Here is a 72089-nt window from a genome sequence, read left to right on the forward strand (position 1 = left end):
ATTAGTGAATTATTATTGAGTTATTGTCACTGTTGTAACATCCGACGTTCATAAGCAAGAAGTTGAAGGGTGCTAAGTGTAAATTAAGGAAGCTACTCGACGAGTAGTTATGCTACTCGTCGAGTCGGAGCGGGATTTGATCGCGGGTTAAGTGGCCAACTCGCCGAGTCGGAAGATGTACTCGACGAGTGGTGCTGGAATAAGAAAACCCTAATCCCGAGGGTTGCACCCTATTTAAAGGACTTTATGTCCTTCTCCCAACCTCCTATTCCCCCTGAGAGTTCCTGAAAACCCTAATTTTCGTGTGAGACTTCATTGTTGAGGAAATTGGAGCTTGGAAGAGGAACTTGGTGTAAGGAGCTTGAGGAATTAGAGGCTAGCATCAAAGGGATTGTGTAGACCTGGGATCTACATCAGTTTGGGCACATCTCAGAGGTAAGGAGCCATTATCTTAAGCTATTTCCTTTTTGGTTCATCCTTGGTGGTTGATTTGGAGTTCCTTAGCTTGTTTGAGATCTATTTCGAGTTTGGAGTTTAGATCTAAGGTTGCTACTCTAGATCTAGGCTTATGATGGTCCAAAATGTCATAAAGCTTCTGTTTAAGAGTTGTTGGTGAAGCCCCCTAGTCTTTAACCCTAGCCCTAGTGTGTTTTGGGCCTATATCTCCTTGGTTTCACGTAAAGTTTGCAACTTTATGTAAGGGTTAGACTGTTGAAGAGTGGATCTATGGATTAGAGCCCCTGCATGGCTTGAAAAGCCACTATATGGATTGAGAACTGGAGAGACTCGGCGAGTTACATGGGTGTACTCGACGAGTTGTATGAACATGTGCATGGACTCGGCGAGTTGGAAGAACAACTCGGCGAGTCTGTTGAAGATTGCCTTGGACTCGGCGAGTCTGTTCTTGGACTCGGCGAGTCAGGTCGCAGAACCCCAATCTCTTTTGGTTAAAGCTTTGGATTAGTGAGTCGGTTGGCGACTCAGCGAGTTGGACAGGATCGAATTTCGAGATCGTTGAACTCGACGGGTCTTGGGGCGACCCAGCGAGTTGAGTCGTGTTATGGGAGTTTTTTGAGTATAAGAACTCGACGAGTCGACGGGTTGACTCGGCGAGTAGAGTCAACCAGGAAGGTTGACTTTGACTGAGGACTTTGACTTTGACCAAGAGTTGACCAGTTTGACTTCCAAGGGTATTTTGGTGATTTTGGGTATTTATGGAATTGGTTCTTTGGTAGAGTTTTGTGGTGAAGTTCGTGTCGGTGGTCGGAGCAGCTTTGTCTTATCTCTTCAGTCGACAATTGTAGGTGAGTTATCCTCACTATATCGACAGGGTCTACGACACCAAGGCCGGCCCTTTATCGGATGGAAATTTGGGTATTGTTGTTATGTTATTGTTTTGCTATATCTGCATCCTGGTATTTAGGATGGTGTTATGTTAGTGACCTGGTGAAGGTCGGTACCCGATATTTAGGGTAATGTTATGTTAGTGACCTGGTTAAGGTCAGTACCCATTATATAGGGTAATGTTATGCTAGTGACCGGTTAGGTCGGAGTCCTGGTTAGGATGTTGATATGCTATGTGATCTGTTAGACTGTTTGTCTGGTTAAGGATTTGTTATGTGATTAATGGTTTTATGTGCACATGGTTGTTTGACGGGGGCTGGATTGAGGCGGGTCCTGCTTTGTGTTGTAGGCCAACATACCTGGGGCGGACCGGATATTCCGAAGGCCCAACGAGCGGTCCGGATAGGCTGAAGGCCCCAAGAGGGAAGACCAGACGTGTCGAGGCTCGGAGAGTGGACCAGGCCGACCGAAGTCCCGATGTGCGTGAACCAGTCATACTGTAGAATCAGAGAGTGGACCAGGTGGATTGAAGGCCCGGTGCGGGCGGACCAATCACACTATACACTCGATGTACATGGCTAGACTCGGAGGGTGGACCAGGTGGACTGAAGGCCCGGTGTGGGTGGACCAGTCACACAGTAGACCCGATGTGCATGGATGTTCTATTTGCGATATGTTATGAGTATGTTTATGTGTGGTTGGTATTTTCGGGGTAACTCACTAGGCTTTCGGGCTTACAGTTCAGTGTACTGTTTCAGGTACTTCAGGAGATCGTGGCAAGGCGAAGGCGTGATCGTAGTGCTCCTCATGATTTGTGATTTATGTGATATGGTTCTGGGGGATACTCTGATGTTTAAACTATTTTGAAAACAAGATGTATGAACCTAATGGTTTTTGAATGAATTAAAATGTTTTAATTTGGCTCGAATTTTATGGGTGTTACAAGTTGGTATCAAATCCTTGGTTTGAGTGAATTAGAGGAACATTCGTATGAATCCAGTCTCAAATCAATGAGGGATTTTCAAAATGGTTTTTAAAAGGTTTTTCGAAATAAGTAAAGGAGGATGCAGAGGGTACGATCAGCCAGAGCCAGTAAGTAGACCCTAAAAATACCATACAAGTTATTTGATTATGTGATATGTTAGAACAGCATGCTAGTACTGGGCTAGGGATCTTCAGGAATTGCATGATAGAATTTCCTGATTACATGATGCCTGATAGCCTAGGGTTATCTTATGGGTGGGTTGCGCAAGACCAATAGGTCGGTTATGAGATAGTGGTGCTCCTCTAGGCGTGAGGATTGAGTGCTTGCTATGTATGCTTGTGCTTAGGGTGTTGTGGTGATACTTGAGACAAATATGGGTAGGTGTGGAAGGTAGTATGGGCCCGTACTACCGAAAGCACAGGACCCATACACGTGTCAAGGAAGTCACAAACCCTAGGTTGTTGGTTAGAGGTTAGTTCTTGGCGGTTATGTGAGGTATATGAGGTTCTTAAGGTTCATTCAGTATGGTGGATGCGAGACGTTTGGAGGCAGGATCCGGTTCAGGATCGGGATCAGGAGAGGGCGGTCAAGATGGACCAGTACCACCTGAAGTCATTGGTCAGATGAGTACGGACAAGTTGGATGCCAGGATTCGTGAAATCCTGCATGATGTGGTTGCTGCTATGTTCCGGGCTTAGTTGCCGGAGATGTTTGTGTTGGGTTTTGAGCATTCTAACACTCCTAAGGTGTACATGCAACCCTAATAACCTTGGATCTATGTTTTCTCTAAATACATGCAAATAATGATTTCCAAGGTTACTTCCTAACTAGCATAGCATAAGTATCTTGAATTATAAAACTACTAGTAGAAAGACATACCTTTTGATTGTGATTGACTGCTTGGAGTTTGAGAGCCTAGCACCAATAATGTGAATGCCTCAAGTGGAATCAAAAATCACCACAAACTTTGGAAACTTGAGAGAATACTATATTGCTTCTTGAAATCGGCCACCACTTAGTTCTCACACAACTAGTTGTCATTTCAAGCATAACCAGCATCTTTATATAGTGTGGAGCATTAGGGTAAACCCTAGTAACTCATGTCTTTTCCTTTCCAAGGATCCATGGGTTAAAAGCTCCATGGATCATCCATGGACCCCCATGCATGCTTAGCCCATTCCTAATGAGTGTAAGCCCACATTATCTAAAATGCAATAACCCTTGTTTAATTAGTCACCTTTTGATCACTAAATTAATTCATAATTAATTTAAGATCAATACTAATTAAACAATATGATTTCATATTAATATATTATAACTTATAATATATTAATAAATCATAAACATACTATTCTCATAAGATTATCCATAATAATCGTTCGGGTGAAGTGCAACCCAAATGGACCATGGTGGTTCGGGTCAAATATATACCAAATAAGTTATGGACTTAGACACCTTATCCAACAGTCTCCCACTTGGATAAGTCTAATAACTGTATTTGCCTATATTACTTCAGGAACCAACCAACAATCGTAGCTCTCGAAAACTCTGTTGAACTATGAAGCGCCATTTTAGATAAGTGATCATATAATCCCCTGTTCTCATGATATCAGCCGGACAAATACGTGGAACAATGTTGTACTTATTGTCCAGCAGTTTGTTTCCCGATTTCCGATTTGTTTGACAAAGAACTAAATTGAACACATCAATTAGGTTCTGACCGGGCCCGGTACATAGGTCAAAACAAAATCATCAAGGGGCCCATATATCGCTTCTATTTCTAGAAGGAACAGATAAACTTCGACTCATATGCTTGTTCTACTACTTGTTGAATTGTACACAAAGGCACGTTTTATAACATCAAGTTACTGATGCGCTTTCGTGCAATCAATGCATAACCAACTCATAGGCAACAACTCATATCTCTAGGTTTGAAGACTTATATGATATTACCGTCTCGCGATCACTCGAGATAAATTCCATGAAGTGATACAAGTGAGCGTGGGTTAATTCCAATACTCATAACTTATGAGTACTCATGAATGTTGTAGCAACCATTGCTATGTCTAAACACATTTAGCCATCTACAAACTCGATTCATGACAGTCTTAATTCATACCTACTTCCAACATATGAACGATTGTGGAGTGTTTAAATAACTTAGTCATTCGAAAGAATAACCTAGCTATTCTGGAAGTCAAAACATGCAAAGTGAAACACAATAATAATCGAATCCAATATGGTCTCAGAACCCTTTTGAATATATAAATAGAACCACCTTTTATTTATCACCATATTGATTACACATTATTCAAAGAAGATCAACTCTATGGAAACGAAGTCTCATATTCAAAGTACATTGCTTTGAACATCCTTCTTGAATTAAGGTTTTCTAATCCTACACAGATTGAATAACTTCCACATATGGAGACATTTCCATAGTCTCATTTTGACTATCACTTCTGAACAAGAGTTGCCTCTTTTCAGAAAATGTCAATATGGTCCTGCCAAAATTAACACTATACTTCCAAATGTCCCTGAGCAACCAATCTTTGGCAAACCTTAGATTGTCCTCGACAATTGCTTAATCACTTTAGTCATATCCAGTTCTAGACTTTTCCCTTCTAAATGCCCTGAGCATTTGGAAAATTTAGAAAGGATGAAATTATAGCACATGAAATTGATCCTATATCCGAAGCATATGGGACACGATTCATGATGTATCACATAAAGACATGATACTAGACCAATCTTTTGCTACAATATTTTTTTGCCATGTTTTCAAAATTTAACTATGAAGAGGGATGTCGTAATCATAATCGAATTTTGATAACGCAATATATATATATATATATATATATATATATATATATATATATCCTTGACTAAAGATGATTAAAATCTCAATCTAAGCTTTTAGAATTGAATTGAAGTATAATTTCCTCTCCATTAATTATAGCAAAACAATTTTTCAACCCCTGCAACTTCACGAATTGAAACTTTTGTTTTTCTGTAATTAACATTGCTAGCTTGCAATAATAATAATCATAATTATCATGCTCCCACTAACATGATGATTATTAGCATAACACTTATGCTCCCACTAGCTTTGACATGTATTCAGAAATCGGTTGGACTTCTGAAATTTAGATTCATACACCCTTCCGTAGATAGCTCACATGTGTGTCTAAACAATTTCAAGAGCTATGAAAAGGGATGTCGTAATCATAGTCTCAATTGTTTAGACCTTTGCTATTTCTCACAAGTCCATGTTAGTGTGTCGGTTAACCACACACACTCCACTAACGACTTTTGAAAATGCAAATAACACAATTTCTATCTACTTAAAATATACTTAGTGAAAGCGTTTCCTCACCATCATTTTCATGAATCGAAGGGAAACCTTATGACACTTAGATTTGATAGTGTATGAGTTCCTATCCATGTGAATTTGTCAAAACCATAATCACAAGACAAGGTTAGTGACAAATTCAGCCTTACATGGATTGAACTTGTTAAATCTTAATTTCTTGTCACCTGGTAGCACAAGGCCCACCAATGCTTCCAAGCTGTTATGCTCACAATTTAGAACTAACAAAACTCATATGCATAGTCAACTTAATTGGCACAAGAATTGTGTTAACATGATAGGTTACAAACCTCAAGTCATGTGCTAGTGATAAAACACAGGTTTTACTCTTGATTAAATCTTGAAACTCTTTCGGATCTTTAAGGCTCCCACTGTCCTCTTGACATATAAGTTTCCCAAGTTAGGAGAATTGGAAAATCCTCCGATAAAACAACAAGTATTCAAGTTTGGTTAGCTGTTTAGATTTATCAGTGTTGTTAGCCGAGAGTGCGGTATGATTGGAGCAAGTGATAGACAAGTGGGGCAGGGAACAGACCATGGTTTAAGGTAAGGTAGTTGGTAGATGTGAGGCATGGGTTTAGGCTATGGAAAGGATTCCGGGAACGGAACTGGAGTTCGGAACCCTAAGAGGGCTAGAACAGACTGCATGGGAGAGATTCCCGGGAAGGATGGTTCAGGGTGACGTACAATAGTTTTGAGTGGTCTGGATAGATTGAAGGCCGGAAGGCGTACCAGTTAGGCCGAAGGCTCGAGGAACGGTCCAGATAGGCTGAAGGCCCAGGAGGGCGGTCCAGACATGCTGAAGGTTCTGAGAGTGGTCCATATAGGCTGAAGGCCTGGAAAGGTGGTCCAGTCATGCTGAAGACTTTGTATGTGCTAGTAGATCAGTATGCGGAGAATGAGTGAATATGTCGCCATGCAATAATAATCGATATGGTCTGGCCCCAAGTATTGATCATGATGATGGAGTTGGATGGAGCCCGTACGTGGGCCTTGTTAGTTATGTGATCGGATTCAGAGTATATGGGAGTTCGAGAATAGTAGTTGATCTACATGGATAGTGTAGAGTAGAGTTTAGCTAAGTGGCACTTATAGGTGCGGTAAGGGTTGTTGAGTAGACTTCCTAGAAAGGAAATGTATGTAGCCCCGGAATGAGTGTGGGTCCTCTGAAAGGAAGGCAGTGGAGTAAATGGATGCTCGAAAGTGCTTCAGTTGTTATTGATAAGCACCGAGATTGTACCAGATGTATGGAAGCACATACGGGTTGGATGCCCGTTGAGGTTGTGGAACGGTTAGCACTAACGCGGAGTCAGGGGAGCTCGGAAGTGATGCAAGGGTAGATCCTTGGATCCCGAATTATGGATGTGGTCATGAGTTATGTATGTAGTGGTATTCCATCCTAGGGATGGCTGGACCATCGTAGGCGTGCCTGGTTTTCCAGCCTGAGGTTGATTGGTCCAGGTATGATGTGTATGAACGTTATAGCTGGATGTTCAGGAGGGTTGCTCAGAAGCTGTGAAATGTTCTATCGTATTAGCGCGGTGAGGGATTTGATCCAGGGAGGAAACGAGATGAGTTTCCATCGGTGCAGGTTAATAGAAGCAGCGCCAGTTGGGTGGAAGATAGCGAGTTAATACTAGGCCAAGACCCGATGGTTTAGAATGGTATCCAGTTTTCGCAGGTGGCGAATGAATGCGAAAGACGGAAGTAAGGTAGTGTCTTTAGGTGGCACTTAGTTAATGAGTGTTGTCATCAGAGAAAAGAAGTCGGTGGCCGGCTTGAAGCAGTTATCGGGACCCTGCATGGGAAGAGATGGATTCTAGGGATTCGATAGCAATGTGTAAGGGCTAGAATGTTGTAATAGTCGAAGGGTTAGTTTGATTGTTACGAAGTATCTGTTGTCTTCGTATATATAGGTCTTCGGATGTATTGTTATTTTACTAAGGCATTATAAATTCAAGTCTTAACTCTTAGTCCTTAGTATTGTTATGCTTTTGTTCTCCTATAAATAGGGGTCTGTAATAGTATTCAAAGGGGTCCAGAACGGAGATTTACAGTTTAGTCATTGTATTCTGTAAACTGAAAAGCATAATACGAGCTGATCAAATATTCTATTTACTTCTCTGTTCTTCTTTTGAAATCATTTACTCAATTCATACTCGAATTACATTCAAACTCGATTCCAAATCTCATCAATTGGTATCAGAGCAGGAATCCTTTCTGTGATCTGATTTTCATACGTTCAAAAAGATTTTTGAATCTATTGTTTGATTCAAAAAGTTTCCGTTCTTTTTATATGTGAAAATTCTTCTTGATCTAGGTCTAGGATCTGATTTTGCGAATATTTTTGTGAATCGGTTGTTTGTAGTGTGATTCTAATCTGAAATATACAATTTGATTTCAAATTCTCAAAGTTTTCATATTATTGTTGAACTTTTGTTCCGTACAACAATGACGTCATTCAATCTTAACTCAATGACATCATTTTCTCATTTACTTGGATCATCCACAAAGATTCTGATGCTAATTCCAGAATATTATGATCAGTGGGCAGATCGTATGCAAGACTACTTGAACGGACTGGATGAGGATTTATGGAATTGCATTTCAGGTGAAATAAATCCACCTGCAACAGTTTAGTCAAGCGGTGCATCTTCAAGCAGTTCAGAGGTTGAAAATCAATCTAATCGTTTAAAACAACTGGAGAAGAAATGCATGAGGGAATTAAGAGGTGCTTTGTCTCCTGTTGTGTACAATTATGTTAGGACATGTACAACAGCTAAAGAAATCTGGAACAATCTCAAAGACAAATTTCAAGGCAGTGAAAAGACAAAGATCACATCTGTGAAACAATGTCTAGTGGAACTCAAGGATTTCAAACAGAAGGAATCTGAATCCATTGAAGTTTACTATGATCGATTCAACGAGTTAATCTACCGTTGTAATCGTTATGGTATCATAAGGTCATCAATGGAGTTCAACTTGATTTTTGTAATGGGTCTTCGAAAGGAATGGAGAAATGTAAGTATGATGGTGAAAAATCAACAGAGTTTTGACACTTCGACATTAAATGACTTGTACAATCAGTTGAAATCTCATGAAAATGAGGTTAATGAAATAGCTGAGGAAACCATGGCAAGTCTTGGTGGACCATTGGCACTCATTTCGAAGGGTTCAGAAAGAGAGAGTGAAAAATTAAAGTCTGATGAAGAAGAAGGTTTTCTGATGAATTCTGAAGATGAGGCTGTTGCATTTTACTCAAACAATCAAGTAAAGAAATTTTTTAAGAAACCTTTTAATACAAAGAACAAGTCATCGGATTCGAAGGGTAATTTTGAAAACAAAAACAGAGTGGATGAAAAGCTAAAAGAAGTAAAGAAGGATTCGAAGAGCGAAATGGAGAAAATGGAAAAGATGTTAAAAGGTGATACGGGGATTAATTGCCATTATTGCAATGGTGCTAATCACTTGGCAGTAGATTGCTTGTTAAGAAAGAAGGAAGAAAAGAAAAATAAAACAAAGGTTGAAGCTTATTATACAGAGAAGCTGGAGGAAGTGAAGTTAAAGGCAAAGAATTTATCTCTGGTAGCTCATGGAGAAACTGAATCGGATGGTACATATCAAATATGGTCTTCAGGTTCTGATGATGAAGAGATGAAAAATCCATCACATGGAGCCATATTTGCAAAGATGGAAGAGGATTCAAACGAAGAACAGACTTACGAAGTGCGTGGGCAATGCTTCATATCGAAGTCTACTGACAAGTCACCGATGAAAACAAAGGTACGTAATATTCTTGAATCCTTCAATATTCATGTTTCTGCATATAATTCTGAATTAATATCTTTTAATGAAACTGTTACTTACTTTGATTCAATTGTTGTGTCTGCTAGCAATGAAGCGAAAAAGTTAAGTGATCAATTACTAGAGACAAGAAAGAAGTTAGATTCAAAAGTCACTAGGATTGATTACTTAGAATTGCAAGTATCGAATATTATGGCAGATAGGGAGAATTTGTCAAAAGAAATAAATTTGTTGTTAGCTCAAAGAAATATTTTTTGTAATTCTGCAAAAAGACTATATGGAAAATTAACTGAATTACGCCATTCAAGTGAGATAAGTAAGGAACAACATAGAAAATTGCTACCATTTTTAGCTTATGACAGAGCTAAGGTAGATAGTATTTCATATGATTGTGAAAAAGAAATTTCTGATTTTAACAAAGTTCCAGATGATAGGTTTAGATATGGAATTGCTAAAGTCGAAGATTGTCTTGATGCTAATGATTTAGTAAACATTGTGAATGAAACCTTAACTAAATCTGAACAGATTCGAATTTTGAAAAAGACTGAGAATTTTACATCTAATTCAGAATCTAATTTCGTTGATATTGAAGATAATTCAGATAATATTAGTGAAATTAGTGATTTAGAGGATCTAGATTGTTCTCAATTGTCTGTAATAAATGTAGCAAATTCTTTTAAAGGGAAAGATAAATGTGAAGATTTATTGGTAAAAATTAACACTAATCAACCTTCAACTTCGAAAGTTTGTGATATGGAATTTGTGGAAATACATGATAGTCAAACAAATGATAGTGATAATGAGGAAGAAAGTACAAATTCGAAGACAAATAAAAGTTCGAAAGAAGTTGAAATTCCTCGAGTGGTTGTTGATCAAGTTTATATGGATTCACAAGAGTTTGCGCAAATTCTTAGTGAAAAAGGTGCTCATTATCTTGAAACGAATACTGTGGTTTATCCAATCTTCAAATGCACTGATGATATTGTATTCCCAAACCAAATCTTCGTAACAACAGGTAATGTTGAAAATATTAAGCCTGAATTCAAAAATTTGGTAGAGGAAGACAATAAGAAAACTTCTGATGAGGGTTTCTTTTCGAATCAAAGCACAGTTGAAAACAATCTAACAAAGAATTCATATATCTTTCAACGTCAAAAACCAAAACGAATATGGGTTGAAAAGTCGAAACTTGAAAAGAAGATAGTTAACACAACTGAAAATGTGTTCACAAAGCACGACAATGTTAAACCAGAAATTAAAGAAGTCAACAAAGCTATAAAATTAAATTCAAAAGAGTTTAAAGCACAAGTTGAAAAATTCTCAAAAGAAAATAATATTTCTAAACGTCAAGCAAGAACAACAATTTTTTGGCAAACTATTGAGTCATTAAATAAGAAATCATTAAATTTTTCAAAAGGAGGAAAAGTTTTTAGAGGAAAATCAAAGACTCGAAATTTTGAAAAGAAAAATACTTCATTTTCAAATATTCAAACAAACTTTTCTAAAGAAACAAAAACAATACTTCCAAGAAAAAGTTTTCAGGAAAAGGTTGAAAAACAGATTTCAAAATCACAATTCAATATGTCTTATCATGAATCATATCTTTTAAAACAAAAAGTGGATTATGTTCCAAGTTCAGTAAAATGTTATAATCATTCGAAGAAACAAGCTGACAAAGTATCATATGCGAAGGGTATAACAACTAAAAGAAATATTGATCATTGGTTGGAATGAAAGGGAAAAATGTATCAATCAAGTAAGTTTTCAAAAGAACAGATACATGAGGCGTATGACAAGTATGCAAATCCTTTAATGAATGGAAGTTCATCATCCAAGGAATCCAACATTACAGTTAAAGCCTGGAAACTAGTCACAAAAGTGAAAAACAACATATCACAAACTCAACATGCGAAGGGGTATATCAGTGAAAATTTGAAAACAATAAAAACTCATATATCTGACCCTTTGAATGAAAATGTTAAATTTGTTGACAGTTTCAAAACAAGAGTTTGTGATTGGGTTAATGGTTGTACTTTACAATTGAAAAAGACATCTAATATGAATGGACCCAACAAGTTTTGGGTACCTAAATTTTTTCAATAATTGCAGGTACTTTGTGACGAGCAATATGATAACAAGTGGTATATTGATAGTGGTTGCTCACGTCACATGACTGGGAAGAAGGAAAACTTAAGAGATTTTCGAAGTCTAGAGAATGGTGGAGTGGTTAAGTTTGGCAATAATCACAAGTGCAAAGTCAAAGGTTATGGAAAGATAATGAATGGAACATTCACTGTCAATCGAGTTGCATTTGTCGAAGGCTTACAACATAATTTGATAAGTGTTTCACAACTTGTTGTGGGCACTGGAAATCAAGTTCTTTTTAATGAAGAAGGCAGTGTTATTTTGAATGTTGAGACAAATGAAGTTTTACTCAAGTCAAAACGAAAAGGTGATATGTTTACATTGGATATAGTTCCCATTGTTGGCAAACCTGCTGTGTGTTTACTTTCGAAGGCTACTGCCGATGTTAGCTGGTTATGGCACAGGAGGTTATCACATCTAAATTTTCGAAACATCAACAAACTTGTCGTACAAGATCTGGTAAGAGGTTTACCCATTCTTAAATATGATAATGACAGTTTGTGTGCAGCCTGTGAAGTAGGAAAACAACACAAACAAGGTCATCCAATCACAATAGATTCGAAGATTGTTGAACCCCTCGAACTTTTGCATATTGATTTATGTGGTCCTTCAACAATTGCTACTCTTAACAAGAAAATGTACATTCTAGTAATTGTAGATGATTTTTCAAGATTTACGTGGGTTTATTTTCTCAGGTTAAAATCCGAAGTTTCACAAATGATGATTGATTTTATCAAGAAAATGGAAATTTCGTTGAAGAAGCCAGTTCGAAAAATTAAAAGTGATCATGGAACTGAATTCAAAAATCGGGTTTTAGATTCATTTTTGGTGGAAAAAGGTATTTCGCATAATTTTTCATCTCCATATATGCCACAACAAAATGGTGTAGTTGAACGAAGAAATCGATCATTATGCGAAGCTGCAAGAATAATGTTGGCATATTCAAATTTACCTCAATATCTTTGGGCCGAAGCTGTTTCAACCGCTTGTTTTACTCATAATAGATCATTCATTCATAGACGGTTTAATGCTACTCCTTATGAAATCATCAATAATCGAAAACCTAATGTCAAATTTTTTCATGTTTTTGGATGCAGGTGTTTCATAATGAATCTTAAGGATAATCTTTCGAAGTTTCAAACAAAAGCTGATGAAGGAATTTTCTTGGGATATTCACATAATTCTATTTCTTATAGAGTGCTAAATAAGCGAACTCGCAAAGTGGAAGAAACATTCAATTTGACATTTGATGATAATTACATTAAAAAGACTAATCATCAATTTGCAAATTATCCTATTTTGCAAAATTCTTTGAATGATAATGAACCAATTGAAATGGATGATGCTAATTATGAATCGATTTTTGGTACTTCAGATCAAGAAATTGATGCAGAGAGAAATGCGAAAGATAATAAACAATCAGAAAATTCGAAGCTTGATAATGATTCAATTTCGTGTTCGAATCAAAACACAAATGCAATATATGATGGTCCAATGGAGGGGGAGCACTTGGATTCGAACAGTTTTGTTGAAGGGGAACATTATTACGAAGCAGAAGTAATGTCAACCAATGTTAATGTTGAGGGGGAGCCAATCATCGAAGCGGAGCCAAACATCGAAGCGGAGCGAATAATCGAGGGGGAGTCAATCATCGAGGGGGAGCCCATACTTGAGAAGGATCCAATTCTTGAAGAAGAACATTTTGATGATGCTGAGGATGCATGTTCAATAAATGGATCAGAAAATGATGCTATGTTTGAAGATGCACCTTTGGATTTTGATCCTGATTATCCACCATTAGATAAATGGACAAGAAATCATCCAAAAGAACAAATTCTTGGAGATCCACAAGCGGGAGTATTGACAAGGGCTCAACTTCATGCAAGAAATGAGGTATTAAATACTCACCAAGAGTTATGCATGTTTAATGTTTTTATTTCCAAAATCGAACCAAAGACAGTTAAGGTTGCAATGGAACACTCTGATTGGGTTGTTGCAATGCAAGCTGAACTGTCTGAATTTGAAAGAAACAAAGTTTGGAGATTAATTCCTAAACCTGTTGATGTTTCAATTGTTGGACTTAAATGGACTTTTAAAAACAAAACTGAAAAAGATGGAAACATTATTCGAAATAAGTCTAGACTTGTTGTTAAAGGATATTCACAACAAGAAGGAATTGATTATGAAGAAACATTTGCCCCTGTCGCGAGACTCGAGGTTGTTCGTATTTTTCTAGCTTATGCAGCTCATAAAGATTTCGACGTTTTTCAAATGGATGTCAAATGTGCATTCTTAAATGGTGAACTCGAAGAAACGGTTTATGTTGAACAACCACCAGGTTTTATAAATAACGAACATCCTGATCATGTTTATATTTTAGATAAAGCTGTGTATGGGTTGAAACAAGCACCACGAGCATGGTATGCAACATTAACATCATTTTTGAAACAATCTAAATTTAAACAAGGATCAGTTGATCCCACTTTATTTCGAAAGAAAGTTGGGATTCATCTGATGCTTGTTCAAATTTATGTTGATGATATAATTTTTGGCTCTACTGACCCTGCTTTATCTAAATAATTTGAAGACTTGATGAAAAGCAAATTCGAAATGAGTATGATGAGCAAAATCAATAATTTTTTGGGTTTGAATATACGTCAAAACAGAGAAGGCATATTCATTAATCAGGAGAAATATACGAAGAATTTGTTAGAAAAGTTTGGAATGACGAATAGCACAAGGTTACGAATACCAATGGCAACGGGCATAAAGCTAACTTCTTCATTAGATAAATCTGCTGTTGATATCACTCTGTATCGAAGCATGATAGGGTCTTTATTGTACTTAACTGCAAGTCGACCTGATATTACGTTTTCTGTTTGTAATTGTGCAAGGTATCAATCAAATCCACGTGAACCACATCTAACAGCAGTGAAGAATATTTTTAGATATTTGAAAGGCACTACTTCGTTAGGTTTGTGGTATCCTTCGAAAACAGGGTTCTTTGTACAAGCTTATTTAGATGTGGATCTTGGAGGATGCAATCTTGATCGAAAAAGCACAACTGGTGGATGTCAATTACTAGATGGAAAATTGGTCAGTTGGCAATCGAAGAAGCAAACATGTGTTTCGATATCTATGGCCGAGGCTGAATATGTTGCTGCAGCTGCGTGTACATCACAAATTATTTGGATTCAAAGTCAATTACGTGATTATGCTATAAATATGAAAAAGATTCATTTATATTGTGATTCACAAAGTGCAATAAGAATTTGTCATAATCCTGTGCAGCATTCGAAGACTAAGCATATTGATCTCAAATATCATTTCATAAAAGATCATGTGGAAGAAGGGAATATTGAAGTTCATTTTGTGAAAACAACGGAACAGTTGGTAGATATTTTTACAAAGGCATTGGATGAAAAATCATTTCTTCGTATCTTAGAAGGATTGGGTATGATTGATGGAAATTCACTTACATGTGATAAAAGCGAAGAGTGATGGGTCTGAATGATTTGGTGAACTGACGGATAGGGTGATTAAGTGTTAAGAGGTTACTGTTCATGGTCAACGCTTCGAATGGTTCGCATTCGTATGATTTATTCAATGTTGCAGTTCATATTCAGAGACTACTGTTCCAAGTCAACGGTTCGGATGCTTCGTGTTCTATGTTTAGAAGATAATACATATCTCAACTAAGGTTAGAATTCTCGTTTCTTTTTTATTTTCTTCGCTTTCGAAAAACCTGAAAAATCAAAAATATTTTCTTTTGATTAATTTTTTTTTGAAAAATCAAAAATCCAAAAAGATTTTATTTTGTTATGTTTTTAATTTTGAAAAAAAAAATCAAAAATCACAAAAATATTTTTGTTTTCTTTGTTCTTTAAACTTTGTGTGTTGAGAATTTAATATAGGGCTAAAATGCGAAGAGCTCATATTTGTGTCTTCTATGGGAAGGTATGATTTCGATAAATTGTGTACTAGTTAGGACGTCCCTAGAAGCATGCTGCTGCATGTTGCCTCAAGCCTCATATGACTGTATGTGTGGGAAATGAAAGCCTTGATGAAATTATCTCATGAAAATTTCTTCCCAACAAGGCTTGTATTCGCATAAGTCAACAAGAGCTACCTTACTCTTCTCACATGAGTTAAGAGTTTTCTGTTTTGTCCATTATAACAGAGGTACATTTCGATTCTTATCCAATCTTTTTATACCAAACAATTCTTTTAATCCAAAATTTTGAAGAGATTTGTCCTTGAGGTCTTTGATCAAACCAATCAAAACTTAGACAAATCACAAGTCTGTGTTTATGATCTAACATCATGAGTCCGTGATGGAGGTGAAACCCAAATATCATAAACCTTAAGGAATTGACGGGGAACTATGTTCCAGAATTTACGAAACATTTGTTTCAGTACCTTTTATACTCAAAATCATATTCATTTTTTTGAGTGATCTTAATCAAACATTCGAAACCTACGATGTTTGTTCCCAACAAGATCCAACATAAATTTTTTTTGTATGAATATGATTTCTGTGTGAGTATATTTCGAAAATCCTAGTTACTTTGAATATCATTCGAAACCAATTTGTCACTGACTACATTGGTCACACAAATAATTTTGGTTACAATTTATCATTTTATGTTAAGGTTGATATGTAACGAAATTTTCGAAGCCACCCTGATGCCTTATAAAAGAAACCCTTCGAAACTTCTCTATAAGTTATCGATTGTAATTCACGGGAAACCAAGCAAGCTATTAATTATCTCTCTTGATAATTTCCGAAGAAATCTTTGCCCGGGATTCAATTGTTTTGTGTCAAACTAAAATTTTGACATCACAGGTTTCAAAAAAAAATTATTTGTTTCTTCTCTAATTTTTTTTGAAACACAGCACACACGAAATCCTTGAGGTTTGAGTATTACCAAATCAATCTGATGATTTCAAATCTCTGGCATATGACTTCGTTTTTTCAACCCAAAAGCGAAAGAGCCTTACCTCTATTCGAAGGAATCCGACGGTTACACTTCTTTTGGGGAATATCAAACAGTCTTGTCTCTTGGTGATGTATGGTATACGATAAGCATTTAATGAATCCCGCTTCAAATTCAAAATTCTAGGGTTACATATAAAAAGGGAACTCAGAGGTCTATAACACTTTATGCGATCAAACATTCTCAGTCATACAAGTTCTCTTTACAATTCATCTCTCAAACACTTATCTTCTTCAATCATCTTGATCATACTCATCAATGGCGACTCACAAACAAGACAGTGTTACATCATCACCAACAACTGAAGAAGTCGTTAGTGTTCCAATCTTGAAGATCCAAGGTTCAAATTACCAAGTGGAGTCGGATTTATCCAAATATCCGGATGAACTCAAAATGTTGGTGGTTGCTTTACAGAATTCAGTTATGTCCAAAGCTATGTTTGATTTCTTTTCTGTTCCTATGTCGTGGTTATCAAAGGCTGCTTCCACTGCATCGTACAACAAGGAGACTGGTTGCGTGGAATTTACAATGGTGAATGATACTCGTATTAGGGTATCTAAGCGGTTATTTTGCAAAATTTTGGGAATTTCGAATACTGGTACGTATGACGAAATTTCATCTTCCCAAGTAGTGTTCATGTTCAACGAAATGGGACATCAACCTCCATTGACGCGTATCAGTGACTTTAAGAAGTCTGGATTACCTACGGTACGAAATTTCTTGTTCGACATTTTTCTTCGATGTCTTACTAGAAGAACCGTAGGTCTCGACAAAGGACGAATGGAAGTTTATGCAATGGTGGCAGGGATTTATTATGATCTGAATGTTGATTACTCTGAACAGTTGTGGACAGAGTTTTTAACTAGTATTTCCAAGACAAGTGCCAAACAGGGAATCTCATGTGCTCGATATTGGAGTTTGATTATTCAATATGTTTACAACAAGGAGAAGATCGAAGTTCCTGATTTTGAAGAAAAAGCAGTGTTTCACATGTATGGCAGTCTGAAGGAAGTTGCTGATGATCCTGAGGTTTTTACATCCATAGCTCGTATTCCGGATGCGATGCTCAAGAAGGTGGATCCAACAAATGAAGTTTTGGCGTCATATTTGCAATCAATTGACACAACAGTTGTGACAGGAATGTTGTATGAAGAAGAGAAGAGGAAATCCAAGAAATCGAAGAAGACAGATGTTGGGTCTTCGGAAAAAGTGGTGAAGGATGAGAAGAAGAAGAAATCTCCACTAACTAAATCTGCTACAAGTGAAGATGTTTCTCTCATTTTAACAACAGTTGCTGATACACCTGTTATTGAAGCATCCCCTTCGAAAGAAACTATTCCATCGAAGACAGGAGTTTTTCGTCGAGTAAAAATAAAGCGAAAGTCTTCGTCTCAGCTTGTTAAGAAAACACAAGTTACACATCAGGGTGTAACTGTTAGGGAAATTCCAGCTCCGGTGTCTCCATCATCCAAAAAGCGAAGGGCTGAAGATCTTGCAAAATTTCTAAAGAAGAATCAAAGAATAGAAGATGTAGAACAAGTTCCTGAAACACCGGAGATTCGAATTCATGAAGAAGCAAAGATCAGTGTGTCTGTTGGTTTTTCGAAGCCTATTGAACAAAGTCCTGTTGTTTCATTACCTCAGGTTACATCGACTACTGATTCTCCTACTTTTCAATCTATCATGGATCAACCATTCACTACCATATTTTCAACACAATCAACTGATCCACCGAACCCATCATCCCCAATTGATGAAACTATGGCTGCTGATGATGAAACTGATACTGAAGGCTTTGGAGGTACATTCGAAGCTCTTCATTTTGATCATACCGAAGAAGATTTTCCAGACAACATGTTGATGACAATGAAGCAATTCAAGATCTTGAATTCAAAATTGAATTCCATCTTGCAATCACAAGCTGATGTGGGTAGTGGTGGGGTTACAAGTTTGGAGGTTGATTCCTTAATCAAGATGATGGAAGGCCGTGTGATTTCGAAGGCATCTGGGCTCATTCGGGATTCAGAGAGTCGTGTTCTTGAAAAAGTTGATCAGCATGATGTTTCGAATGAGAATCGTATTAATTCTCAGAGATCTGATTTTGTACGAGAGTTGGAAGATCTTAAAATGGTTACGAAGGAGCGTCATGTGCTCTTCGTACAGGAAGTCAAGAAAGTACGAGAGGATGTCAACCTACAGATCAGAGAACTTCGCGAAGACATGCAGAAGGAAGTTCAGATTGCTCAGCAGGATTACGCTTTAGCAAATAAGAAAATTGACATTATTTGTGATGCTGTTGTCAAATGTGTCAAAATGTTTGAGCAGATAAATCCACAACTGACAACTATTTCTGCCAAAGAAGAACAAAGTTTTGGAGAATTGGTCAGGTTACTGAAAGAATTACAAGACTTGTCTTCGAAGAATGTCTCTTCGATTATTTCTCAAGAATTTCTGTCTCAAAAATTTTCTCAATTCGAAGCCATCTTACACAAGAATTTGGCTCCACTACTTCGCATTTCGAGCCTTTTACCAAACGTATCGGATGCCCCACCTGCTTTCACAGGGGTGCAAGGGGGAGAAAAGATTGATCATACAAAGGCTGGGGAACAAATAAGGACAACCGAAGATACGAAGGTAGTCGGAAAAGTATACCCTTCGAAAGTGGTAGTAAAGCCAACTGTTGTTTCAGTTGATCTAGTCATTTCGACTGTGATTACAACAGTTCCAATTTCAAAACATATATCAAAAGGTATTGTAATTGAGAAACAAATTGATGTCTCTTCTTCAAAGAATATGGCTTCGTCAAACATTAAAGACAAGGGAAAATGAATTATAATTGAGAAGTCAAATAAAGAGAAGAAAGCTGAGGTTGAAAGAATGAGACATGTTCAAAGTATAATGAGACAAAGAGCTTTGGATAATTCGAAAGTTGACAAGGGTGATCCTTCGAAAGTTTACAACTACGAAACAATAGAATCCAGGGTGATGTTTGATCACATGTATTCTTTTGAGAAGGTCCCTAAAAAGAGCTATGTGGTTACAAACACAGATTTTGGTCATGCAACTTGATTTTCGTGTCAATGAAATGATGTTTGTTATGCCACAATTCAAAGTTGAAATGAAATCATTGGAAATCGAAGAGGGAAAGAAGATGAAAATAAGATTTCATGCAGTGTTGGCTAAAGCTCAGGAAGAAGTGTGGTTTTTAGAGAAGATTAAAAAGGTGATATCCATAAAAAGGGATGTTGTATTCGAAGGGAAGTTTGAAAATCTCAAGTATACTGTGGCAAGAGCAGGTGGAAAGATACAAGAATTTATAGTGGCAGACTTTCCTTTGATGAATACGTATGATCTAATCAATATCGCCTTGATGCTCAAAGACAAATCATTTTCTTTTCTTCAAGACACTGAGCCAGATGTTTTTAATCTTAGGTGCAAGCACATCAAAATATTTTTGGAGAATTACTTTGAGTGTTTGGCTCAAACAAATGTCGAACTTGCTACTGTCAAAGGCTTCGACATAACTGCACCAATGGCACCAACGAAGAAACAGACTGAGCTGAACAAGTACGAAGATGGTGAAATTTGTTTAAAGCCAATGGGGATTGTTTTTGCAGGAAAAGATAAAGCTGGAAGAGCTAAAAGATTTTTATTTCAAACTTGTGAAGTGGAGAGATACTCAAATTCACAATATACGAATTTAATTGTTCGTATGAACCACTGCAAGAAAAACAATGAAGGAGACAAGAAAGAGATAAAGAAAGTTATCTCATGGTATATGGAAATCCGAAGAGTGCTGATGTATGCTGTTCAATCACTGACATCTTGAAGACTTCGACCTTGATTCCAAAGGGGGAGATTGTAAGGGCTAGAATGTTGTAATAGTCGAAGGGTCATTTTGATTGTTACGAAGTATCTGTTGTCTTCGTATATATAGGTCTTCGGATGTATTGTTATTTTACTAAGGCATTATAAAGTCAAGTCTTAACTCTTAGTCGTTAGTATTGTTATGCTTTTGTTCTCCTATAAATAGGGGTCTGTAATAGTATTCAAAGGGGTCCAGAACGGAGATTTACAGTTTAGTCATTGTATTCTGTAAACTGTAAAGCATAATACGAGCTGATCAAATATTCTATTTACTTCTCTGTTCTTATTTAGAAATCGTTTACTCAATTCATACTCGAATTACTTTCAAACTCGATTCCAAATCTCATCACAATGTTTGAAGGAATCTGGGACGGTTTGAGATCAGTGGATGTATTGTGGGAGTATCATCCGGAAGTTTGTGTTGCCGCAGGCTTCAAGGACGAAGCCTAATTTAAGTGGGGGAGAGTTGTAACTGTTGGGTTTTAAGCATTCTAACACTCCTATGGTGTACATGCAACCCTAAATACCTTGGATCTATGTTTTCTCTAATATACATGCAAATACTAATATTCCAAGGTATTACCCTATTTAGCATACAATCATAGATACTTGGGTAATAATATAAATAGAATACATACCTCTTGTAGTGTAGCTTGACTCCATGGGGCTTGAGTGCCTAGTGCCTCAAATGTGACACCTCAATGGCTCAAACAACATCAAATTCTCTTGGAATAACTTAGAGAGAAATCCATACTTCATGAAATCGGCTAGCCCTTGTTTTGCACACCCTAGTGGCTAATTTTGGTGAATAATATGATGCTTATATGGTGTGTTACAATTAGGGTTACACCATGTAAACCCTAATTGTCATGACCTTTCATTTCCATGACCCATGGGTTATGTAACCTCCATGGAGCATTCATGGAGCATCCTATGGGTTTAACCCAACTTGATTATCCATGGAGCTTTGGCCCACTATATAAGTTATGGACGATTTATACAATCAAACCATATATTTAATTAGTCTTCTTTTGATCACATAATTAATTCTAAATTAATTCTTGATCAATACTAATTAAATATTATTATTCTTATTATTAATATATTAGAACTTATAATATATTAATAACCATAAGTGTCTTATTTCTCTTATTTAGTCTATCTAAGTGCATGATGCCATGCAACCCAAATGGACCATGTCGGGTCGGGTCAAGTACATACCAAATATAGTTATGGACTAAGACATTAATCCAACAGTCTCCCACTTGGATAAGTCTAAAACTATTATTGCGTATGACTTCGAAACCCAACTAGCAATCGTAGCTCTCAAAAGCCGTTGTCGAACTCTGACCTTGTAACTGAACTCTGACCTTGTCAATGACTTGTCCATTAGATAAGGGATCATATATTCCTCCATTCTAGATATCATATGGACTGAGACATGGATTAATAATCATTCTCTCTGTCCATTTGTTGTTTCCTGATTTTCGATTTATGGCGACTGACTGATTGAACAAATCACATCAGTCCTGGCTTGGCCAAGTACTCACATGTGTCATCACTAAATCATCAAGGGGCCCACAGATATCGCTTTTATCCCGAAGGTAAAAGGAATGGATAAACTTCGACTCATATGGCTTGTTCTACTACTTGTTGAGTCATACATAAAGGCACGTTTTATAACATCGAGTTACCAATGCGTTTTCGTGCAATCAATGTACTATCAACTCATAGTAACAAATCATATCTATAGGTTTGAAGAATATAAGATATTATCATCTCATGATCACTCGTGATAAAATCCATGAAGGGATTCAAATGAGCGTGGGTTGAATCCAATACTCAGAACTTATGAGCACTCATGAGTGTTGTAGCACCACTTTGTCCACCAACTTGGACCTCTACAAGCCAACCCATGACAGTCTTGATTCATATCTACTTCCAACATATGACCGACTGTGGATGGTTTGAATAACTTAGTCATTTAGGAAGAACGACCTAGTTATTCTGGAAGTCAAAACATGCAAAGTGAAACACAAGAATAAATGAATATAATATGGTATCAAAACTATGAATATAAATAAAACACTTTTTATTTATCACTATACTGATTACTCATTATTCATTGTTTCGGTTTTATCAACTTTATACTTGAATTTAAAAAACACTAGTTGTCCCATGCTCCAAGCATGTACACTATGTTTTCTAAACAATAGCTTTGCAATACATCAAGTATGAACTCTATGTTTGTCTATGATCCTTAATTTGTGAAATAGATCGATTAAACGTACTTTCAGTGATTCTCTTTTCACACTCCCAAATCCTTATCGAAAAATGTAAGAATTCCAAATTCCTAACATTTAACAAAATCTGTTTAGATTTTAAACTTATATGCATTGATCCTCTTGTAATGATTATGCACAAAGTCACAAATACTTGACAACAAACATTACAGAGCATTCCAAAGGAGATAAACTCCTTGGAAACATCCTTCTTGCGTTAGGCTTTCTAATCTTACACATATAACTTCCACCTATGGAGACAACTCTATATTCCTATTTTGACTACTACTTCTGAACAAGAGTTGTCACTTTTCCAGAATATGTCAATATGGTCCTTCCAATATTAACAATATACTTCCAACTGTCCTTGAGCAACCAATCTTTGGTAAAACCTTAGATTATCCTCGACAATTGCTTAATCACTTTAGTCATATCCAATTCTAGACCTTTTCCCCTTGATGCCCCAAGGCATTTGGAAAATTCAGAAAGGATAAATATAATAGCACATGCAATCGATCTTGTACCCAAAGCAAATGGGACACGATTCATGATGTCTCACATAAAGACATGATTCTAGACCAGTCTTTTGCTACAATAATTTTTGTTTGCCATGTTTTCAAAATTTGACTATGAAGAGGGATGCCGTAATCATAACCGAATTTTGAGAACGCAATATATAGAATTTCCTTAAGTTGAACCAATCTAACATGAAATTCATATATATATATATATATATATATATATATATATATATATATATATATATATATATATATATATATATATATATATATATATATATTCTTGACTAAAATGATTAAAATCTCAATCTAATCCTTTTAGAATTGAAATGAAGTATAATTTCCTCTCCCTTAATTATAGCAAAACAACTTTTTCAACCCTTGCAACCTCACGAGTTGAACTTTTGTTTTCTATAATTAACATTGCTAACTTGCAATACTTATCATAATTATCATGCTCCTATTAACATGATGATTATCAACATAATACTTATGCTCCCAATAGCTTTGACATGTATTCAGAAATTAGTCGATTTCTAGAAATCAATACTTTATTGACTTTCTTACCAAAGTTCAAATTTCTGATACTAGATTTCTTTGATAATACTTTATCAAAATCATACACCTTATTGTAAATAGCTAACTGGTGTGTCTAAACAATTTAAGAACTATGAAAAGGGATGTTGTAATCATAGTCTCAATTGGTTAGACCTTTACTATTTCTCATAAGTCCATGTTAGTGTGCTCTACTAACGAATTTGAGAATGCAAAGATTACTATCTACTTAAAGTCTACTTGGTGGAAGAGTTTCCTCACCATGATTTTCATGAATCGGAGAGAAAACTTATGACCCTTAGATTTTATGGTGTATTTGTTCTTATCCACTTGAATTTGTCAAAACCATAATCACAAGACAATGCTGGTGACAAATCCAAACTCATATGGATTGAACTTGTGCAATCTAAACTTCTTGCCACCTGGCAGTACAAGGGCCTACCAGTGCTTCCAAGTAGTTATGCAAATAATTGAGAACATGCAGAACACAAATGTATAGCCAACTTAACTGGAATGGGCACAATAATGTCAAAAATATAGGTTATAAACCTCTAGTTGTGTGCTAGTGATGAAATACAAGTTTTATTCTTGATTAGTTCTTGAAACCATTTCAGGATCTTTTTGACTCCCACTGTCTTCTTGACCTATAAGACTCCCTTTTCAAATATTCAAGAGATGGTGTGGATTCTAATCAAGACAAACACTTAACACAATTGGCCTTAGTTGGTCTTTGTTTTATCCAAAACATCACAACTTACCAACTTCAAATGTACAAGAGTATAAAACTTTTACTCTTACAAGTGTTTTAAACCTTCTTTAAGACATGCCACTCAAGTCACAATCTTAGAGTATAATTCTAAGATTTCTTTTTGGAACGAAGTATGAATCCTCTTCTTGATTTAACCACTTCAACAATTCATAACTCCTCTTCTTAGCTATCAGAAGGCACTTAGATATTGAATTGTGATAAGGTCTCAAAATCATTAAGATGATCATAAATCATGATACTAAAGTACTCTCCCATCTTTTCAGATTTGAGAAACTTTTATCCTTCTGCCTAATTTAATTCTTATTATTCACTCTGCCATACATTTGGAATTTTTCCAATGTCTCAGAGTTATACTTAAGCTTGTAAGTATAATCATATTTACTAAACCTTAGTAAATCATGATGAATAGTTTCATTCATCTTTTGTGGTGGACTTTGGCTAGTGCACAAGAATGTGTACTTTATCCCTTAGTCCTTCACTTGAGTCACATATACATGTAAACAAGAAACTAGTCTTAATTTTCCAAAAATGAAAATTATCATTCATCATGCTAAACAACTTGCATGATTCCAAGTTTCGGTCCAATTGAAACTTGGGTGGTGAGAATCATTCCTTATTTGATAAATTTAGACACTACCACAAATGAAAGAATCAAATTCATATTTCCAATATTGCTAGAAACATACAAACATCAAGTTTTCATGAATGGAATTGTAAGGAGATATAAAATAAAGAAAACTTTTATTTATTTTTTCAAAATGCGGAAAAACCTTTTTCCTTACAATGCAATTTCAAATGAAAACTATGATATTTCAGGTTTCCTAGTAATCTATCATAACTCCTAAGAAGTAGCTCAAGAATCTGATCTCCAAACCATGCAATAGAAATCCATCTACGCGATCAGATTTAGCATACTCTTTTCTTTAAGTTTCCTACCCTTTGCTTGATCCTTTCATACATCAAAATGCATTAAGAATCTTCAAATGAAACTTAAGAGAGTTAGATAGTGGACTTACCTGAAACAGAGTCAAACTTTTGATTCTTCTTTCTTTCAGGTAGCTAGGGCAGCTTCGATTCCAATACCCCTTTTTCTTCACAATGAAAACATATAGACTCTTTGGGAATGGTACAAAAGACTCTCCCAGACTTAGACTTTCTCTTTACCTTCTGGTCAACCGGGTTGACCAAGGCCGATCCCTTTCCATTGGGAAGAGAAAGCTTTCCTGTACTTCCAATGTTACCTTTCTCCATGTCCATGGAAGTTTGAGAAATAGACCTTCCATCCATATTTGCTTGACTATTGCATCAAACCATTCTTGATTCAGCAAAAATAAGCAAATAAGAAAGATCCATTAGGGTCATGTCGTGACCTGTCACATAGTAGTCTTTCTATATGACTCAGGAAGTAACTGAAAGACCCAGTCAATAACCAACTTCCTTGGGACATTGACTCCCAACATTCTCAACCTGACAATCTGTGACTTCAGTCCTAAGACATGAGTGCACACAATACTTCCAATTTTATGTTTTGTTGTGAGTAGGGATTTAGTGATCTTGAACTTTTCAAGTCTTTTAGCTTGTGGGATAGGGAGAATGATTGAAAGAGGTGGAGGAAGAGGAGTATGATTTCCATGAGACAAACTTGGGAAATCATCTTCATTAGAAAGCTTGATTTGGGAAGATCATTGTTGCCTGAACTAGACATCTCAATGGGAGAAATTTAAGTAAGTTGATTTAAGTCCTTAATATAACACCCAATATGAAATATTAAGGCTAGGACCCAACACAATATTTTATAACTTGGAAGAGGGATGTCGTAATCCAAGCTATAAGATATCTGAAGGTAGGTGGATGACAAGTCACCAATTTCTACCAAGATAAACGAAATATTTAATTAGGTTTTAATTGGTTTTGAAACTCCTAGATCTTTTGAGATTCATTGAACTTTTAATGGCATGTTTCAATCTCGAGTGTGCCCTTCAGGTTTTGTGATTGGGATGCCGAGGATCACATAACAAGGTGTGAAGTAACCATGCAAATATACTTGGTACCCTTAATATTTACCCCTCAATCGATGTGTTGGTTAACCACACACGCTCCAACGATACTATGATAAATATTAAGTTACCCTTTGCCTACCTTGTTAAGTCCAGGTTAGTGTGCCGGTCAACCACACACGCTCCACTAACGGCTTAAACAAAGTGCAAAGTGTAATTTCATGGATTAGCACCTTATTCACATTTTCCTAAGTAACTAAGATTGGGAATTTATAAGTGTTTAGTTACTTAGTATTTATCATTAATACTTTTAATGAAGGGAGAATTATAGTTCTTGTCCTACCTTTTTTGGCTAACGACCCTCCACCGATCAAGCAAGTGGTGGGTGAGGGTGGACACCCATTCAGTTGCCATTTTATAGGCAACAACCTTATACCCCCCTTATAGACTGGCTTCGTGAATGAGGCCTACTAATGGTAAGACGACTTGCTCTTATATATATATATATATATATATATATATATATATGTTATTATTATTATTAACTTATAATATTATAATAGTATAAGGGTTGAATTTTAATTCTTTAAAATTCTAAGGGCTTAATTTGGAATTAAAGTATTCATAAAAGAAAACTTTTCAAATTCCAAAACTTGAGGGCAAGTTTTGTAACTTTCAAAACTTTTCAATTCCATAACTTATGTGTTTAAAGTAGTTTTAATTAAAAAACTCTTCAAGTTCCATAAGTTGAGGACAAGTTATGGAAGACTTTAAACAAATTAAGAAAGTGACTCTTCATAATTCATAACTTATGGAAGTTTTTCTTTTCTCATAACTTATGATTTAATGGCTTATTAAAATGAGTGACTTTTCCTTTTATGTAACCATTGTGTTCTTTTAATGGATTTAATAACTTGTGAATTTTAGTTATCTATAGCTTGAGGACAAGTTATGGACTCCATTAAAACACATAATGATCAAGAATTAAACTACCAAGAAGGTTACAAATAATTCCTATGATCATCAAAACTCATAAGTTCAAGAACATGCATATCAACAATTTCAAGAATCATAAAATTAACTATATAAAACTTGAAATTTTGATAACAACTCTGAAATTGGTTTACCATAATCATTATCACATCAAAAATAGTTTTTATAAGTCCAAAACAGTTTAAGATAATGATTGTATACCAATTCCAGCACCAAAACTTGAAGATAAGCTGTCAGGGGGTCCAACTCGTCGAGTGTATGAACCAACTCGCTGAGTTGGATGAGTTTTGCCTTGGATTCGTCGAGGCCATGAGGGAACTCGACGAGTCCACTGCCCAGACAACACAACAACTTCGAATTTTTCAGCAATTGCATCAAGTATACAGGAAAACAAGCCTAGGCTCTGTTACCACTGTTAGGTTTTAAGCATTCTAACACTCCTATGGTGTACATGCAACCCTAAATACCTTGGATCTATGTTTTCTCTAATATACATGCAAATACTAATATTCCAAGGTATTACCCTATCTAGCATACAATCATAGATACTTGGGTAATAATATAGATATAATACATACCTCTTGTAGTGTAGCTTGACTCCATGGGGCTTGAGTGCCTAGTGCCTCAAATGTGACACCTCAAATGGCTCACACAATATCAAATGCTCTTGGAATAACTTAGAGAGAAATCCATTCTTCATGAAATCAGCTAGCCCTTCTTTTACACACCCTAGTGGCTAATTTTGGTGAATAATATGATGTTTATATAGTGTGTTACAATTAGGGTTACACCATGTAAACCCTAATTGTCATGACCTTTCATTTCCATGACCCATGGGTTATGTAACCTCCATGGAGCATTCATGGAGCATCCTATGGGTTTAACCCAACTTGGTTGTCCATTGAGATCTATTTCGAGTTTGGAGTTTAGATCTAAGGTTGCTACTCTAGATCTAGGCTTATGATGGTCCAAAATATCATAAAGCTTCTGTTTAAGAGTTGTTAGTGAAGCCCCCTAGTCTTTAACCCTAGCCCTAGTGTGTTTTGGGCCTATATCTCCTTGGTTTCATGTAAAGTTTGCAACTTTATGTAAGGGTTAGACTGTTGAAGAGTGGATCTATGGATTAGAGCCCCTGCATGGCTCGAAAAGCCACTGTATGGATTGAGAACTGGAGAGACTCGGCGGGTTACATGGGTGTACTTGACGAGTTGTATGAACATGTGCATGGACTCGGCGAGTTGGAAGAACAACTCGGCGAGTCTGTTGAAGATTGCCTTGGACTCGGCGAGTCTGTTCTTGGACTCGGCAAGTCAGGTCGCAGAACCCTAATCTCTTTTGGTTAAATCTTTGGATTAGTGAGTCAGTAGGCGACTCAGCGAGTTGGACAGGATCGAATTTCGAGATCGTTGAACTCGACGAGTCTTGGGGCGACCCAGCGAGTTGAGTCGTGTTATGGGAGTTTTTTGAGTATAAGAACTCGACGAGTCGACGGGTTGACTCGGCGAGTAGAGTCAACCAAGAAGGTTGACTTTGACTGAGGACTTTGACTTTGACCAAGAGTTGACCAGTTTGACTTCCAAGGGTATTTTGGTGATTTTGGGTATTTATGGAATTGGTTCTTTGGTAGTGTTCGGTGGTGAAGTTCGTGTCGGTGGTCGGAGCAGCTTTGTCTTATCTCTTCAGTCGACAATTGCAGGTGAGTTATCCTCACTATATCGACAGGGTCTACGACACCAAGGCCGGCCCTTTATCGGATGGAAATTTGGGTATTGTTGTTATGTTATTGTTTTGCTATATCTGCATCCTGGTATTTAGGATGGTGTTATGTTAGTGACCTGGTGAAGGTCGGTACCCGATATTTAGGGTAATGTTATGTTAGTGACCTGGTTAAGGTCAGTACCCATTATATAGGGTAATGTTATGCTAGTGACCGGTTAGGTCGGAGTCCTGGTTAGGATGTTGATATGCTATGTGATCTGTTAGACTATTTGTCTGGTTAAGGATTTGTTATGTGATTAATGGTTTTATGTGCACATGGTTGTTTGACGGGGGCTGGATTGAGGCGGGTCCTGCTTTGTGTTGTAGGCCAACATACCCAGGGCGGACCGGATATTCCGAAGGCCCAACGAGCGGTCCGGATAGGCTGAAGGCCCCAAGAGGGCAGACCAAACGTGTCGAGGCTTGGAGAGTGGACCAGGCCGACCGAAGGCCCGATGTGCGTGAACCAGTCATACTGTAGAATCAGAGAGTAGACTAGGTGGACTGAAGGCCCGGTGCGGGCGGACCAATCACACTGTACACTCGATGTACATGGCTAGACTCGGAGGGTGGACCAGGTAGACTAAAGGCCCGGTGTGGGCGGACCAGTCACACAGTAGACCCGATGTGCATGGCTGTTCTATTTGCGATATGTTATGAGTATGTTTATGTGTGGTTGGTATTTTTGGGGTAACTCACTAAGATTTCGGGCTTACAGTTCAGTGTATTGTTTCAGGTACTTCAGGAGATTGTGGCAAGGCGAAGGTGTGATCGCACCGCTCCTCATGATTTATGATTTATGTGATATGGTTTTTGGGGATACTTTGATGATTAAACTATTTTGAAAACAAGATGTATGAACTTAATGGTTTTTGAATGAATTAAAATGTTTTAATTTGGCTCAAATTTTATGGGTGTTACAACTGTAGCCTAACAATGTTTTGTATACTTGTTTAAATGGTCCCTTGTGACTTTTTTTTGCCTTTAAAGGGTACGAATTCATGTTTTTAGGGTTTAAAACGTCCTTTGAAAAAATGAAGGGGTCATTCGGTGAACCCCTTCTTAGTCAGCAGGTTTAAAGTTAAAAAAATGCCACCTCATCAGGACTCTCTTATCAATTAAGACCTCTCTCTCTCTCTCTCTCTCTCTCTCTCTCTCTTTCTCTCTTCCTTTTTTTTTTCTCTCTCTCTCTCTTATCCCCACACCGCCGAAAAGCCCTAATTTCCCGTTTCCTTCCACCGATGACTGCCTATATTATTCCCTTTAACCTATGTTCCAACACCGCCACTAATCCACCATCATCTACCACCAGAATCGTCCAACATCTATAGTTGACGATGATGTGGTGATACAAGAAATTCGAAATCGAAGATAGATTTATGTAGACTAATGGAGTTATGTTGAGAACCCCCATTGAAGAAGATGAATACACCACCACTACCGTCGCTGATAGAAAAGGGTGAACCACCACTTCCGACACCTCCTCCAAATGAATTACTAGAAAACTTGATGCCTCTCATGCCGGATTGATCTGCACTGCCTCCCACTCCCCTGAACCTCGAATTTGTGAAAGTTTCATCGTCACAGAACTTGGATACTCCAATTTGATGGGCAATTGGAACTCCTGACGGTGTTGTCGGTGGAAGTGTTCGATGCTTTGGTGCTCATTGCGGGAGAAACAAGAAGTTTCAAGAGGGTGGTTGCCCGTTTTCTCACTGAATCGCTTTCGATTGGGTCACAAACCTCATGTCAACCTTCGATTGTCCATAACCTGAATCTGAGCATGTTGAGCTGAATCGATCTGAATCTGATCATGTTGAGATGAATCGTAGACCCCTCCATTTTCTCGTTGAATCGCCTCTATGTTTCTTCTATTTGTTTCTTTTATTTTTAGCATAGGCAACAGTTGGTGGTGATGGTTGTGTATTCAGTGGTTTTATGGCGATGAATTGAAGTTGTAATTAGGATATCAGTTAGGGGGAATCAGGTGTGTTTGGGGATTTTGGTGTTGGGTTCGGATTAATAGGTATAAAGTTTGTGTTAGTCAGGTGTCTTTCGAGTTCTGATGAAGAACACAAAGGAACCAAAGGTTTGGGTATTTTTGCTTTTATCTTAGATGAAGAAGACGAAGTTCGGTTTTGTGCTTAGACTCTTGGCTTACGTGGCAACGATGAGTCGACTCACCACTGAGTCATTGCTGACTCACCTGCTTAGTTAGCAGGTGAAAAAGGCAGTGTAACCTTCAAAAATAGGTAAAGGTATGAAATTAACCGCTAAAACGCAAGTTCTTACCATTTAAACGCAAAAAAAAATTACGAGGGACCATTTAAACCAATATATGAAACATTGTTGGGCTACAGTGACAATAACCCATTATTATTTTATGAAAATAATACTTTTAAATAGTATAACTAACTATTAATTCATATAGCATAATTTAATATGTTATCTATAAGTTTTTAGATGTTTACAAGTTCACTAGGTAAAACAATGTAAATGTGTAGAAATAAGATGGAGTGAAAGCAAAAAAGTAAATGTGTAGAAATAAGATGGAGTGAAAGTGACTGACCTTCTCTTTCTCTTACCTATTTCACACCATGCAAGGCATGGGTGTGCTTGCTTGTTTTGACTAACTCTTACATAAGACATGTCGTCGCCAATTGTTACTAAAGCAACCAATGATAATGATATAACTTTTCATATTAAAGGAAAATATGATCAGTTAAATGATAACAGTAGGATCAAAAATGAGTGACCAAAAAGTTATATCAGTTTTATGATGGTTAGTATATTTGGAAAGTACATAATTGTTGCAAAAATCTAACTTCGATTGGAGGAGTTATGATTTTATAAAAGATAAAAACCAACCGTGTTAATAACGCTATTAACCTCAAAAATATCATATAAAGATCGCTTGAGTTTCGGCTAATGTCACAAAAAGAAAAATCGTAGTAACCCGTAAGATAAAGACTTTGAAAGGAAAATGTCAAAAACAAAACTCGTATGAAGGAGATATGTTTTTCAGAAAATATAAAATATGGATTAAAAACAAAAGTCAAAATTTGGCAAGGCAACCTTAAGGAAAGTGGTAGTACTAGAAGAGAGTTACACAAATATATAAAAGAGGGTAAGAAACAAGATTCATATAAGGAAGATATGAATTTTTATGAAAGATTTAGGGATGCAGTCCAGGTGCGCGTCATGCCCGTCACGCACACCTGACACCCAGATTCATCGAAGATTAGTTAGCCATGGACCATGAGAAGTGTGACACATGGCAAGCTCTGGATGGAGCCACGAAACTTGTGTACGCCGTGTACACAACCTCTATAAATAGAGGTGCTCACTTTCTGATTTTCTCATCCCAAACAGTCTCTCTATACCTCTCAAGTTGTTTCGGAGACCCTCTCGATGGTGCGAAGCTTCGGATGCAATGGCTCGATTGCTTCAAAATACGCTACTAAAGTGAGTACACGACCCCTACTCCATTGTTTTAAATGTTTTACCCGGGGGGGGGGGGATACAGGCTTATCAAATGATTTTATCAAAATATATTTATAGTTGTAAATATCAAATCATTTTATAAAGCTTAAAGCCTTAGGATAATATAGCTATAGATACTATGCCTAGTGTTAAGCTATGATATTATGTCTAAGAGATATGATGTCTGATAGTCTAGGAAGAGATAATACCTAGATGTTATAATGCTCAAATCCCTAGGATAACATAGTACCTAGAAGTTATGATGGTCAAATATAAGGATATGCAACGTACTTCGTTGTTACTCTTCCCAAATGTCCTATTTTCAAATAACCATAATTAGGGTGTGTGTGTGTGTGTGTATACACACACACACAAAATTATTATGCGATTAAAAGCTATAAATATTAAATATAAGATATAAGATTTATATAGTGATAGTTATAGGAAATCCATACGAAGGATTAAGATAAAATACAAAAGATAAATACCTAAGGTCAATGCATTCGTGAGTTGCTAATTCATCTAAAGGCCTTGATTAAATTCGGCATTCCCCAGATACCTATAATGGTTAATCTTGCGAGAGCAAAAAAGATATGTATAGATCTATACGGGGATTGACAACCCCACCTACGATTGCTTGCTACAATCCCGACATGATAACTTTCTTATTATTCACTATTCGACGTCCGATGAAGCGTTGTGGCGGAGCAAAATTATTAGTCAAACAGTGTTAATTATGGCAAAATTATTAGTCAAACAGTGTTAAGTTTTGTGTGAATGTTCCCAACAACACCCAATACTCCTCACAAGCTCGGGAGTGTAAAAGTGTGTGAAATGATTTAAACTAAATTCATTCAATGAGAATCAATTTAATGCTTGTTACTTAGTCCAATTCACAAAAGAATTATGGATTTTGCAAAATGAATAACTTGAATGACCTAACCCTAATTCAAATGGCCAATAAGAATCACAATTAGAATCAAACATTTAATTATAGCAAAATCAATTTCACTAGATAGAAATTAAAAGCAAACATCAAGTCATATGATTGAAATCACAACCACAAAGTCAAAACATGAAGTTGGAGAAACTAGGGTTCTAGCCACACATGGCTAGAACAAAATCACAAGTTGTAAATATGGAATTGATGTGCAATTACAACTTACAAATTAGCGAAATAATGTTTCCAAATGCTAAACGATCAGATCCTTGCAAAAACCTTCGAAAATCCCTCACCAACGGTGCTCTTACATCATGTGTGTCTAAAAATGACCCAATTCCCGTGATATGAAGAATAGAAAAAACTGCCAAAAGGAAATTTTTGGGTCGAACACGGATCGTGTCAAAATAGAGTAAATCAACACGGGTCGTGTTGAGTGAAAAAATGGTCTTCAATCCTCAATTCCAACTCCAAAGTTTGATGCTCGAAACTGCTCATCTAGACCAACACGACCCGTGTCAAAATAGACTAAAATGACACGAGTCGTGTTCAACAAGGTCAAACTCTTCTTTTATGGTCAAACACGGCCCGTGCCCATTATGCAGTCCCCTGAATCCAATTCCAAACTTCATTTTTCCAACTTTTCCGCTCTTTGCCCAATCTTCCCGAAACCTTTACCGATGCTTCCCGGCACCTCCCAAAGCTCGTCCTAACCTCCGGTTTACCTAAGAAAGACATGAAAGTTTGAAAATAAGGTTGTTCTAGAGACTAACATGAATATGATGAAATGTAAGAAAAAAGGAAAAGAAATTATGCTAAATGGATGCATGAGAAGGGACTAAAAGGTGTGAAAAAAGGTGCACAAATAGCACCTAACAAATCTCCCCAAGCTTAGACCTTTCTTGTCCTCAAGAAAGAACAAGAACTGGACAAACAGGATGATTTTTAGATGGCAAAAAGAAACATAGAGCAAATGGGGATAAAAGGATCCTAAAAGCTAAGACTGAATGCATGCAATGAAAACCATGAAAAAGAAACATATGTACAAAAGATATTTAAAGAACAAAAATGAACCAAAGAAAAAATTAAGAACACAAGTAATATTTTTTATCTATTTTTATAAATATGGACATATACAATCAGACTTTACATCAATGGGGCTCCAATAATTAATACCTAGGCGACCATCCTGCTACCTTCCACATCTCACAGACTCCCAAAGTGAGGAAGACCACGAAACGGTGTAATCCAATAATCCAACCATAATTTTATTTAAACTTCATACCTTAATTAGCGTTTGCAAGTGAAAATAACACAGTTCGGGATCTCATGTCCTTAAGACTAGATGGTCAAGAATCAGAATCGACGCATCCTTAAGAACCCGTCACGACGAATCAGCCTTCGCTGAAATAGTGAGCCCACCCGAAGGGGCCCAGCTCCTATGCTTTCACTTTTTCGAGAGCCACAAGTATCATATCACACAGTTCTTCATTCGCCAGATTTGACTTTGATATGGCTTTTGATTTTGATTGAACTTGGATTTGTATCTTCATTTTGAGCTTTGAATTCTTCAATCAACTTTTGAATTTCCTGAAGGTTTCTTCGATTAAGTGCTTGAAATTTTTGATTTGGGCACTAGATATGACAAATATACCCATTCTTCTTTCTTGACTGTGTGGATCTGATACTTAAGCTCTCTGTTACCGTGATGGTAACGCGTGTCAACAAATAGGTCCGTGTTCTGTGGGTCTAGTGTTTCCGATAAAGATTCTTTTTAAACATTCAGAATCAAATCATCCTAAAGCTATTATTACCGCCTACAAAAACGTTTCGGTATGCCATTTTTTTATTATCTAAGGCTGGGGTCTCGAATTACGGTGTTTGGGTCCCCTAGTTACGACAGTTGATTCTACACTTCCGGTAACTATCCAGTCGCCATGGGTATTTTGTTTTTCATTTGATTTCTCGTTTTCCCACTACATGGAGCTATCGTATGTAAAGAGTGCCATCATCTCGTATGATTTTTTTTAATAAACAGGATGCAAAAAAAACTTTGAAACTAAAGCAAAGAGGAAAAATATTTTTGGGTTTTATATTTTAAAATGCAGGGTGCAAAAGATTTTTTTATATGCATGAATATGTATGAAATGCATGAATGAACCTAGTGTACAACTCTACCCTTCCCCAAGCTGAAAGATAAGCATCGTCCCCAATGCTCGGAGAGGGCGGAACAACCTATTGCGGAGGAGGAGGAGGAGGAGGATGATAGTAGCTGGGATTTCGGGTCCAAGCCCAAAAGTCCTCCTCATGCTTGCGCTGACTCTCTTGATATCGAGCGTATTGAGTGGTGAAGGAGGAAAAACTTTGGGTTAGGTTCATGCCATCTTGATGGCAAGTGTCGAGGCGGGTATGGATCGATTGGAATTAATCCATATATTGCTGGTGATATGATGGGTGCCTAGCATGATGGGATGAGTTGGCACCACCCATGGGAGGAGAATTTTGTGGTGCCGCCCCACCACTCTCATCAGCCTCATCACTTTCTCCACCTTCCTCATCTTCCTCATCGGAGAAGGAGACGGGGAAAAGATATGGCATGATTTGCCAATCAATGAAGTTAGTAGGCCGCCTGAGGTCAAGGATGTTCTGGTTTTCGGGAGTGATGAGGAGTATTGGGTCGTGGTTTTTGCCCATGGTCTAATTGTGGTTCCCGTCTTCCGTCCGAAACATCCTCATGCTCTCGAGTACTGTTATGGTAAGGTAGGGGTCACCGGGAAAAGGTTGGTGAATTCTGGGAAATAGGGTCCGGACTGGAGCACTTTTTGCAAACAAACTGACAATACCGCCACAATAGATTTTTCCGGACCGTGATGTGCTGAGGCAGATGAGCTTGTTGCAAAGGAATGAGCCATGGTGAGGAACGAGGTTATCGTCCGGGTGGGCCATCGCATAGAGTATTTTGAGCTCAAGAACGCTAATGGTGCTTCTCTCTTCTCTAGGGACAACAAGTGAAGCAATAATCATGTGGGCCACTTTCATCACATGGTGGATGAGAGATGAGGCCTTAGCAAAACTTGAGACATAGGGGTGTTGATGCGTAAAGTCAGTCCACCATGTAAGGTCACTGTATCCTGGGATTGGTTCATTGGGGCCAAAGGTGTTTTCTGTGGGGTCCCCAACTATGGCATTGATTTGGTTTAAGGACAAGGCATGATCTTGGTTCATAAGCCAAAAATGCAGGACACCATGGTCCAAATAGAGTGAAGATAAGAACTCGGCTGTCGGGACTTTGTAACTGAGCTCGTGGACTTGCAACAACCTTTGCCATCCAATGTTCCGGAACAAAGTGTGGACTTGATTATAGAAGTGCAACTCACAGAGATATGGCACATGCGCAAATTTCTGAATGGTATGAGTGCGCTGGAGAAAGGCCTCAAGTTTGGCAACTTGAATTGGCCCAAAACAAACTACACCACGATGTTCCGGATTGGGTGGAGGTGATGGGGACCTAGGCGAAGGTGATGGGGACCTACAACGGAGGGTCGACGACTTGGTGTGTCTAGGTCTTTTAGATTGTTTGCCTTCCATATGCAAAATTGTTGTTGGGACAAAGAGTCAACCGATCAAAAAGTCAACTATTGAAGGGTCCAGTCAACTCGAGTTTGGCCACCACAAATTCACAGGAAACTTAGTTTGAATGATTTCCAAGTTATTTTCAAGTCCAAAATGACCACAAATACATGAAATTTGACCTTAAGAACATAAACTACACAAGTGAAGAATTGGAGAGATTGTACCGGGTTATGAGTGGATATGCGTTGTTGTTGGTGAGAAAGTTCTTCTTCAACCTCCCCAAGCTTGCCTACATGAATATTTAAGCACAAAAACACCAAAATCTTAAAAAAAATTCGGACCTAGGGTTTGTCAAAACCCCCAAATCCACCATGAAAGTGTAAGAAGTTGGTGTGTGAGATGTAGGAGATGAAGTGGAGAAGATGAAATTCAAACCTTGATGAAGATTTAAGCCAAAATTGTGGAAAAATCAAGGGGTGCAAGTAAAAATCGGACCTTGGGGGTTTCGTGGGAGAAAGGGGCTGTTTTGGGTAGTGTTTGTGGGTAAATGAGGTGAAAACCCCGATTTTAAACTTAAAAACCCGCATTGTCTGCTAAGCGAACACGGCCCATGTCGATATAATGCAAATCTTCACAGGTCGTGTTGGGTGGAAAAATTGTTGAGGATGGCTGAACACGACCCGTGTTCGATATAAGGAAAAATGGAACACAGGTCGTGTACCTCTCTAACTCCGAAAATGTTAGCCTCACATGAGCACAACCCGTGTTCATTATAAGGAAAAGTGGGCACGGGCCGAGTACGTCTCTGACTCCAAAAAAAAAAAAATTAACTTCTCATGAACATGACCTGTGTTCATTATAAGGCAAATTGGACACGGGCCATGTACGGCTTAGTTTGCGACTTCCCACTTTTTGAACCCAAAAATCCTCTCTCGTTCAAACGAAATGGTTTTGCATCCCAAGATCCGTTTGGTGATTTAAAAACATGTTTAAATTCATTTGGAACATAAAAAGCAAAAAATTCAGAGAAATGGAAATGTTTTTAAAGAAAAAGACAAAAATACCCCCGAGTTGCCTCCCGGTTAGCCGACATTGTTTTAAGTCGTTGGCTCGACATGACCCCCGGATATGCTTTAGTCTTGGTACTTGGGGCTCCCAACCACTTTTGTCTCTTTATCATTCACCTCGAATCCTTTGTAAAATGGCTTCAATCTATGTCCATTGACTATGAATGTTTTTCTGGTTTGTTGGCTTGTGATTTCCACCACACCATGGTCAAATACCTTTGTAACCATGAAAGGACCAACACATCTTGATCTTAACTTCATTGAAATCAACTTGAACCTCGAGTGGTAAAGAAGCACTTTTTGTCCTTGTGCAAAAGTCTTCGGAGAGATCATTTTGTCATGATACGCCTTTGTCCTCTCTTTATAAATCTTGTCACTTTCGTATGCATCATTTCTGATCTCCTCTAACTCTTGAATGTATAGCTTCCTTTTGTTTCCCGCCTCATCTTCATTCAAGTTGAATTTCTTTACAGCCCAAAAAACTTTGTGCCCGAGCTCAACCGGAAGGCAACACCGTTTTCCAAACACAAGCCGGTATGGGGACATACCAATGGGGGTTTTGAAAGCAGTGTGGTATGCCCATAAGGCATCATCCAACCTTATACTCCATCCCTTGCGGTTTGGATTTACTGTTTTCTCCGAAATGCTTTTGATTTGCCTATTTGAAACCTCAGCTAGCCCATTAGTTTGGGGTGATAGGGTATTGAGACTTTATGAGTCACCTCATACTTCTTTAGAACGGCTTCAAGCATCCGGTTGCAAAAATGAGTCCCATGATTACTTAAGAGAGACTTTGTAGTACCAAACCGGGAGAAAATATGTGCCTTAAGGAAATCCACCACAACTTTGGAAACATTAGTACGGGTAGCTTTGGTCTCCACCCATTTGGACACATAGTCCACCACTAACAAGGTATATGAACAACCAAAAGAGGGTGGAAATGGTCCCATAAAGTCAATACCCCATACATCAAAGATCTCACATACTAAAATGGGAGTAAGGGGCATTTGATTCCTAGAGCTTAAGTACCGGATCTTTGGCACTTATCACAATGTGCACATAACACATAAGAATCGCAAAAAATAGTAGGCCAATAGAATCCGCTATCTAAGACTTTTCTAGCTGTCATTTGGGGTCCAAAATGACCTCCACAAGCATAGGAATGACAAAATTTAAGGATATATGGTACCTCTTTTTGCTCAACACACCTTCGGATCATTTGGTCTGTACAATTCTTCCAAAGGTAAGGCTCATCCCGTACACACCACTTGGCCTCCTTGATTTTGTCCTTTTTCCAACATGTGGACCCTGGGGGAAAATGATTTGTGAACAAATAGTTGACAATATCCGCATACCATGGGGCTTCCTTGACAACAAATGGATGCTCATCTAGGAATGTGTCACGGATTGGTGTGGTGTCTGCGGGTGGCACAATACGACCAAGATGATCCGCAACCAAATTCTCTTTCCCACTTTTATCTTTGATTTCTATATAGAACTCTTGCAAAAGCAACATCCACCGTATTAACCTCGGCTTCGAATCTTTCTTGAGTAATAAATGCTTTATATCTGCATGTTCCGGATAGATAATCACTTTAGTTCCAAGGAGGTACTGTCGAAATTTCTCCAATGCAAAGATAATAGCTAACAAATCCTTCTATGTTGTGGTATAGTTGTTATGTGCACTATCAAGAGTCTTTGATGCATAGTACATGACATGATGTGCTCGATCCACCTTTTGACCAAATACCGCCCCTACAGTCGTGTTGCTCGCGTCACACATGATCTCGGACGGGAGATCCCAATTAGGTGGTTGGATGATTGGAGCGGAGGTGAGTAAATCTTTCAAATGATCAAAAGCCTCATTGCATGGTTATGTAAACTCAAATTTAGCATCTTTTTGGAGTATTTGATACATCGGCACCGTAATCTTTGAAAAAACTTTGATGAATCGCCGATAGAAACCTGCATGACCAAGAAACGAATGAACTTCCCGAACATTTTTCGGGTAAGGAGATTCTTGATAACATCTATCTTGGCTTTGTCAAATTCCAAGCTTTTTTGGGACACAATATGACCTAAAATTAATCATTTGTCCACCATGAAATGGCATTTTTCATAGTTAAGCATAAGATTTGTGTCAATGCACCTTTTTAAAATTTTTGTTAGATTGCTCAAGCATTCATCAAAAGAGTTTCCATAGACTGTGAAATCATCCATGAAGACTTCAATGATGTTTTCAACATATTCCGAAAAAATGCTCACCATGCATCTCTGAAATGTTGCGGGTGCATTGCATAGACCAAAAGGCATACACCTATAAGCAAATGTGTCAAAGGGACAAGTGAAGGTGGTTTTCTCTTGATCTTCTGGGGATACAAGAATTTGGTGAAATCCTGAGAAACCATCTAAATAGCAATAGTGGGATTTTCCCGCCAATCTCGCTAACATTCAGTCAATAAATGGTAGGGGGAATGGTCCTTTCTTGTTGAAGCATTCAACTTCCTATAGTCAATACAAACTCGCCGCTCGTTTTGCACACGGGTTGGCACCAATTCTCCCTCATCATTTTTGACAACTGTAACCCCAACCTTTTTTGGGACCACCTGAACGGGGCTCACCCATTTGCTATCAGAGATAGGGTAGATCATACATGCATCCAAAGGCTTCATGATCTCTTTCTTTACTACCTCCATCATCAGGGGATGTAATCTTTTTTGTGCCTCACGGGTCGGTTTGAAGTCTTCCTCCATGAGAATCTTATGCATGCATAAAGAGGGACTCAACCCCTTTATTTCAGCAATCGTCCACCTAATGGCCTTTTTATACTCTTTCAATAAATTCACCAACTTATCTTCTTCTTCTTTGGACAAATTATTGGAGATAATGACAGACAGTGTCTCCTTTTCTCCAAGATATGCATACTTCAAATGCTCAGGAAGAGTCTTCAATTCTAGCTTTGGTGCCTGCACAACAGAAGGAAGAAGTTTTGTGTTAGAAATGGGTAGTTTCAGCTTGGTATTATCATACCTGATTTTCTTCCTCTCTTCCATGAACTCCACAATGTCTAGTAATTCCTCATCAAGATTGAAATTTGCTGCAATTTCTTTGACCAATTTGTTATTAAAATTCATGCTCAAAACTAACTCCAAATAATCATGGTTAGTCAACTCAAAAAACTTTTCGGTCAAAGGTTGGATCACATCAACAAAATTTCTACAATGAACATCACTTGGATACCGCATTGCTTCATAGATATTCAAGTTAATCACTTCCCCATCAAATTCCATAGACAATGTACCATTGTAGACATCAAAATTTGTTATTGCTGTTTTTAAAAATGGTCTACCTAAAAGTGTAACGTACCAAATATCATGGCCAAAAATTTCTTTTTAAAATATTACTAAAACATAGTATTGAATAATTTCAAACATACTAAAAGGGTTATATAACAAATTAGAGTATCTTTTCAAAACACTTGTTCATTTTATCAAAGTAAACATCCCAGGATAAACTTCTTTGGTGTGTGCCATGCGATCATCCCGAGCTCTTCCCTCCACTACCGGAGTACCTGAAACCAAAACTGAAAACCATAAGCGTGAAGCTTAGTGAGTTCCCCAACCTACCACATACCACTGTTGAGAGAAAAACTTTGAGACACACTTGAACAAAATGCTTAGAACAAGTATATAGCGGAATAGTTAATCTCGAAGGATCTGTTAGCTCAACAATAATATTAATAGTTAGAAGTTAGTGAGTTAGATGCGGAAAGAAAAGTAATGTAAATGACAGTAATTGTTATATCAAGAATACACATAAGTTGATTCATAACTTGGAATGCATTCAAACCAAGGTTAGTAAGTGAGATCAAACTTAGTGAATAAGTCACAAGGACTTTCTCCGAAGAGAGATTATGATCAGATATGATAGTAAGAAGTAAGAGAGGAGAGAATTTCTGAGATAGGTAGTAAAGATATTTGAAGATGCGTATTAGATTCAGAACAAGTGAGCTCTATTTATAGAGACTCGAGCATTACAAAAGATAACTCTCTAGAAGTAGCCATGCAAGGCATACTGGAAAATAGAAAGTGTAAAGAAAAGACAAAATAGACTAAGTACAAAAACTTGTTGTCTTCTGACTTCGGATGACTGCGGTAGAAGCTTTCATTGTGGTAGTAAGTTGACTGTGGTTCCAGGAAAGTTCAAGAGGGTCACTTTCAGTGTTCTAACAATTTCCCCCTAAGTGACCTCTTTAACTTTGATCACTTATCAAGATGGAGATGCTTGATTAGGATCCACCAAAACTTCCTGACACTTTCTAACCAAGTTATCCTCCTTAGAATTTCATACTTGACTTCCGGAGTGGTATATTTTGACTTTTCAACTGCGGTCCGATAGATGTCAAGTTGCTTCATTGTTAGACGATGTATAGCAGAGGTAGGGATGAAATATTTGACATTATCAGTTTTCCTTTTGAAGATGACACCGAGTTCAGGGAAGTTGGATGCACCTAAGGGTCTTTCTTCAAAACCTTCGGAGGGCATCGGTGTTGGATCAAGTAGAGGTAATTCATGCTTCTTCACAATGGTGGGATAGATATCTGCATCGATTTTAGCAAAATCGCATACAATATCCATCAGAAAACTGTTGACTTTATCAAGTGCAATTTGCATCTTCGATACTTCTCAGCCTTGCCCTAGAACACTCTTGCAATGAGGAAAATCTCCTCCGGATTCATGCAAGGAAAAATCAGCTTGGTTTCGGACATAATCTTGTTCCCTTCGGGTCAGAGTGTACTGGAAAAACTCTGCCTTCATGAATTTTCTGACTTTGTAGTTCACAACTGCGGATGGTCGATCATTTAACCATATGTGCTCAAAGGAAGAGGCATGCTTTGCATAGAATTGAGATAGTCTCTCAAATTCCTTAGGCAATCGTTTGGCATCTAGAAGGCTTTAATGAAATGGCTCAAATACAGTGAAGTATTTGGCATTGGGTGAGATGGGGATATCCCAATAACCATCAGTAGGAGGCTCAACATATGTAAGATGAGGAATGTAATCTTCATCTAGCAGTCTTCGGTGGGGATTAACCCAAGAATTAATAAGAGTTTCATCCATGACTGTGTCAAATCCGCATAGCCTCCAGATCTCTTCACCAAGTTTGGCTGCCCTCCAGTCTTTCTTCCTTTGGATGGTGGTAGGAGAATCTATTGAGCTTGGTGATGACATATGTTCCTCAAGATGTTTGAAGTTTGGGGGAGTTTTAGGTTTCTCCGGAATGTGAGGCGCAGTGTGAGATGATGGTTGCGGTGAGGGAACTTTGCTAGTGATGATGGGGGGGTGTGACAACCCAAAGTTATTCCGTTACATTACCCCGTTACCGTTAACGGAATATTCCACTGTATAAAAGTTCCGTTAATATGAGGTCGTCAAATAAATAAATGTTTTATTTATTTATATTATGTCGTTATAGTCGTAATAAAGTAAATAAAAAAAACACTTAAGTTGCATTTCCGTTTAATTGGAAAAAGTTAGTTTTTATTATTACGACCACTAAATCGGGTGCGACCAAAAGCCTTGTATAACGGCAGTATCGGGTAGAATCCCACTGAGCCCCAACTCCAAAACCTATATAAGGGTGAGTGGAGTCCATTGGAGACTTTTTACACTATCCCCACTCTCTCTCTCTCTCTACAACTTAAATCCGAGCCAAAAATCATCCGTTTCGAGCCTCAAACAAGTAGGTAAACTATCCTAACTCGTTGTATAACTTATCTAGCCTACAAATTCGAGTTTAAAACATAAAATAGGGACATAATCATGTGTTTACGGCCCAAGAACACTCTTGGACCGTGAACACCATTTAATGGGGTTTTTAAGCCCCAAAACCCCTCCAAATTGCCCCTAAGGCTTAGATATGATTTTTAGGCTTGCATATTCGGACTTAGAACACCTTGAAATGAGTTTTTGAAGATTAAACATGAGCTTACTACCCAAAAAAATGCTTGGGCCGTAAACTCCTCTTCAAGGGGAGTAAACTCATGTTTGTGTGTTAAAAATGCCCTTAAACACACCAATGGCCATGGATTAAATTCTAGAAACGACCAACAACAAGCTAGGGACCTTAAATGCAATTAAAACAACTCCATAAGGAGTTCACGACCGTAAAACCATCATGGAAGGGTACATGGGCCGTAAACTCCTACAAAGGGGTTAATTGGTGCCCTAAACTCCCCATTTGACTTGGAAAATGCTTAGGAATTTACCCTCTACCACTTAATCCCTTAAAAAAACCAAAAGGAAGAGTGTATAGGAGCTTACGGCTATAAGCTCCCTTGCTTAGGGCCGTAAACTCCTCAAAGGGGCCATTTGATGCTTTAAACCCATTCACACATTTGATATTTGAGTCTAGCAAAATTCCACAATTGATATGAGACACTTTAGCATCCTAGAACACCCTCACCATGAGTTTACGGCTGTAAAATCATGGGGAGTAGTCCCAGGGCAGTAAACACCATAAGGTGAGTTTACTCTTGAAGAGTAAACTCCATTCCTAAGCCATTTGAGCCCTTAAATGTTACCCCAAACGCTTAACCAAAGTGTTTTCCGCTCTTTAGGGTGCGTATACTTATTTAATTAGTATTATATGTACTAATTGTATGTAAACATATGTTATCATATGTTAAATAGGTCACTAAGTGTGTCCAAGTCCTTACTTGACACCGAGCACCCAACCGGCGCCTCCGTCGGATCCACTTACACCAGGTGAGTTCATACCCCTGAATGAACCTTTTAAATGTTTTTACATGTTTTATAGGGGGGGGGGGGGGGAATACAAGTTAAACATGCCAGTTATCATATCAATCACATGTGATTGATAACCCACATGCACAAAGATTTACCACACTGTAAACTGTTTTACCAACTAGGATACTATAAATGGCTTTCGAAAAGGTTTTCACTTGTTCAAACTCTTACTTATACTGTTTTATCAAAAGACAATTTAAACTGGTTTATGAAAAGTTTCTAAAGAATTTCTAAAGGTTTTCAAACTTATTTTAACAAAGAATACCAAATTGTGATTTTCTTAAGTGTAAAGGTTTTTCAAGGTTTTCAACAAAGTTCTCTTTCATATCGTATACTCTTACTTATTAGACACCGCTATTTCATTTTCACTTAGTTTGAACTCCTACTTGATAATGTCTCCACTTCGTGATACACTTATATTGGGTAACGCATATACATCACGGTCCAGTTATTCACACACTGTTCAGTTATACATCTCGATTCGGTTATTCACACACTGTTTGTTTATACATCACGATTCGGTTATTCCACACTGTAAGTTTCCACTTGTTCCACACTCATTCGTAGTTAGATGTATGTCTATGCTTGTATAGGTGCATATAAACAATGATTGAAGGACTTAGGAAGGCTTGTCCGCCCTATTTCCTTTTCTTCGTTGAGATGTGGTCTGGTGGGATCGGATGGCCGTCCGAAGGTCATTTGATTCATTAGTTATATGTTATGTATATGAGCATAGACGTACAGGTTTACTCTAGTCAGTACAGTTATGAGTCTCTACCTCTAGTTCAGCACTTACATATGAAACCCACTACCCACTAATTCGGACGCATCTTCGGGACACGGCCTTCTCCGTCGTCTAGTTGGTAACCAGAGTCTCCTGTAGGGAGAGCGGACATTGTGTGTAGAGATCTATATGGGATTGACACCCCCGCACCCTGACTGCTAGCTACAGTCCACGGCCCACCAAGCCAAGGGGTGACAAATGTCATATTTTATAGACGCTTGTAGGGCGTCAAGTACTCTAGTGTCGGTTAGTATGGTTACAAGTATCCCAGGTTACCTTATAATTCATGGCCTTAAGGTAATGGTAATTCACCAATAATTTACACTGTATGCTGGAAACCCACTCTCGAAGTCACACTGTTTTAGACCTTGCTAGACGTATCATTCATTTGATAATGTCTGGGTCTGTATTCACTGTATTCACTGTAAACACTGTATCCACTGTATTCACTGTATTCACTGTATCCACTGTATTCACTGTATCCACTGTATTCGTTGTATTCACTATTTTATACCTTGCTAGACGTATCATTCAGTTGATACTGTCTGGGGTCTGTGTTCACTGTTCTAGACCTTACTAGATGCACCTTTCATTTGGTACCGTCTGGGGTCTGTGTCTCTTTTTGTTAGACTGAACCAGGCGTGTCGGTCATTCGATACTCTCCTGGAATTTATGATTCCTTTGCTTTAGTCAGCAGTCCTCACTGCTGAGGCATATGTTATTTCCCTGAATTCTCCTGCTTTCTTAATAATCAAATCATGTATTCTGATAATGATAGCGATTAAGGGAAAACTACTTTTTACCACATAACTCCGTCCAGTCTTGGTAGAAGACTGCTGTTATTAAAGAAAATATAGGATTTTCTGGAAAAGACACTAATGTAATAGATACACTGAAACCACCACTTTCATTAAAGTTAGTTGAATAAAATGTCACTAAATGCTTATGAACTCACCAGCATTTGTAAAAATGTTGTTACTCGCTTTTCAAATAACTTCTATTCTCAGGTCAGCATTAGACAGGTACATCCCCGGAGCTTCTGATGAAGATAGCTTAGTACCATGCTGTACTTATTATATTTACTTGTATTACTTCGTCGTATTGTAATGTAAACCATGTAAAACTATTACTATTAATGCAATGTTTTGTTGTACTTTGATTACTATAATGCATGTGTTGTGATACTTGACATGACGTCATCCACCCCAGAACGTTTCCGCCATTCTGGTTTTGGGGTGTGACAGATTGGTATCAGAGCATTGTTTATAGTGAGCTAAGTATATAAATTCATAAAAGATATACAACCTATAAATACAAAGGGATAAAACACTCTGACGAAGAATTATTCTTTAAAATATAACCATATTTTACCAAAGCATAAGAACATCCAGAACCTTAACACTCGAACAAAAGTATCACAAGAAGAACAATAATAAAAGTCTTCAGATGTTGAGCACTACAGTCAAACCTGGGCAGTTATGTAATCGTAAGCTGGAATAAATGTAACCTGATCAACTACATTTATTCGAGATGCGATGAACGTGTGCTTGGGAGTGATAGTGGTGTTGCAATAGGTCTGAAACTTACCAATTAGGATTGATAGAGCCAAACATAAAGTTTAAAAATACTATAGGAGTATTTTGGAATACTAAAAGACTAACAATAATCCCAGAATCATAATCAGAAGATAAGAATAAAACAAGAATTAAAATACCATAGGGGTATTTTAGGATCCATAACTAACCTTGTGTGAAGAACTAAAATGATCCTTATTGATATACCTACAACTACAGAGGGTGTACTCCCAAGGTTATATATAATAAGGATCCCATAGGCTAAGAATGTGTGGTTTCGCTCTACTTCCTTTTCCTCGTTGGATGTGGATATAGAGTAGTATCACATATTCGAAGGCCTATCGGATCTAAGCTATATATGATTTGTATACCCTGTGTAATCGTAGCAGGACTCGATATGGATCATCCAGTGAAATGTTAATAATCTCTTAGGATTCTTTAGACATTTCCATTCTCGCACGAACCCTGTAGAAAACCCTATCCACTTCAGTGCTTAACAGAAGAGTTGAGTCTGACCCCGAAGAAGTTCATTGAGAAGATTTCTAGCTCAGAAACGAATGAACTAGGTCGAGACTATTGAATTCATCAAGTGCCTATATCTTTTTGGGAACATCGGTGAGAAATTCGCCTAATCTTCGGAGATTCCCAATCATCCATCATGAAGTAATGACACCCAGAGTCGGAATCAGAAGGAAGGTGGAGTAGAAATTCAATATGTCCATACGAGGAGATAACCCTAGGTAACTACCCGAAGGAAGCCAACGCCGATACCAGCCAAAGATACGAGACAAACAGAGGGAGCCAGTACATGGAACCGGGAATTGTCTTTTCCTCGTGTTCGTCACACTAATAAGCCCGTAAAATAATACAATTTAGTGAGTTAGTGGTTACACTACTCACGCTATGTGTTGGGTACATCGTCGTTTCCCGTTGCCAGTTACACGATTAGAGCGGATCCCCGCACCTCTATTGAGAATGTTTAGCCATAAGCCTTCATAAGCCTCTCTTTCCGCAGTTTCATTCCGAACTGTTCTCAAATCTCTCCAGGGCGGAGAATGAAACGCTTCCCAGTATAAAGGTAACTTAGTAGGAACAACTCGCATCTTATGGCTTTTTCCGATACTCATGCTCCTACCTTGCATACCAGGACTACATCATAGGGATGTAGGTAGACACTCAGACAACCAACATCCGAGGCACGAGAAAGTTTATGCCTAATACAGTCAGGACAGATATGTCCAGGGCTAGCCATCGTCTCTCATCATCTTGTATTCCTTTCCGTGTAGGAAAAACCATGCCACCGAAGAAGCGTAACCAGTCCACAAGCAAGAAACCTACTCTCTTATTCGATGAAGCTACATTCCAAGCTGCAGTCTCAGCAGCCGTAACAGCTGTCATGGCTCAACTGAATGCTAACAACGCCAATGTTAGTAAGAGTCCTATCGGAAATTCCGATCCTAGTAGTGGGCAGCAGCAACCAACCTCTGCATACCCAGCCGCCCAAGAACCTCACTCAAATCCACTGAAGAGAAAGATCAAGATTGAGGAGGGAAGTACCTCGGCTCAAGGACCTTCCGAAGGACAACGAGCTGAGATGGTCAAATTTCCTACCAAACCTCCCATCCTACACCTAGGAGACCATACTTAGGAAACCTTCCCCATTGCAGCAAGTGCAACTACCATCATCATGGTGTCTGCCGGGAGCTCTATTGTGCTAGGTGCCACATGTTGGGGCATACTGCTCGCGTCTGCAGAACCCCGGTTGAGTTCATTACATCAACCACCAATGTGGCGACTCGTACAGTTTGCCACCTATGTGGTGAAATGGGACACTTCAAGAAGGACTGCCCAACCGAAGGGAAAGACAAAGACACAGGAGGAGTCTAACTCTAATGCTTAGGGAGAAGCATCAAGGAACCTCGTAGATTTTGGTATGTCTCTCGATCTCGGATAACTAACGCAAAACATTAAAAGGCTAATTCAAATGTAAATACTTCCCCAATAAGGCGAAAGTCACAACACTGTTATAAAATTTAAAAAAATTCATTAGGTAAAACTATAATGGCTAAAGATATACGTTACGACCATGTATAGTTAAGATGGATAGACCTAGAGTGAGTGAATGCCGCCTCATTTCCTGTTCCTCGTTTGGTTGTGGATTTAGGGTGGAGTCGCTCAGTCAACAGTCCTCCCCACCTTAATTATACATGACTAGTATATGTTAGGCGATTATAGAAATGCCTCATGAGAATCCATTCATGAAAAGGTACTCCACTCAGAAACACTTGGAACACTCTATAGTTCTGCGTCGACTCTATCGGTCCAAGTATCCGCGACAGTGATACACAGGACGAAACCTTAGACACCTAGAACTTGTGTGCCTGTTCGGCATATGACTCTATCGATCCTCATTTTATAATATGTCGAAGAATGCCAACTTCGACGACTCTACCGACCATGGTTTGACTGCGTGCAACCATGTGTTCATCCCTAGTGCTGTGTAAAAAGAACTTTCTCCGTAGCCATGTCGGCAAATAAAGGTTCTTCCGAATCTCAGCATAATACAAATAATCAAACCTAATACGATCTGTCAATCGTCCCTCTTATCTCAAACCTTCCAAAGTACCCGAGAGAAGGGTACCGCGCGCTGTTAACCAACCCTGCTTAGATAAATGGAAACCGAAGCGAAAGACACTGCGAGATACTCCAGAAGACGATGACCATCCGAAGCATACTTCGTAGACTCCCCATAAAGACCCTTCGCACCTCGCACATCAGGTTCGTGAACCCAGAGGATAGAACTCATGAGACTGACCACTATAACCAGGTATATGCATAAAGGTGGTATATAGTTGAGATCAAAAAGATTTAAGATGTGTGCTTCCTCCCTACTCCCTGTTCCTCGTTGGGTTGTGGGTCTGGGTTGGAGTCGCACAACTGAACATCCTGCCGACCTCAATTATATACGGCTTGCATACACCGAGTATTAGTTGTTAGGCCGAGTATGAGCTCTACCACGAACCTCATAGTAAATCCTTTCATCCTATTCCATAAAATAGGAGCTGGAGACAGGAGAACCACTGCGGGTTGAGCTACTATAATGACCACAAATCCGAAATTTCTGTCATACCGGTTAAGCCCACATAGTAGCTAACACCCTCAGTTAGTAAAGGGATTGAAGTTCCGAGTAATGGAACCTATACTCACTAGATTTGACCTAGACCGAGAAAACTCAGAACCTTCGGAAGAGTAGTTGTAGTAGATGTTCGCACTACTCAGGCACCCCGTCCACCCTGTTACAGACAAGTAGTGCCTATAACCCTCCACCCTCTCACATGGAGGAAACCGTCGTCGCCCTGTAGACGATAAACTTCATTCTCCGAAGTAAACACTAGAATACCGAGAACCACAGGATAACCTCCGCAGCCAAGAATACTTGATCAAAGTGCGAAGGTAGTTGCGTCAAGCCATATAACCCAGATCCCGAAGAGATTAAAGACTTGACACCACTCTAGGTGTTAGTCAATGGGTTATATAGGAGCACGCTCTTTCCGCACTAGAATAAACCAAAGTCTTAGAGGTTCATTGGACTACTAGGTGTTCCACGAATACTATCTCATGTAGAAATAGTAGAGCCACCTCCCGAGATAGTCCAACACTCATCTAGTGAAACCCTATCTCCCTAAACCTGAGGGTTTCCGTTAGAAATATCTCGAGCATCAAAAGTGCAGGTTCATTTTGCACTAGCTTGAGATAGACACTCTACAGCAAACATAAAACCATAGTCACACAACCCATCCGATGATCTAGAAAACCACTAAAAGCCAATTGACAGGAAACGTGAGAGAACGTTAGGAACTTCGGAATGGCGATCATGCCAGTGATGATCTTGCCATAGGAGTATACTATGTTCTAAGTATTGAAAAGCTCTACCTTTCCGAGAGCTTAGGACCATCTGAGAATCCTCACAGAGATTTGGTCCAACCCTCGTCAGACCACTACTACTTTCGGATATTCCACAAGTTTCACACCCGAACGATCCACTTCTTAGACTTGATCAATGTTTACCCGACGTCACTCTTCGTATTTCACTCATCTTGATAGAGACCATTGAGAACCATAACCTCATAGATACACTAGTCGGAACCCACTAACTACACGAGACGGAATCCGCATCCCATAGGTGAAGTTTTGTTGGAACGACAAACACAGACCAGAGTTCACTTGGGAATGCGAGGACCAACCGAATAGGAAATACCCTCCTGCCTCTATCATTCATACCTAGTACCTTTCCTAGACCTGAATTTTGCGATGAAATTCCCTCTAACGGGGGGATGATGTGACAACCCAAAGTTATTCCGTTACATTACCCCGTTACCGTTAACGGAATATTCCACTGTATAAAAGTTCCGTTAATATGAGGTCGTCAAATAAATAAATGTTTTATTTATTTATATTATGTCGTTATAGTCGTAATAAAGTAAATAAAAAAACACTTAAGTTGCATTTCTGTTTAATTGGAAAAAGTTAGTTTTTATTATTACGACCACTAAATTGGGTGCGACCAAAAGCCCCGTATAACGGCAGTATCGGGTAGAATCCCACTAAGCCCCAACTCCAACCTCTATATAAGGGTGAGTGGAGTTGTAACAGCCCGGATTCCTAGGTATTATTTATTCTTCTTAATTTTGGTGTTTTGTGAGGAGACTCGGCGAGTTGGAGCTCAAACTCGCCGAGTATGATCGCGGTTTGGGAAAGGGTTCGCGTCCGGACTCGGCGAGTCCAAAAGGTGGACTCGGCGAGTCCACGCTGTTTAATGAAACCCTAAATTTCAGGGTATGAGACCTATTTAAAGGGGCTTATGGCCGTCATTTGCGGCCACCAACCCCAGAGAGAACCCTAAAAGAGTCCTTGAGCGTTTTGTGAGAGAAAATAGGAAGATCCTTGATTATTTGTGGGTGATTTTGCATATAGAAGAGGATCAAGGCAAGAGGAGACCAAAGGAGGTGCTAATCCAGTGATTCCTGAGTCTAGAGACTTCATTTGAGGTAACCATTTTTCCTTTCTCAGCCCTTGGTGTAAATCTTAGAGTTAGGGCTTCTTTGTGGAATGATTCATGGAGTAATTGGCCTCTTTTTGTGTTAATGCTTTAGATATGGACCCAAAGAGGTCCAGAGACTCTTTTCCCTCAAGCTTTATGAGTGTTAATGGAGGCCATGAGCTTAGAATAGCATTCTAGAGACCATATCATCAAATAAGGCCTTTGGACCTTTGCATGAGAACCAAGATTGTAACTTTACGTGATAAATGTGCTTGGAAGGACTGGATCTATGAGTTACTGGAACGGATCTGACCTCAGGAGTGAGTTTGAGTTCATGCATGGCTTAGACTCGCCGAGTCTGATCTGACCTCAGGAGTGAGTTTGAGTTCATGCATGGCTTAGACTCGCCGAGTCCAAAGAACAGACTCGGCGAGTAGCATGAAGATTGTCCATAACCACTCAGTAAGTGGTCTTACCGAGTTAAGGGTTGACTCAGTGATTCAGGGAGAGTCAGAGAGGGTTGACAGGTGGACTGAGTCAAGCTGGAACTCGCCGAGTTGTTCTTGAGACTCGGCGATTTGAGTCGTGGTGGCCCCACGATTCATGCCAGGTGGAACTCGTCGAGTCAGGGAAGTACTCGACATGTCAAGAGAGGATCCTAGGGAGTCAGTGAACACATATAGACTCGCCGAGTCGCTCTAGTGCACTCGCCGAGTCCGGTCAAAGTTGAACGTTGACCAGAGTTGACCAGTGTTGACTTGATAGGGGTAGTCAACCTTAGTTGTGAAAGTGTTAATTAGAGATATATTGTGTTATAGGAGGATTATAGCTCAGAGGATTGAGCGCGAGTGATTTCCGAGATTTGCGAGTTATCGAGATACGCGAGGTGAGTCTTCTCACTATACTTTACCTTGAGTAGGTAACCAGAGTTATGTGACAGAGTATTTGTATGCTATGTGTTGTACTGCATTATTTCTATGTGATTTATGCTGTGCATGTTTACAGAGTTAGAACCGGAAGGTTCACAGAGTTAGAACCAGAGGGTTCATAGAGTAGGGTCCATGGACCCACAGAGTATAGCCTCGAGTGGCTAATATGTGTTATGTGTGGTATTTTGGGGAACTCACTAAGCTTCGTGCTTACAGTGTTTTTCGTTATGTGTTTCAGGTTTCTCTCAGGATCACGGGACGACACCGGCTCGATTGTACACACCTGAGAAAGAGTCATGTTTTGAGGATCCTGGTTTATTATGCAAGTGAAAATGGAATTATGTTTTGTAATTCGATTATGAATGAGATTTTAAGCAAAGTGTTTTTAAGAATTAAATGATTATTTTTAAATGAAAAATTGTTTTGAAATTTTCGGTGTTACAAGTTGGTATCAGAGCCTTGGTTTGAGGGATTCGGATGCGCCTTCGGGTAAATCTGGACTCGAATTGAGGAAGTAAGAAAGGTTTTCAAAGAAATAATTTTATAAAGCGAATAAGAGTTCAAAGAGAAAGCGAGAAAGAGCAGTGTGTACAATCAGCCAGAGCCCGAACGGTGATTTCCCAAAATACCCTTATTTTTGTGTTATGAGATATTTATGATGCACTTTATGAGATATTATTGCATGCTAGAGACAGGCTAGGTATTCCATATCTTAGGACTAGAGTGGCCTGATTTGTGATGCCTTAGCCTAGGAATTGCTGTTATATGCGATGTGCTTTTGAGTATGTGATGAGTGAGAATATTTAGTTGGAATCCTTAGGGGATTTGAGTAGAGGAGTAATCTAAGGGAGATACCTAGATAAGTACCGTGGTACTTAGAGAAAGAATAGTTAGAACCTGCAAGGGGAAGAGTTGCAGAGTTCGGTGGTACTTTCGAGGATGAGCAGAGCAAGCGGAGTTATCACCCAGAGTGAGTTATATATATTCTTCGATGCTCGAATGCTGCTTGCTTCGTGATTTGTGGAAATCTCGATGATGGGAGTCAGCTACCAAGCGAATATGACGATATTCAGGAGGTAAATGGTTGGCATCATTAGGAGCTCTTCAGCAGCTGATGGCAGAGAAGTGTGGGAATCTAGGGAAAGCCTAGGGAGTAACTTTAGCCAGATGAGTGCGCTGGCAGAGTAGAGAATTTCGCTGGGGAGCGCGCGACGGAATTGGTGAACGAGAAGGTCGAGCAGCTACTTAGGAGCTCCGGGATAGTCCGTGTGGAAAGTATGGGTAGATGTGGCAAGTAGTATGGGCCCATACTACTGAAAGCAGAGGACCCATACTTGATACAGGGAGTATTCTGAAGGTTCTAAGGAGCGGATTGAGGAGTGATGTTATGGTTCAAGTACCATACATCGGAGCGTATTGATGAGTGATGTTATGGTTCGAGTACCATACATCGGAGCAGATTGAGGAGTGATGTTATGGTTTGAGTACCATACATCGGAGCGGATTGAGAAGTGATGTTATGGTTCAAGTACCATACATCAGAGCGGATTGAGGAGTGAAGTTATGGTTCGAGTACCATAAATCGGAGTGGATGAAGGAATGATGTTATGGTTCGAGTACCATACCTCGGAGCGTATTGAGGAGTGATGTTATGGTTCGAGTACCATACATCGGAGCAGATTGAGGAGTGATGTTATGGTTCGAGTACCATACATCGGAGCGGATTGAGAAGTGATGTTATGGTTCGAGTACCATACATCGGAGCAGATTAAGGAGTGATGTTATGGTTCGAGTACCATACATCGGAGCAGGTTGAGGAGTGATGTTATGGTTCGAGTACCATACATCGGAGCGGATTGAGGAGTGATGTTATGGTTCGAGTACCATACATCGGAGCAGATTGAGAAGTGATGTTATGGTTCGAGTACCATACATCGGAGCGGATTGAGGAGTGAAGTGATGGTTCGAGTACCATAAATCGGAGTGGATGAAGGAATTATGTTATGGTTCGAGTACCATACATCGGAACAGAAGGAGGAGTGAGGTTATGGTTCGAGTACCATACACCAGAGCATATTGAGAAGAGATGTCATGGGATGAGTACCATGGTTCGTAGTGAATGATGCTTGTGGTTCTCCGGTTATCTGATCACGATTGATGTGGTAGAGATTGGACACTATGGGTTTTAGGCCTGTGGGCCATGATTGAGTTCGAAGAGGCGTACCTTGAGAGGGAGGTCGAGAGCCTATCAGAGTATTTTTGGTAAGGAGTTAGAGGGAGGGGAGAATTTCGGTCTGAGTTGAGTAATCAGCCGATAGAGGAGATGTCACCTTCTATGACCTGAGTGGTGCTATTTATGTTCGTGTGCGGAACATGAGAAGCCTGATGTTTAAGTTTCGGGTTTAGGGGTAAAACCCTGCAGGTTGTCATTGATGATGATTTTCCATCAGAGTATCAGGTAGCATGTGTGCTGCGAGACAGTGATTTACCATAAGCAGATAGTCAGATGGGACTGAGATAGTCGAGGACCACGTTACACCTATTTGAGTATAGTAGGGCGTATTGTAGAGGTATCAGTGGGGAGTCCAGTCGAGTTAATCAGTGCAGTGGTTTTTCTATTTATGTTGGGTATTGAATATGGGAGTGGGTCCCTATTCTTGGGATGATCCATGTGTTGGAACGTCGGTTGATGAGTCGAGGTGGGGGAGTATGATGATTTCGTGGTCCAGTCTATGAGTCAGTGATGTTATTGGACAATTGAGTTGTTTGGTATTGGATTGGTACGAGACTTGGAACGACTAGAGGCAGTCGTGACAAGAAGTTCTTGAGGGTTTCATATGAGGTTCAGAGTTATGAGATCGATTGATTTCCTTAAAGGGGATTATCAGGCGTTGCGTAGCACTTTCTAGGGGCAGGTGCGTTATTCCTGGTGAAAATGGTTCGTAAGGTTGTTGATGTGTCAGATAGTGATGGTTCGAACCCTAAGTGGGGGAGAACCGGGTGGTTTATTGAGAAAACCAGAGATTTGTGCAAGAGCGGTTAGGGGTTGGATGCAGAAACCCGTGGCTTGAATTCATGAGATCAGGTTCATTAGTGATCAAGGAAAGGTGCAGGGCGAGATGATGCATGTGGTATATGTCTGAGAAAAGGATGGGTGTCTCCACGACAGGTGGTCAATGGTCAGGAATCTGGTGGTGGTCAGATTCGTTTCAAGTGGAAGACTCGTAATGATGGTATGGGTAGTTGAGAACTTCTGGGTTGAAATATGGGTAGAAGATTGTCGAGTAGCCAACTCCCGGGATGGGATGTGTATTCTTGCTTGGATTTTGAGCAGTAGTGGAAAGGGTTTCGGAGGATCATCAGTGTGTTCTGAAGGGTTAGCGCCTTCCTTGTATTCCAATTGAGTGTTTGGATGCACTGAAGTTGCGCATTGAGTAAAGTAGGAAATTATTATGGGATTCAGAGGAAATGTATTGTTGTAAGTGTATGGTGCTGGGAGTAAGGGAATCAGTGGTAGAGACAGGACATTGTGATGCTCTGTTAGGGTGTTCCGTGGTTTCCGCGTATAGCGTCCCGATTTCAGAGTTATTTAGAGTCTTGGGTTTAAGATGACCAGTGATGTATCATGTATCCACGGTTCCAGTGGGAGCCCTTCATGTATTGTAATCAAGAGGGATTATTTAAGGAAGTGGATCTCCGCAGAGGTAGGTTATGTGTTATGGCGGTTGCCGCCAGAGTCTGTAATGCATATCGGGGCAAGTGTGTGTGTAACTATCTATGATAGTCTTCGGTGCATGAGTTAGTGAACATAGTGTGGCGTTGTAATGAGAATGAGAGTATAGGGTGAAGCTATGGGGAGCCATAGTATTCACCAGTCAGAGGGTGTTGTGATGCTACGGGGAGCCGTAGTACTCACAAGTCAGAGAGAGAGAGAGAGAGAGTCGTGATGCTACGGGGAGCCGTAGTATTTGCCAGTCAGAGGGTGTTGTGATGCTACACGGAGCCGTAGTACTCACAAGTCAGAGGGAGGGAGTCGTGGTACTACGGGGAGCCGTAGTACTCACTAGTTAGTTGGCGTTGTGATACTATGGGGAGCCGTAGTACTCACTAGTCAGAGGCTGTCGTAATGTTGCGGGAAGCCATAGTACCCACTAGACGGCAAGAGAGTGTGATGATGGAGTGTTCTTCGATAAGTGCATGATGCAGAAGAGTTTTAGGCTTGAGTAGCCCTAGTGTTGAGTTTTTGGAGCCTAGTGGTTAAACCGGGGCGAGACCGGGGTCTCCGTCTCTGTCGGGAGGGTCAGCGAGGCGCGCGGGAAAATATACGCAGCAGACGCCAGAGGTTAGAGCTGAGTCGATCTTCGATTGGATTGTATTTTTTATGAGGAAAAGGGAATTTCGTGACTTGCGTGTCATTGGGACGTGACAGTGGTCACGGGGAGGAAGTTAGTGAGACGTTTTGGATCATGTTATGTGTGACCTTTGGGGGTTCAGCTGTGGGGCCAAAAGCTGACCTGGTGCTCGGTATCGAAGATGAATACGAGAAATGAGCTAGAGTTTACCATGGTGATGTCTGCGGACACTTCAGAGCGAGCGAACGATTCGGATACTCGAGGATATGTTTCGAGCATGTGTATTAGATTTCGGGGGGAAATTGTGGCCCGTATTTGCCCTTGGCAGAGTTTTCCTACAACAACAACCATCATTAGTGCATCAGTATGCCACCCTTTGAGCTGTTGTAGGGAAGGGGGTATTGGACCCCATTTGCGGGGGAGAGGTAGAGCAACGTGTGATGGGAAGTACAGAGATTGTGCTTCAGACGTCAGAGCAGATACAACAGGTCAGGCAGAGGTTGTTGACCGCTCAGAGTTGCCAGAAGAGTTATGCGGACAGGCGCCGGTCTGAGATCGAATTTTTGGTCGGTGACTTTGTACTCCTGAAGGTCTCTCCTTGGAAAGGAGTGATTCGATTCAGGAAGAGGGGCAAGTTGGGGCCCCGATATATTGGTCCATTCCGAGTGATCGCGAGGGTAGGCTGGGTAGCCTACCGTTTGGATTTGCCAGCAGAGTTGGGGCAGATTCACGACACTTTTCATGTGTCGCAACTGAGGAAATGTTTAGCCGATGAGTCGGCAGTGGTTCCATTAGAGGATATTCAGGTGGATGTGATCCTGAATTATGCTGAGAGACCAGTGGCAATCAGAGATCGGAAAATCAAGGTTCTGAGGAACAAGGAGATACCCTTGGTTTTGGTTCAGTGGCGGCATCGTAAGGGGTCCGAGATGACTTGAGAGCCGGAGCTTGACATGCGTAAGCAGCATCCGGAGTTATTTGCAGAGCGAGACTTCGAGGGCGAAGTCTAGTTCTAGTGGGGGAGAATTGTAACAGCCCGGATTCCCAGGTATTATTTATTCTTCTTAATTTTGGTGTTTTGTGAGGAGACTCGGCGAGTTGGAGCTCAAACTCGCCGAGTATGATCGCGGTTTGGGAAAGGGTTCGCGTCCGGACTCGGCGAGTCCACGCTGTTTAATGAAACCCTAAATTTCAGGGTATGAGACCTATTTAAAGGGGCTTATGGCCGTCATTTGCGGCCACCAACCCCAGAGAGAACCCTAAAAGAGTCCTTGAGCGTTTTGTGAGAGAAAAGAGGAAGATCCTTGATTATTTGTGGGTGATTTTTCATATAGAAGAGGATCAAGGCAAGAGGAGACCAAAGGAGGTGCTAATCCAGTGATTCCTGAGTCCAGAGACTTCATTTGAGGTAACCATTCGTTCCTTTCTCAGCCCTTGGTGTAAATCTTAGAGTTAGGGCTTCTTTGTGGAATGATTCATGGAGTAATTGGCCTCTTTTTGTGTTGATGCTTTAGATCTGGACCCAAAGAGGTCCAGAGACTCTTTTCCCTCAAGCTTTATGAGTGTTAATGGAGGCCATGAGCTTAGAATAGCATTCTAGATACCATATCATCAAATAAGGCCTTTGGACCTTTGCATGAGCACCAAGATTGTAGCTTTACGTGATAAATGTGCTTGGAAGGACTGGATCTATGAGTTACTGGAACGGATCTGACCTCAGGAGTGAGTTTGAGTTCATGCATGGCTTAGACTCGCCGAGTCCGAAGAACAGACTCGGCGAGTAGCATGAAGATTGTCCATAACCACTCAGCGAGTGGTCTTACCGAGTTAAGGGTTGACTCAGTGATTCAGGGAGAGTCAGAGAGGGTTGACAGGTGGACTGAGTCAAGCTGGAACTCGCCGAGTTGTTCTTGAGACTCGGCGAGTTGAGTCGTGGTGGCCCCGCGATTCATGCCAGGTGGAACTCGTCGAGTCAGGGAAGTACTCGACGTGTCAAGAGAGGATCCTAGGGAGTCAGTGAACACGTATAGACTCGCCGAGTAGCTCTAGTGCACTCGCCGAGTCCGGTCAAAGTTGACTGTTGACCAGTGTTGACTTGATAGGGGTAGTCAACCTTAGTTGTGAAAGTGTTAATTAGAGATATACTGTGTTATAGGAGGATCATACCTCGGAGGATCGAGCGCAAGTGATTTCCAGGATTTGCGAGTTATCGAGATACGCGAGGTGAGTCTTCTCACTATACTTTACCTTGAGTAGGTAACCAGAGTTATGTGACAGAGTATTTGTATGCTATGTGTTGTACTGCATTATTTCTATGTGATTTATGCTATGCATGTTTACAGAGTTAGAACCGGAAGGTTCACAGAGTTAGAACCAGAGGGTTCATAGAGTAGGGTCCACGGACCCACAGAGTATAGCCTCGAGTGGCTAATATGTGTTATGTGTGGTATTTTGGGGAACTCACTAAGCTTCGTGCTTACAGTGTTTTGTGTTATGTGTTTCAGGTTTCTCTTAGGATCATGGGACAGCACCGACTTGATTGTACACACCAGAGAAAGAGTCATGTTTTGAGGATCCTGGTTTATTATGCAAGTGAAAATGGAATTATGTTTTGTAATTCGATTATGAATGAGATATTAAGCAAAGTGTTTTTAAGAATTAAACGATTATTTTTAAATGAAAAATTGTTTTGAAATTTTCGGTGTTACAGGAGTCCATTGGAGACTTTTTACACTCTCCCCACACTTTCTCTCTACAACTTAAATCCAAGCCAAAAATCGTCCGTTTCGATCCTCAAACGAGTAGGTAAACTATCCTAACTCGTTGTATAACTTATCTAGCCTGCAAATTTGAGTTTAAAACATATAATAGGGACATAATCATGTGTTTACGGCCCAAGAACACTCTTGGACCGTGAACACCATTTAATGGGGTTTTTAAACCCCAAAACCCCTCCAAATTGCCCCTAAGGCTTAGATATGATTTTTAGGCTTGCATATTCGGATTTAGAACACCTTGAAATGATTTTTTGAAGAGTAAACATCAGCTTACTGCCCAAGAACATGCTTGGGCCGTAAACTCCTCTTCATGGGGAGTAAACTCATGTTTGTGTGTTAAAAATGCCCTTAAACACACCAATAGCCTTGGATTAAATTCTAGAAACGACCAACAACAAGCTAGGGACCTTAAATGCAATTAAAACAACTCCATAAGGAGTTCACGGCCGTAAACCCCTCATGGAAGGGTACATGGGCCGTAAACTCCTACAAAGGGGTTAATTGGTGCCCTAAACTCCCCATTTGACTTGGAAAATGCTTAGGAATTTACCCTCTACCACTTAATCCTTTAAAAAACCAAAAGGAAGAGTGTATAGGAGCTTACAGACGTAAGCTCCCTTGCTTAGGGTCGTAAACTCCTCAAAGGGGCCATTTGATGCTTTAAACCCATTCACACATTTGATATTTGAGTCTAGCAAAATTCCACAATTGATATGAGACACTTTAGCATCCTAGAACACCCTCACCATGAGTTTACAGCCGTAAAATCATGGGGAGTAATCCCAGGGCAGTAAACACCATAAGGTGAGTTTACTCTTGAAGAGTAAACTCCATTCCTAAGCCATTTGAGCCCTTAAATGTTACCCGGGACACCCCAAACGCTTAACCAAATTGTTTCCACTCTTTAGGGTGCGTAAACTTGTTTAATTAGTATTATATGTACTAATTGTATGTAAACATATGTTATCATATTTTAAATAGGTCACTAAGTGTGTCCAAGTCCTTACTTGACACCGAGCACCCAACCGGCGCCTCCGTCGGATCCACTTACACCAGGTGAGTTCATACCCCTGAATGAACCTTTTAACTGTTTTTACATGTTTTATAGGGGGTAATACAAGTTAAACATGCCAGTTATCATATCAATCACATGTGATTGATAACCCGCATGCACAAAGATTTACCACACTGTAAACTATTTTACCAAGTAGGATACTATAAATGGATTTCGAAAAGGTTTTCACTTGTTCAAACTCTTACTTATACCGTTTTATCAAAAGACAATTTAAACTGGTTTCTGAAAAGTTTCTAAAGAATTTCTAAAGGTTTTCAAACTTATTTTAACAAAGAATACCAAATTATGATTTTCTTAAGTGTAAAGGTTTTTCAAGGTTTTCAACAAAGTTCTCTTTCATATTGTATACTCTTACTTATTAGACACCGCTGTTTCATTTTCACTTAGTTTGAACTCCTACTTGATAATGTCTCCACTTCATGATACACTTATATTGGGTAACGCATATACATCACGGTCCAGTTATTCACACACTGTTCAGTTATACATCTCGATTCGGTTATTCACACACTGTTTGTTTATACATCACGATTCGGTTATTCCACACTGTATGTTTCCACTTGTTCCACACTCATTCGTAGTTAGATGTATGTCTGTGCTTGTATAGGTGCATATAAACAATGATTGAAGGACTTAGGAAGGCTTGTCCGCCCTATTTTTAAAGAATTTCTAAAGGTTTTCAAACTTATTTTAACAAAGAATACCAAATTATGATTTTCTTAAGTGTAAAGGTTTTTCAAGGTTTTCAACAAAGTTCTCTTTCATATCGTATACTCTTACTTATTAGACACCGCTGTTTCATTTTCACTTAGTTTGAACTCCTACTTGATAATGTCTCCACTTCGTGATACACTTATATTGGGTAACACATATACATCACGGTCCAGTTGTTCACACACTGTTCAGTTATACATCTCGATTCGGTTATTCACACACTGTTTGTTTATACATCACGATTCGGTTATTCCACACTGTATGTTTCCACTTGTTCCACACTCATTCGTAGTTAGATGTATGTCTGTGCTTGTATAGGTGCATATAAACAATGATTGAAGGACTTAGGAAGGCTTGTCCGCCCTATTTCCTTTTCTTCGTTGAGATGTGGTCTGGTGGGATCGGACGGCCGTCCGAAGGGCGTTTGATTCATTAGTTATATGTTATGTATATGAGCATAGACGTACAGGTTTACTCTAGTCAGTCCAGTTATTAGTCTCTACCTCTAGTTCAACACTTACATATGAAACCCACTACCCACTAATTGGGATGCATCTTCGGGACACGGCCTTCTCTGTCGTCTAGTTGGGAACCAGAGTCTCCTGTTGGGAGAGCGGACATTGTGTGTATAGATCTATACGGGATTGACACCCCCGCACCCTGACTGCTAGCTACAGTCCACGGCCCACCAAGCCAAGGGGTGACAAATGTCATATTTTATAGACGCTTGTAGGGCGTCAAGTACTCTAGTGTCGGTTAGTATGGTTACGAGTATCCCAGGTTACCTTATAATTCATGGCCTTAAGGTAATGGTAATTCACCAGCAATTTACACTGTATGCTGGAAACCCACTCTCGAAGTCACACTGTTTTAGACCTTGCTAGACGTATCATTCATTTGATACTGTCTGGGGTCTGTATTCACTGTATTTACTGTAAACACTGTATCCACTATATTCACTATATTCACTGTATCCACTGTATTCACTGTATCCACTGTATTCGTTGTATTCACTATTTTATACCTTGCTAGACGTATCATTCAGTTGATACTGTCTGGGGTCTGTGTTCACTGTTCTAGACCTTACTAGATGCACCTTTCATTTGGTACCGTCTGGGGTCTGTGTCTCTTTTTTTTAGACTGAACCAGGCGTGTCGTTCATTCGATACTCTCCTGGAATTTATGATTCCCTTGCCTTAGTCAGCAGTCCTCACTGCTGAGGCATATGTTATTTCCCTGAATTCTCCTGCTTTCTTAATAATCAAATCCTGTATTCTGATAATGATAACGATTAAGGGAAAACTACTTTTTACCACATAACTCCGTCCAGTCTTGGTAGAAGACTGCTGTTATTAAAGAAAATATAGGATTTTCTGGAAAAGACACTAATGTAATAGATACACTGAAACCACCACTTTCATTAAAGTTAGTTGAATAAAATGTCACTAAATGCTTATGAACTCACCAGCATTTGTAAAAATTTTGTTACCCGCTTTTCAAATAACTTGTATTCTCAGGTCAGCATTAGACAGGTACATCCCCGGAGCTTCTGATGAAGATAGCTTAGTACCATGCTGTACTTATTATATTTACTTGTATTACTTCGTCGTATTGTAATGTAAACCATGTAAAACTATTACTATTAATGCAATGTTTTGTTGTACTTTGATTACTATAATGCATGTGTTGTGATACTTGACATGACGTCATCCACCCCAGAACGTTTCCGCCATTTTGGTTTTGGGGTGTGACAGGGGGGGGGGGGGTTTGATGTGGTGAAATTGATTGCTGAGATTGGTGAACTTGATCTGATTGATGAGATTGATGGTCTTGATCTTCTTCACTTCCCCCTCTTCAGGAAGTGCAAACCGGAGCTTCCTCAAGCCATGTCTGAAGGCCAACAATTTTGGAGAAGGCCTCCTGAAATTAAGCCTTGATAGCATCTGTGAGTTGTTGATTGGTTGGAGAGGAGGATTTGAACAGCAGGCGATGAATCTCCTTAGTGAGTTGAAGGATTTCAGAGCCATGAAAGTCGGTTGTTAAGGATCGTTGAAGGCGGTTGATGGTAGAGTGAAGAACCGAGATGGTAGACTCATAGGCAGTATGAGTTTCATCTATTAACTTCTGAGACTGAGAAGCTTGATCTTTAATAGCGGTTTGAAGATCATTTTTTATTGCGGTGACTTCTGAGATAAGACGTTCAGTGGCATCCATGAAATCTTTGTGGTTTGCTTTGCGATTGTCGTCGAGGGACCGGATTCCCATTTCGACTTTTAAAGAGATGCGCTCCGCAGCCAGTCGTTCTCTTGCTTCTAGTCTTTTAATCCTTTCTATCAATGATTGTGGTCCAGGAACATCCTCTGGTTGCGGTTGAGTTGGCTTGACCGCAGCCAGGATTTGATCGACTTTGGCCTGGAGAGATAGAAACTCTTTTCTTGTTACGACATTCTTCTTCTTCTTTTTGGGCTTGGAGGTGGAGTGGTGAGAACCACTTGATTCTTCACCTTCATCGAACATCATTAGATCTTCGTCAGAAGGAGAGGGTTTGTTTACCTCTTGTACCTCGTCATCATCAATACCGAAGGTAGGAGCTGAGCTGATTGCGAGCTCAGGACCTTCGTCTTGTGATGTTTCAAGAACCGTAGTGGGAGGAACTTGGGAGGTATGTTGGGCCGCAGATGCTGCTTGAGCTTTGAGGAGTGAATCGGCCATCTGAGACATCCAGTCTTGAATATTAAGAATCCTTGATACAGTATAAACATTGTTGAATGCATCAGCCCAATGCTTAGCAATCATCTGAAGTTCTCGCTCCTTCTGCTGTTGCTGTTTGATTTTTTGATCCTTTCGGGCTTGGAATGCCCTTCGAAAGGCAACATATTTCTTGATTTCGGCATCAGTAGTTGGTTGATACTGACTCCATTAATCACTTGAATCGTCTCCGTCAATTCTTTGAGTGCGCACCAAGGTGTCCCTTGGGTTCACGGATCCTTGCACATATGTGCTCACCGTGCCTAAACCACCTGTAAATGATGGAAGCAAAGTAGGATTTCCTGGGCTTCCTTGGTCTCCTTGACCCATGGTCAAGTCTGGCCTCGGCCCAGTTCTGGCATGAGCGAAAGAAGTGCCATGCGGATGGTTAGGTGTTTGAAGTGTTTGGGATATGTTCAAGAGGATGGAGTTTAACTCATTGGGAGAAAAGAAATGCAGTCGGGAAGCCCTGGAGACCTTAGGGCGATGACCAGATTTATCTACTTGGGATATAACTGGGGGGTGTCTCCACGTTCAGATGATGATGATGATGAAACATGCTCACTTGATGAGCTTGAGTGGTATTTGATGGTGGTATTGAATGGAGCTGCGGCAATCCCAAGGACTACCCGAGCCTGTGGAGAGGCTGAGGTATCAGTCCGGTCACGCATTTGGCTAGAGGTATTGGTGGTTTTTCTTTTCTTGAGGATCGATATTGGTTGTCTGTCCTCTTCAGAATCACTGCTTGATACAGTGGTTGGTTTGGTTTGCGTTTCTTGGTGGGTGCGGTTGGTTTGGGAGCATCCTTCTGTGGTGTTCTTTGTTTCCTTTTGGATGCCAACTTCTTTCTTCTTTGAGAAAGATTGGATAGAGTAGTGGCAGAGGGGACTGCGGTACCCTCAGGGATAATGGCTGCAGATGGAAAAGGCGGGGTAGAAGGGTATGGGGCAATACCCTCCCGTAGCCTCAATATGGTCTGAGACATTAGCAGTCTTAGGACCAAGAGTAGAGAGAATATGGGTGGGAAGCCTGCAGATTGGTCCAAAAAGAGTTTGATCGGATGAAGGATTGTACCTTTTGAGATCTTTTGTAGCAAAAAGATTGGTGTCATTTCCCATGGGGATGTCTGCATCGGCATGAAGATCCAGGATGCACAGTGACCAGAACCTAGCAAAGGTAAGTTCTGTTGGGTTTTCCATGCGGTGTTCCTTAGGGATGTATTGAAGGAAGTCATCCCATAGGATTTTCCCGTAATTCACATCGTGCCCCGTGAATACGCTCCAAACCAACTCAAGGAGCTTAAGCCCCATATTGCCGGTTCCTCCAGTTCTGCCGGATAGGCTTCGGATGATGAAGTAGCACACATATTGCCACACTGCGGGCAGTTTATTTTTCTTGAATTCACTGATACCCTTGATTCTTTTCTGGTATCCCATTTGGTATAGAGAAGCAGTGATATCCACCATTGATGGAGAGAAGAACTTCATCGACGGATGAACCAATAGATTGATGGACCTTAGAAATTTCTCCTTGGTCAAAATGACCAATGCGTCATTCACGAGATTGAGATGCACTTCTTGAGGGTTTTGGAGTGGTCGATATGCCGAGAATGCACATTTGATCAAGGTTGAAATTCGTACGATTTCTGTAAATGCATCAAAAGGTCCAAACAGAGGGTGATTCTTGAGGAACTTGATCATGAGGTTGATGGGAGCATTGTATGAAGGATGATCTTCAAATACAGCTCGGAAATTGCTTGAAGCAATTGAAGAAGAGTTTGAACCTGTTGGATTCACAGAACCTGAAGCCTTGGATTGCTTCTTGGATGCACCTGATTTCACCATTGTGAGAAAAGAAAAAACAGAGTTCTTGAGAGTTATGGAGGTTTTTGAAGGTTGAGAGAGACAATCGATATTCAGAAAGCGTAAAGGATTGATGGGGAAGAAGATGGGTATATAAAAGGGGGTGAAAAGGTTTTACCCTAGGTAAAAGGTAAGGAGAGGGTAAAACGACGATTGGGGTTTTTGGGGGGAATCGATGAATTATGGATTGAATCTCAGCCACAGATATTAAAACGGGTTGGAAAAGATTTTGGGAGATTTCCACAAAGGGTTTGCAATTAATGTAAAGTCGGACGCATGTTTATACGTCAGGTAATCGTGGGGGTGATGGGAGAGGAAGGGGTAACGGATGAGACGTGTTTGGGAGATGGGACATGTTTGGGAGAGGAAAGGACAAATTAAGGACGAGTTTATTGGAAATACGTTCTTTTTGTCATCATCCCTAAAATAGGTCTGATAAAAGGATTTTTCAGAAAGAGAAGATGACAGTTTCTGATGAGAATGTTTTATTTTATTTAATGTAATATTCAATGACAAGTCATTAAATAGCACACCATTATTCAAACATTAAATGGCACACCATCTTTGCGGATTGGAAATGGTAGTGCGGTTGGACACATTGTTGAGGTTGAAAAATTCATTTCGGTTGAGAACGTCATTGCGGGTGACCAAAGTAAAGATTGCAGTGAGAAGCTGAGAGAAACGCTTATACAAAAATTAGTAAACACAAACAAGAAGGATCCATGAAAGATAGATATAAGATATGGTTGCGGTACATAGACTATAGAACAGGAAATGTTCCAAAACCATCTATTATAAATAACTTTCAGTAAGGACCGCAATGGAGACCAGGAGGGTCTGCGGTACGATTTAATTCAAGAAGAATTTTGGATCTGGATTCATCATTCCCAACATTTGTAGGAATACATTGAGTTTTTTAGAGTCAAGTGCTTTTGTAAAAACATCAACAATCTCTTCATGAGTAGGAACAAAGATGAGTTCAATATTACCTTTCAGAATATGATCTTTGATGAAATTATACCGTAACTCAATATGTTTTGTCTTGGAGTGCTAAACAGGATTATGAGAGATCGCTATGGCACTTTCAGAGTCACAGTAAATTGGTATCCGTAACATTCTGTACCCGTAGTCTAGCAATTGTGTCTTCATCCAAAGGACTTGCGAACAACAGCTGGCTACGGCCACGTATTCTGCTTCTGTGGTAGATAAAGATACACAACTTTGTTTTCTCGAGGACCAGCTGACAAGTCTTCCTCCTAAAAATTGGCATCCACCAGATGTACTTTTTCGATCAATTTTGCATCTGGCATGATCTGCATCAGTAAATGCTTGAAGACTGAAGTCATTGCCTGCGGGGTACCATAGACCCAGAGATTTGCTACCTTTTAGGTACCGAATAATTTGTTTGGCTGTGGTCATGTGTGACACTTTTGGATTAGCTTGGTACCTTACACACACCAATTGCAAAGACAATGTCAGGTCTGCTTGCGGTGAGGTACATTAGCAAACCAATGATACCTCTATAAGTCTTGTGATCCACAGATTCACCAGAGGGATCAGCAGAGATCTTATATCCGAAGGCCATAGGGACTTTAGCAGAAGAACAGTTGTCCATAGAATATTTCTTCAGAAGTTCAGTGGTGTATTTCTCTTGAAGAATGAATATTCCTTGCTGAATTTGTTTGACTTGGAGACCTAGAAAGAAGTTAATCTCTCTATTCATGCTCATTTGAAATTTGTTTGTCATGAGCTTAGCAAATTCATCCACCATTCCTTGATCAGATGACCCGAAGATGATATCATCCACATATATTTGTACAAGCATAAGGTGAGTCCCGTTTGCTTTTCTAAATAGTGTGGGATCAATCACTCCTCTTTTGTATCCTGAAGAGACTAAGAATTCAGAAAGAGTTTCATACCAAGCTCTAGGGGCTTATTTCAGACCGTAGAAAGCTTTCTGAAGTTTGTAACAATGATCAGGGAACTCGATACTTTCAAATCTGGGAGGTTGTTGAAGGTAAACCTCTTATTTTAATTCCCCATTGAGAAAAGCACTCTTGACGTCCATTTGGTGTACTTTGATGTTTTTGTGAGAAGCATATGCTAAGAATATTCTGATTGCTTCCATTCTAGCTATCGGAGCGTATGTCTCATCGTAGTCAACACCTTCCAGTTGGCTATAACCTTTAGCAACTAGCCTTGCCTTATTTCTGATGACTGCACCAGACTCATCTAACTTGTTCTTGAAAACCCATCTTGTACCAACAATAGTATGACCTTGTCGGATGGGAACAAGTTGCCACACTTTTTTTTTTCTTTCAAATTCTTCCTGTTCTTCTTGCATTGTAGAAATCCAATCTGGTTCTAATAAGGCTTCATTGATAGATCGAGGCTCGAATGTGGACATAAATGCTGCATAGTGACAATGATCAGATAAATCTTTTGCAGATCGAGTTTGGATACCTACGGACGGATTGCCAATAATTTGACCTGGTGGGTGATCCTTCGTCCATACATGTAGGCGAGGCATCAGATGATCAGCAGCTGTGGTAGAAGGAATGTTTTCAATATCAGAGGTTGCTTCGGCTGGGAAAGGAAGTTCCCCCTGGATTTGAGAACATCCTGCTCAGTCATCCTGACTAGTTGGAGTGAGAGAGACATTTTCTTTGATAGGTTTAGGGTTCCCCCTGGACTGCGGATGGGAGAGTGACAATTCTTGGATCGGTTCGAGTATCAATATTCTCTATGAGTTCATCATCTGAATCCCAAGATACATTTGATGGTTATGTTTCTCTACAGGCAGGAATTTGAACAACATCAATTACTAGAACCTCGATGGTTGTGGCTAGATCTGGTGTAGAGCTTTCCCCCTCAACCGGAGAGGTGGAAGTATTGAGAGATACTGTTTCGAATGGAGATGGTCTAGAAATGTAAGCATGTTGTTGTTGAGCTGCTGGATACACAAGAACTTCTGATAGTTTTTCCATTTCAACAAGTTCGAAGAGATCATCATAATTGACTTCAACTAGATTTAAAGGACCAGAAGAGGCATGAATGTCACATTCCATGATTGCGGTGGTTTCAGTGGATGAAGGGGCATCACGGATGTGAGAATCATCGAATTCACATCGAAGCTTTCAATGATCAGCCTTGTACGTCTGATAAGCACTCGATAAGCAACCTTGTTAGTGGAATAACCAAGGAAGATGCCTTCATCAGACTTAGGTGCAAATTTATTAAGTTGATCTCTATTGTTGATCACGAAACATCTGCACCCAAAGATATGAAAGAAACGAACATTCGGCTTGCGGTTGTTAAGACCTTCGTATAGTGTTTTGTTGAAACGTTTGCACACAATGCTTCGGTTTTGGACAAAGCATGCAGTTGCTACAGCTTCAGCCCAGAAGTAGAGAGGAAGATGGGCGAAGTTAAGCATGGATCTGGCTGCTTCTACTAATGTGCGGTTTCTTCGTTCGACGACATCATTTTGTTGCGAAGTGTAGGGTGCTGAGAAGTTGTGAGAAATACCCTTGGACACCAAGAAACTGTTGATAAGGTGATTAGTGAACTCGGTTCCATTATCACTGCGGATGCGCCTGACTTGAAGCTTGATCTGAAGTTCTATTTCTTTGATGAAGTTGATGAGAATCCGCAGTGTTTCTGATTTGAGTTTGAGAAAGAAGACCCATGTGAAGCGAGTGAAGTCATCAACAACAACCAGTATGTATTTCTTGTGGTGGAGACTGGCTACAGTTGAAGGACCGCAGAGATCCATGTGTAATAATTCCAAAGGTTCTGAAATAGACGAATCCATTATCAGAGGGTGACTTGCTTTGACTTGTTTTCCACATTCACAAGCTGTACAGAGAGTATCGTTGCTGAATTTGAGAATAGGGAGACCGCAGACAAGTTCTCCAGTGACCAGATTGTTGATGTATCTGAAGTTGAGATGAGCTAGCTTGCAGTGCCATAGCCAGCTGACTTCGGATACAGCTTTAGAAAGAAAACACAGCCGCGGTTTACCAATGATGAGAGAGATATCCATAGGATACATTGTGCCTTTGGAGCGAGACTTAATTAAGCAAGTGCTTCTGTCACCCGTCATTATGTAACAAAATTGATCATCAAATTCCACTCGATGGCCTGCTTTACATAGTTGGCCAATACTGATGAGATTGTGTTTAAGGCTTTCTACATAAGCAACCTTCTGAATTGAAAAGTTCCCCGTGGTGAGAACACCGTAGCCTCGTATGACACCATTCGCATTGTTTCCAAAAGTGACATTTCCACCATTACATATAGGCCTGAAATCCCGAAGGTACTCTAACCTTCTGGTCATGTGCAAGGAGCAGGCACTGTCGATTAACCATTCTTCTTCTTGATCCTCCTTGCACAATGCCTACAAAAACTAAGTGGTTAATTTGGGCAGCCAAGTGAGTTTGGAGCCCAAGGTTACATACGATGTGTTAATCGATGCATGATGCGAGGTGGCAGGGACAGGTTTTAAGTCAAGTTTCAAACCTAGTCCTAGGTGTTTGAAGTTCTTTTGAGTTTTGTGAGATTGTGAGTAATTATGAGTAATTATGAGTACTTTTGAAGAGATTAGGATTGACCCTGAAATCCTGGGTGTTGGAAGTGCTTTGAACTCTTTTACATTGACATTGACAAGAGAACTTTTTTTCATTTTTCCTAACATTTGACCTGTTCTGAGTTTTTGAAGAAAAAGTATGTTTTTGTCCATTCTGAGGATTGTTAGATTTGACCTTTTTGTTTATGTATTTTGAGAAGGTGTTTTGTGCAGATTTGGCAGGTGTGAAGGCACGTGCAGAGCTTTTGTGATGTGATTTCTTAAACGTTTGAGATGACCTTTTGGGTGCCGGAGTTGGCAAAATTCCTTTCCATTTTTGAGACTTTGACATTGAAAAGATTGGAGTAGGTAAGATACCTTTCCATTTTGGGTCATTGATAGAATAG

This window comes from Lactuca sativa, chromosome 3 (assembly GCF_002870075.4).
Source record: "Lactuca sativa cultivar Salinas chromosome 3, Lsat_Salinas_v11, whole genome shotgun sequence".
NCBI classification, from domain to species: Eukaryota; Viridiplantae; Streptophyta; class Magnoliopsida; order Asterales; family Asteraceae; genus Lactuca; species Lactuca sativa.